Raw genomic sequence first — 70,328 nt, forward strand, 5'->3', positions numbered from 1 at the left:
GATGTTAGCCAAATCCTTGGTGAGTTTCATAACTTCTCTTTCTTTGCCCACCTCCAACCCAGCTATTGGGTTTCTCTGTTGAACAATGTCAGTACTTCACTAAACTCTGTTGCCTGGATGTGAGGGCGATCTGGCTGCAACATCTGTCGCCCCATTGATCACCAGGTTGATTCAGCTGATCTGGCTGGCTAGATGGGTGTCCCCTTCCTCCCTCACTGCTCTATATGTGTCCTCCCAAAGCTGTGCGCTCAGTTGAATAGGATGACCATCCCCGATAGATGAGGACCGGTCTTCAGTCAAGGGCATATGCACAGCTGCCCTCCCCTGCTAGACCCTCCCAACAAGCTCTCAAGACTGCTGTCTACCAATCTGTATCCAGAATTGGAAAAAAGCAAGAAAAAAAAAAAAAAAAGACTTGTCCCAGTGTGTTCCTCACCAAGTTATAAATTAGTTTTCATTTGGAAACGGAAGATTCTGTGGTAGATCATGATGAAAAATTCAAAAACCAAAATAATAAAGGATGTATTTTCTGAGAAAGCTTGCACTCACATTGTAGTTTGATTTCTGTTTTTGTTTTGAGACAGGATCTTGCTCTGTTGCCCAGGCTGTAGTGCAGTGGTGCAATCTTGGCTCACTGCTGCCTTGAGCTCCAGGGCTCAAGCAATCCTCCCACCTCAGCCTTCTTAGTAGCTGGGACCACAGATGCACACCAGCATGCCCCACTAATTTTTCATTTTTGTAGAGATGAGGGTCTCATTACATCACCTAGGTTGGTCTTGAACTCTTGGGCTCAAGTGATCCTCCCATCTCAGCTGCACAAACTGCTGGGATTACATGCCTGGCCCAGAACAAATTTAAAAAATTTTTCTGTCTGTTTTTCAATACCTCATGATGCAACAGTACAGAGCAAAGGGAAGGGGAGGGAGGGGGAGGGGAGGGGAGGGGAGGGGAGGGGAAGGGAAGGACACCTTCTTATTTTATATATATGTACATCATATATATACGCACACACACACACATATCTATGTGTGTGTGTATATATATATATGTTGTTCATATATATATATATATATATATATATATATTTATAGGGAGATATATATCTCCCTATAAAAGCAAACCAGACAAGCCTGGGCCACATGTGGCTCATGATCCGTCAGTTAGAGGTGTCTTCTAAACACAAGTGAGGCCAGGCACAGTGGCTCACACCTGTAATCCCGACACTTTGGCAAACCAAGGCAGGTGAATCACCTGAGGTCAGGAGTTCAAGACCAGCCTGGTCAATATTATGAAACGCCTTCTCTACAAAAAAATACAAAAGTTAGCTGGGTGTGGTGGCAGTTGCCTGTAATCCCAGCTACTTGGGAGGCTGAGGCAGAAGAATCGTTTGAATCTAGGAAGCGAAAGTTGTAACGAGCCAAGACTGTGCTATTGCACTCCAGCCTGGGCGACACAGCAAGACTCCATCTCAAAATAAATAAATAAAATAAACACAATTGAACATGTTCCCTTGGAAGGTTCCTGAAGTGAGTGTAAGGGACCCTCCTTATTTGGCCTTTGGTGGTGAGAGCTGGGGAGCCCGCTGTCAGATGGCCTTAAATCCGGGTGTCTCGGGCCTGGCGTGGTGGCTCATGCCTGTAATCCCAACACTTTGCGAGGCCGAGGCAGGCAGATCACCTGAGATCAGGAGTTCAAGACCAGCCTGGCCAATATGAGGAAATGCATCTCTACTAAAAATACAAAAATTAGCTGGGTGTGGTGGCAGGCACCTGTAATCCCAGCTATTTAGGCAGGAGAATTGCCTGAACCTGGGAGGCAGAGGTTGCAGTGAGCCAAGACTGCACCATTGCACTCCAGCCTGGGCAACAAGATGAAGACTTCATTAAAAAAAAAAAAAAAAAAAAAAAAAAATCAGGATGTCTCTGACCGCCTTGCCTTTGACATGTTGGGACAGCTGATTGTTAACTGTGAGCAGCTCTCCCGCATGTCCTAGGATACTTAGCGGCCCACTAGGTGTCAGTAGGAACCCCCTAGCTGCCATAACCAAAAATATCTCCCAACATTCCCAAATGTCCCCTGGGTGGGGAGAAGGGAACAAAAACCACTTATCTGATTGAAGCATTTTAACCAATTAACAGACCTGCCCATGAAGCTTGCAGCCAGTTCAGGAACAGGCTTCCTGGGGAACCAGACCCACCTGGCTACCAAGGAGATCCACTTGGGCCTCCTCTTAATTTCAGTGGCACCAGAGAGGAGTTAAGATGAATAGCAGATGGCCGGGCAGGTGACCCATGCCTGTAATGCCCGCACTTTGGGAGGCCAAGGCAGGAGGATCACCTGACGTCAGGAGTTCCAGACCAGCCTGGCCAACATGGCGAAACTCCATCTCTACTAAAAATTCAAAATTAGCCTGGCGTGATGGCGCATCCCTGTAATCCCAGCTACTCGGGAGGCTGAGGCACAAGAATTGCTTGAACCCAGGAGGCAGAGGTTGCAGTGAGCCAAGATCTCACCATTGCACTCCAGTCTGGGCAACGAGAGAGAAACTCCATCTGAAGAGAGAGAAAGAAGAAGGGGTGGGGGGAGAGAGAGAGAGAGAGAGCGAGCGAGCGAGCGCAAAGCAAGGCAGAACACTAGCCTTGGAGGAAAGGAATTAATAAAATAAAGCATCACAAACCAAGGAGAGCCTTCCAGGAAGATGCTGCAATTGGAGAACAAGACAGAGTTCTGGAAATTACAAATATGATTGACCAAATTGAAAAATCAGTCACAGCCTAGGCAACATGGCAAAACCCCATTTCTACAAAAAAATAAAGTAGGCAGGTGTGGTGGCATGCATCTGTACTCCCAGCTACCCAGGAGGCTGAGGTAGGAGGATCACTTGAGCCCAGGAGGTCAAGGCTGCAGTAAGCTGAGATTGCACTACTGTACTCCAGCCTGGGTGACAGAGCGAGACCCTGTCTCAAAAATTAATTAATTAAGGTAAATAAAAATTAATCAAAGGAAAGTTTGGGTGGAAAAGTTTTGAAACACCTCTCAGGATGTACAGCAAAATGACCAAAAAAAGGAAAGAAAGAAAGAAAGAACAGAACAGAAAGGAAAATATGAAAGAAAAGAGATGGATGATCAATTCAATCCATATTTGTTTAACAGAAGTTCCAGAAAGAGAATATAGCTAGATGTTGTGGCACATGCCTGTGCTCCCAGCTACTCAGGAGGCTGAGACAGGAGGATTGCTTGAGCCCAGGAGGTCAAGGCTGCAGTGTGCATTCCAGCCTGGGTGACAGAGTGAGACTCTGTCTCAAAAATTAAGTTAAAGAAATTAATTGGCCAGGTGCAATGGCTCACGCCTGCAATCCCAGCACTTTGGGAGACAGAGGCAAGTGAATCATCAGGTCAGGAGTTCAAGACCAGCCTGGTCAAAGATGGTGAAACCCTATCTCTACTAAAAACACAAAAATTAGTCGGGGGGGGGGGGGTGGCAGTCGCTGTAATTCCAGCTATTCGGGAGGCTGAGGCAGAGAATTACTTGAACCTGGTAGGTGGAGGTTGCTGTGAGCCGAGATCATGCATCTTCACTCCAGCCTGGGCGACAGAGTGAGACTCCATCTTTAAAAAAATCAAAATAAGGTATGAGTGGAAAAGTTTTGAAACACCTCTTAGGATGTAGAGCAAAATGTCACCAAAAAAAAAAAAAAAAGTGAAATAAAAGAGAGGGAGGAGCAATTCAATCTATATTTAACAGAAGTTCCAGAAAGGGAGAACATAAGAACATAGCCAGACAAGGTGGCATGTGCCTGTGGTTCCAGCTACTCGGGAGTCTGGGGCAGGAGGATCGTTTGAGCCCAGGAGGTTGAGGCTACAGGGAGCCCTGAGTGATGGCACCGCTGCACTCCATCCTGGGCAACAGAGCACGACCTTGTCTCAAAAAATCAAGAGAAAGCCCAGAAAGAGAGAACAGAGAAAATGAAGGGGAGGGAATCACCAAAGAAGATTCCATTTGATTGAGAGAGAATTTCAAGCAGAGGAGTCTGCAGGTGGTCCTCACCTCGGCGGCTCCTGGAATCATCTGAGGAGCTTTGAAACACTGATGCTGAGATTCCTGCTTCCAGCCAAGATGGAGTCACAGGGGCTGGGTCTGCCCTCCCGTCTGAAGCAATCACCACCACCACCGCGACAAGAACAGACCCAATACGTGGGTCTTCAATCCAGCGTCTGAACACCGCGGTGTTCAAAACGTTGAACGTCAAGCTGGGAGAGAAAGTAACGAAGGCAGTGAAATCCCAGAGAGAAAGGACGTCAACAGCCCTTTTAGCACTGTGCAGCGCACTGCTTCGAGAGTGTTTCAAAGTGTGGGGCAGGGCAAGGGGCATGTGGGTTGGTGCCCAGAGGACTCTCGGAGTTGAGGAAATGGGTGAATGAAACCACGGAGCCCACAGCAGCTCGAGCTTAGAGGATGGAATTCTTGACAAGACAGAGCTGCACAGAGAGAGAACTCCGAAGAACTTCAGAGGATTCAGCAAAGAAAGAATCAGCACAAGTGTGTGAAGAAGCTGCCCAAGGCCAGGGAAAGAACCAGCTGAAAGGAATTCAGGAAACAACACTCAGGACTCACAGGAGGCAGGGCCAGGGCCTTTTCCCACCCGCCAGCTGGAAAAACTGATCATTCACTAGGCGCAGGGTGGAGCGCTCAGGAAGGTCTTGGCTCAGTAGTGGGGAATAATTAAACCTAGACTTCCAGGCATATGCCTGAAATCCCAGCACTGTGGGAGGCTGAGATGGCTGGATCACTTGAGGTCAGGAGTTTGAGACGAGCCCAGGCAACACAGCAAGACCCCGACTTTTAAAAAGGCCAGTGGGCACAGTGGCTCACGCCTGTAATCCCAGTACTGTGGGAGGCCAAGATGGGCTGATCACTTGAGGCCAGGAATTAGAGAGCAACCTGGCCAACATGGTGAAACCCCCCTCTCTACTAAAAATACAAAAATTAGCCGGGCATGGTGGAGCATGCCTGTAGTCCCAGCTACTCAGGAGGCTGAAGCAGGAGAATCACTTCAAACCAGAGGCAGAGGCTGCAGGGAGCCAAGATTGTACCACTGCACTCCAGCCTGGACGACAGAGCGAGACTCCATCTCAAAAAAAAAAAAAAAAAAAAAAAATTAAACCTACAATGAGCATTGCTCTGGACCTAACAAATCATAAAGATTACACAAATATTTGGTGTTCTACAAGGTAAAATTTACAATGTCTGATAAGCAATCAAAGATTACCAGGCATGAGGAAAAAATTAACAGAATGAAGTGATAACTTACAGACTGGGAGAAAAAATTGGTAAGCAATCCACCCAATAAGGTGTTAATATCCAAAATATGTAAGAAATTCAAAAAACTCAGAGCAAAAAAACAAGCTGATTTAAAAATGGGCAAAGGACCTCAACAGATATTTTAAAAAAAGGTGGGGGAGGCAGGCTCAGTGGCTCACGCCTGTGATCCCAGCACTGTGGGAGGCCAAGGTGGGTGGATCACCTGAGGTCAGGACCAGTCTAGCTAACATAGTGAAATCCTGTATCTATTAAAAATACAAAAATTAGCCATATATAGTGAAGCACGCCTGTAATTCCAGCTAGTCGGGAGACTGAGGCAGGAGAATCATTTGAATCAGAAGTGCAGTGAGCCAAGATCACACCACTGCACTCAAGTCTGGGCAACAAAAGAGACTCTGTCTCAAAAAAAAAAAAAAAAAAAAAAAAAGAGCATCCAAAAGCCTGGCACGATGGCTCATGACTGTAATCCCAGTTACTCGGGAGGCCAAGGCAAGAGGATCACTTAAGGACAGGAGGTCAGGACCAGCCTGTGCAACATAACAAGACCCCCATCTCTCTCTCGAAAAAAGAAAAAATCCAAGTATCTAGAATAATGCAGCTTGTGGGATAGCACTTTCTTGTTGCTGTCTAAGGCCTCGAATCTTTTAGCTGAAGAACTAGCAGAGAGGAAAGAGGTTATCCAAGGACCCACTGAACTAGAGGTATGTATTATGATTTCTTTGCCCTAGATCATTTTCTGAGGGTGTTGTACTAGAGTCCCATGATCTTAAGCGCAAGGCATACCTGAAATAAATAAAGCCTGTGTGTGTTGTCTGGCCTGAATCTGATGTGCACAGTGACGGATAGAGATGTTATTCACAGCCACACAGGCAGCACTTTGGTCTCACAATGCTGAGCTATTAGGGCCTCCGGAAGCAGGTCTTAAATATTGCTGAGTAATTGGCAAAACAATCTATTACTCAGAGAATTACTGGAACAAAGCATAGAAGCACTGAACATTTATATCATTTCACCCACTCGGGTGTCTTGAAGGACTAGCCATAAATTAATGTATGTGTCCACAGCATAATGCCACAGCGGGATTTTTTTAAAGATCCGACGTTGAATTGTTTGCAGATACGGTTGGTTTGCTAAGAATGTCTCACTGCTGTGTTTTTTCTTTATTTGGTTGGTTTTTTGAGGGGACAGAGTCTCTCTCTGTCACCCAGGCTGCAGTGCAATAGTGTGATCTCAGCTCACTGCAACCTCCACCTCCGGGGTTCAAGTGATTCTCATGTCTCAGCCTCCCGAGTAGCTGGGATTACAGGTACCCGCCACCACACCTGGCTAATTTTTGTGGGTTTGTTTTCATTTTTGTTTTTTTGAGATGGAGTTTCAATCTTGTTGCTTAGGCTGGAGTGCAATGGTGTGATCTCAACTCACTGCAACCTCTGCCTCCTGGGTTCAAGTGATTATCCTGCCTCAGCCTCCCGAGTAGCTGGGATTACAGACATGTGCCACCATGCCCGGCTAATTTTGTATTTTTAGTAGAGATGAGGTTTCACCATGTTGGTCAGGCTGGTCTCGAACTCCTGACCTCAGCCCCCCAAAGTACTGGGATTATCGGCATGAGCCACCACACCCTACCAACTTTTGTATTTTTAGTAGAGACAGGATTTTACCATGTTGGCCAGGCTGATCTTGAACTCCTGACCACACCTGCCTCAGCCTCCCAAAGTGCAGGATTACAGGTGTGAACCCCCGCACCCGGCCGGCCTTGCTGTTTTTAAATGCTTTTACTGTTCACAGCCTCAGCATACTGAAACTCATATCCACTGAGGCAACTCACTGACTGTCAATCTACTTTGACTTCTTGCCATCTTTGACCTCTAGTTGAAGTGCCCCAGTTCTGGGCTTCGTAGCATAGCATCCATTGGTGGGTGGGTGGACGGGTGAGGGATGAGTGGATGGAAGCACAAGGGGGTGGACAGGATGGGTGGGGGGTGGACAGGATGGATGGGGGTGGGCAGGATGGGTGGGGGGTGGACAGGATGGGTGGGGGATGGATAGGATGTGTGGGTGTGTTTCCAAAATGCCAGGGGTTCAGTGTAGGCCCCATTGCTGACCGCACAGAAAGCGGATCTGGGATCCTGGGACAATCAGTATTGCCAGGGAAGAAGGCTTTATTCGGGTGACATCAGCCAAGGTGACAGGAGATAAGTCTCAACTCCATCTCTCCAACAAACTACAATTGGGGGGTTATATAGCGGGGAGCAAATGTAGCTGCATGCCGGAAAACAGGAATTCGAGTGGGGTAAGGGAAAGGAGTTTCAGTTCCTTGATGCTGTCTGGGAGGCCGGAGGGTCAGTTTCCTAAGGAAAGAACTCAGATAAGACAAATTTAAGTTTCAGGCTTTAAGACCAGGGGCATCAATTTTTGTGTTTATCAAAAAATAACCCATCTATGGGACAATTTGGCGAGTTTCAGGTGGGCAGGAGAGCAGTTGGAAGGGGCGTGGGTGGGTGGGCCAGGAGGAGGAGGCCTTATTTGCCACTCAGGTATCAGCTGAGTGGATGGATGGGGCTGGTGAGTAACCCAGAGAGTATCTGGGAGGGGATGGGTGGCTGGGAGTGAATGTGTCTCTGGTGAATCTGGAGTACGCGGGGCTTTGAAAAGTCACTGGGGTACCCTGGGCAGTTGGATGGGGGGGGGGTCTGATGAGGAGATTAGGCTGGAAAAGTGGGTGGAGAAAAGAACTGCTGCCAAGGCTTCCCCGTGTTCATTCTTTTTTTTTTTTTTTTTTTTTTGAGACGGAGTTTCGCTCTTGTTACCCAGGCTGGAGTGCAATGGCGCAACCTCGGCTCACCGCAACCTCCGCCTCCTGGGTTCAGGCAATTCTCCTGCCTCAGCCTCCTGAGTAGCTGGGATTACAGGCACGCGCCACCATGCCCAGCTGATTTTTTGCATTTTTAGTAGAGACGGGGTTTCACCATGTTGACTGGGATGGTCTCGATCTCTCGACCTCGTGATCCACCCGCCTCGGCCTCCCAAAGTGCTGGGATTACAGGCTTGAGCCACCGCGCCCGGCCCCCGTGTTCATTCTTGAGCAGATGTGTTAATCCTTGGCCATTGTCTTCGGAATCCAGAAAGGGAGCTGGAATCAGAGGGGAACGGAGGGCCACGTGGTTGCAGTGCCCTCTGGTGGCTGGGAGGGGAGTTGACAGTTGGTGTCTAAATATTTTCCTTAAGTATTTTTTTCATTGTCTATTCTTCCCCGCCCCCACCCCCACCCCAAAATACAGACTCCCCAAGGACAGCGATTTTTATCTGTTTACTCTTTGTATGTCCACTGTCTACAATAGTGCCTGGCATATAGTAGATGCTCAGTTAAATACTGAATGAGTGACAGATTTCAAACAAACTGCTCCACCACTAATACATATATATATGTGTATATATATTTCAGCTGCCCAGGCTTAAGCAATCCTCACACCTCAGCCTCCTGAGTAGCTGGGACTACAGCTGTGCACCACTACAGCTGGATAATTTTTTAAAATAGAAATGGAGTCTCACTATGTTGGTCAGACTGGTCTTGAACTCCTGGGGACTCTCCTCTAATCCCATCTCCACCCTGCCTGTATCCGTCCTTCCTCCAGGGGAAACATGGACACGCCCAGGTGAACCCCAGCTTCTCATGCCTGAACTGGGGAAACTGAAGCCCCATGGGACCAGGGGCGCCACTGGACCTCAAGGCAGGAAAGCCGGGCCCAGAGGTGATCTGGGAACTGGAAGGGAAAACGCATGGGATCCAGGCAGGCGTTGGGGTCCAATAGAGCCAGAGGGAGGAGTGGGTACCAGGGGCTGCAAATTCTAGTGCCTCCAGGACCCATTCGGATAAAATAAATGGGTGGAGCCGGAATAAGACAAAGCAGGTGGTGAGCTGTGGCCAGCTGGAAAATGCTTGTTGCAGCCACAGCACTCCATTAAAAAAACAAAAGCAACCTGCCTGGCTGAGTCTTAAGCTCCCCCTGAACCCAGAGTTGGGTTAGCCCTCCAGGAACCTGCAGATCTGAGAGCCAGGAAGGGCACTCCATCACCGGGAGAACAGGAAATGATCCTGGGCAGGCAAAGGCAAGCCATGCCCTCCTTGCCGGGAACTGGATTTTTAGGCAGGGGAGACGGCATGGGCCAGAGGTAGGAAGCGGCTCGGGTTGTTTGCCCGTAAGATTTCAAGCTGTGATCAGGAGGTGGCTAGGAGATGGGCTGGGTCCAGACCACAAAATGCTAGGTCGGAGGATTTGGACTCTGTCCCAGGAGCAAGCTGGAAATCAAGCTGGAAAATCAGATAAGCCTATTTGCAGTTTCAATCCAGTCTGCTGCAGAAGGATGCATTTGAGGGAGCCAGACCTGCTGTGGGGAGGCCAGGAGGAGCTGTTTTTGTTGTTGTTGTTGTGTTGTGTTGTTTTGTTTCGTTTCGTTTCGTTTCGTTTCGTTTCGAGACAGAGTCTAGCTGTCGCCTAGGTTGGATTGCAGTGGCGCAAGCTCGGCTCACTGCAACCTCCACCTCCCAGGTTCAAGCGATTCTCCTGCCTCAGCCTCCCAAGTAGCTGGGATTGTAGGCATCCACCACCACACCTGGCTAATTTTTGTATTTTTAGTAGAGATGGGATTTCACCTCTGAGCTGTGTTCTGTGGGACTGGCCCCTTTTGTTTAGGGCATCACCAAAGGCAGCATCGAGATCAGCCCAGCATCTCTGCCCAGTGAACCTACGTCTGCTGTGCACTCAAAGCCAGGCTATCCATGCTGGTGTTCAGTACAGGTTGCATGCATGAAGGATGAAGGTCTTGGCCTGTCTGGTGCTTTTGCCTTTTTTTCTTTCTTTTTTGAGATGGAGTCTCACTCTGTCACCCAGACTGGAAGTCCAGTGGCACCATCTCAGCTCACTGCAAACTCTGCCTACTGGGTTCAAGCGATTCTCCTGCCTCAGTCTCCCCAGAGCTGGGATTACAGGCACCTGCCACCATGCCTGGCTAATTTTTTTGTATTTTTAGTAGAGACAGAGTTTTGGCACATTGGCCAGGCTGGTCTCAAACTCCTGACCGCAGGTGATCCTCCCACCTCAACCTCCCAAAGTGCTGGGATTACAGGCGTGAGCCACCGTGCCAGCTGCCTGCCTTTCTTTCTTTCTCTCTTTCTTTCTTCCTTTCTTTCCTTCTCTTTCTTTTCTTCCTTCTCTTTTTCTTCCTTCCATCTTTCCTTCCTTCCTACCTTCCTGCCTTCTTGGGTTCCTCTCTTTCTCTTCTTTCTTTCTTTTTTGGAGACAGCGTCTCCCTCTGTCCCCCAGGCTGGAGTGCACGATCAGCTCAGTGCAACCTCCATCTCCTGGGTACGAGTGATTCTCATCCCTCAGCTCCTGAGTAGCTGGGATTACAGGTGCCGCCACCACACCCGGCTAATTTTTGTATATTTAGTAGAGACAGGGTTTCACCATGTTGGCCAGGCTGGTCTTGAACTCCTGACCTCATGATCCACCCGCCTCGGCCTCCCAAAGCACTGGGATTATAGGCGTGAGCCACTGAGACCAGCTATCCCAGGTAACTTCTGACATTTGCTGACCCCTCACTATGTGCTCATTATCACCTCAAAACCCCATGTAGTTGATCTTTTATTAGACTCATTTTGCAGGTTAGGAAACTGAGGTGAGCAGAGGTGAAGGCCCTGCCAGGTCACAGGAGCAGCAGGTGGCAGAGCTGGAGTTGGGCTCAAGCTAGTGCCAAGTGTGCCCTGTCGGTCACTCACCCTAAAAATGTGTGACCCAGAGGGTCCCAAAGAGCCACATTAACCTCTGGCTGGTGTCATCCTCTTCGGGTTTAGGACCAGCGGGTTTTGGGGACTGGAGCTACCTCTTCGGCAAACAGCTTGAGGGAGAAATCGAGGGCAGGGGCCGCCTGGGTCAGCATCCCCATGGAGATGACGTCTATATTCGGCCCGCAGAACTGGGGGAGGTTGTCCAGGGTGATGCCCCCGCTGGCTTCCACGGCCACACTCGGGAACTGGGTCTTCAGCGCAGCAGCCGTGGGGTGCAGCTCCTGCGGGACACAGGCCGAGGGGAGGTGAGAGCCCACCACAGACCCCATCCCCAGAGGCAGAGCCCACCTCACCTCCGGCTTGAAGTTGTCCAGCAGGACGAGGTCAGCGCCCGCCTCGGCTGCCCGCGTGGCCTCCTGCAGGCTGCTGCATTCCACCTCCACCTTCAGGGCGAAGTCGGCCGCCTGCCGGGCCGCCCGCACTGCCTGCCAGGCAGCCAGGAGGAGGACAGTGAGGACTGGGCCCAGAACCTGGCACTGGGGCTCAGGGAGCCAGGGGGGCCCAGGGCTGGCACAGGGCATGGGGAGCCGGGATTGGCATTTGAAAGGCCCTGGATGGACCATGAGCTTGGGGTTAATAAGGACACCAGACATTGGGGTTTTCTTGTTTTGTTTTGTTTTTGAGACAGGGTCTCACTCTGTCACCCTGGCTGGAGTGCAGTGGTGCAATCACAGCTCACTGCAGCCTCCGCCTCCTGGGATCAAGTGATCCTCCCACCTTAGCCTCCCAAGTAGCTGGGACTACAGGTGCTTGCCCACAAGCATGGCTATTTTTTTCATTTTTTGTAGAGACTGGATCTTGCTATGTGGCCCAGACTGGTCTCAAACTCCTGATCTCAAATAATCCCCCTACCTGGGCCTCCCAAATTGCTGGATTACAGGCATGAGCCACCATGCCCAGCTGGGATGTTTTGTTTTATTGTAGTTTAAAATGACCACTTCTGTGGGTCAAAAAGTGGCTAACTATCAGCCAGGCATTTGGACCTGAGTTCAGTTTGACTCAGAATATTAAAGTTAGAAGGGGTCTTCAAGGAAATGTCACAGATGGGAAATTAGGTGCAGAGGGTCAGAGGGATGGGCTCAAGGCTGTGGTGCAGCAACACTGGCTTCCCCCGGGTTGTCCTTTGCTCTTGAACATCACACCACACAGCAGCAGAACAAAGATAAAGAAGCAACCCCAGAGCCAGGCTCGGTGGCTCACGCCTGTAATCCCAGCACTTTAGGAGGCCAAGGTGGGAGGAATGCTTGAGTCCAGGAGTTTGAGACCAGCCTGAGGAACATAGTGAGACTCCATCTCTAAAATAAATAAATAAACGGCTGAGCAAACTGGCTCATGCCTGTAATCCTAGCACTTTGAGAGGCTGAGGCAGGTGAATCACCTGAGATCAGGATTTTGAGACCAGTCTGACCAACATGGCAAAACTCCATCTCCACTAAAAAATACAAAAATTAGCCGGGCATGGTGGCAGGTGCCTGTAATCCGAGCTACTTGGGAGACTGAGGCAGGAGAATCACTTGAATCCAGGGGTCAGGGGTTGCAGTCAGCCGAGATCGCCTCACTTCACTCCAGCCTGCGCAAAACAGTGAGACTCCATCTCAAAAAAAAAGAAAAGAAAAAATGGCCAGTGGGGTGGAGCATGCCTGCAGATCCAGCTACTCAAGAGACTGAGGCGATGTCTCCAGAAAAACAAAGCAAGCCCAGCTCCCCTTTAATTTAGCTTAACTGGATGAGCTCTACTGAGCCCAGCTTAGAAGGAGGAGCCGAGGTGGGAAGAGTCTTGCATTGCTGACTCTAGGCCATGGCTGTTCACCAGGTCCTGGCTGGGGGCTCTGAGGAGGGGAAGGGTGTGTTGAGGGCGAGGTTGGACCACAGACAGGCAGGACCGGCACCTTCTCCACGCCACCAGCGGCCACCACATGGTTGTCCTTCACCATCACCAGCCCTCCCAGGTCGTAGCGGTGCGAGGCGGCCCCGCCCACCAGCAGCCCATACTTCTCCACGAGCCGGAAGCCTGGTGTGGTCTTCCTCGTGCCGGCCACGTGCCCGGTCCAGCCGGCCCCCCTGGCGGCCTCTACTGCAGCAGCCGCAGCACTGGCAATGCCACTGCAGCGGGCCAGCATGTTGAGGGCCACCCGTTCCCCCAGCAGCAGGCAGTGGGCAGGGCCCCGGACCTCGGCCACCCTGGCCACCGGCACCAGCTTCGATCCCTCAGGGAGGAACCAGGAGACTTGGCAGTTGAGTTGGGTAAAGATGGCATCAAAGAAAGGCCGCCCTGCCAGTACCCCAGGGGATTTGGCCCACAGCACCGCCTGCGAGGGGCCTGCTCCGCTGACCAAGGCTGCGTAGTTGAGCCCTGGGCAGTCCTCTCGGAGCCAGCTGTCCACCAGGGCTGCCAGGGTGACGGGCGGCAGCAGCAGCGCCAGGCCTGAGGGGGAAAGAGAACAGCTGTTGAGTTTGGCTGCCTCTCCTGCTGTCAGGGGTCATTGTCAAAATATTTAACAAGCAGTGAAACTGGGCACTGGACCATCAGCCTCAAGATTGAGGAGCCCCAGGGGAGAGGCTGCGTGAGGAAGGGGGTGGAAGGGGAAAAGGGGTTGTGGGGGCAAGGGTGGGAGAGCGTTGTGGGCTGGATGAGGTCACTGAGCACCTAGTATAATTTAAACCTCTGTCCAGGCACGGTGATTCATGCCTGTAATCCCAGCACTTTGGGAGGCAGGCAGATCACTTGAGGTCAGGAGTTCGAGACCAGCGTGGAGAACATGGTCTCTACTAAAAATACAAAAATTAGCCAGGCGTGGTGGTGGGCACTTGTAATCCGAGCTACTCGGGAGGCTGAGGCAAGAGAGTTGCTTGAACCTGGGAGGCGGAGGTTGCAGTGAGCTGAGGTCACACCACTGCATTCTAGCCTGGGTGACGAAGCAAGACTCCATCTAAAAATATATAAATAAATACATAATAAAATGAGGATGATGGGCTGGGCACAGTGGCTCATGCCTGTAATCCCAGCACTTTGGGAGACTGAGGCGGGTGGATCACCTGAGGTCAGGAGTTCAAGACCAGCCTGACCAACATGGTGAAACCCCGAAAAAATATTAGCCAGGTGTGGTGGTGTGTGCCTGTAACCCCAGCCACTCGGGAGGTTGAGGCAGGAGAACCACTTGAACCCTGGAGGTGGAGGTTGAAGTCAGCCGAGATCGCGCCACTGCACTCCAGTCTGGGCAACAGAGCAAAACTTCCTCTCAAAAAAAAAAATAATAATAATAATAAGGATGATGGGGAGGTGGGAAAGGTTAATGGTTACAAAAAAAAAAAAAAGTGGGGGGCCGGGCGCAGTGGCTCAAGCCTGTAATCCCAGCACTTTGGGAGGCCGAGGCGGGTGGATCACGAGGTCAAGAGATCGAGACCATCCTGGTAAACATGGTGAAACCCCGTCTCTACTAAAAATACAAAAAATTAAATGGGCATGGTGGCGCGTGCCTGTAATCCCAGCTACTCAGGAGGCTGAGGCAGGAGAATTGCTTGAACCCAGGAGGCGGAGGTTGCGGTGAGCCGAGATCGCGCCATTGCACTCCAGCCTGGGTAACAAGAGCGAATCTCCGTCTCAAAAAAAAAAAAAAAAGTACATTTCAAAATAAATAAAATAATGCAATTGGATTGTAACACAAAGGATAAATGCTTGGGGGGATGGACACCCCATTCTCCATGATGTAATTTTTATTTTTATTTTTTTAGAGACAGAGTCTCACTCTTGTTGCCCAGGCTGGAATGCAGTGCCGCGATCTCGACTTACTTCAACCTCCGCCTTCCGGATTCAAGTGATTCTCCTGCCTCAGCCTTCCTAGTGGCTGGGGTTACTAGGAACCCCACTAAGCACCCGCCACCATGCTCAGCTAATTTTGTGTTTTTAGTAGAGACAGGATTTCACCATGTTGGCCAGGCTGGTCCCGAACTCCTGATCTCAAGTAATACACCCGCCTCGGCCTCCCAAAGTGTTGGGATAATAGGCATGAGCCACTGCTCCCGGCTACAAACATTTTTTTTTAAATAAGGATGGTGGACATGGTGAAGGTCCCCCGCGCCCTGAGCCGAGCCCGTGATGGGCCCTGCCCGGCTGCCGGGCAGAGGCAGACCCAGGCGTGGTGCAACAGCGCCATCTGTCGGCAGAGAGAAGACCTGCAGCCTCGTGGGCACCCGCCATCCGTGGTCTGGGCTTCCCCTTGAGAGGGACACAAAGCCCGCGAGGGTGTTTGATATATCGCACACACACGTACACGCACACGCATATGCACACGCACACAGCACACTTCTGCTCTAAGTGCAAAAGGAGGCGAGCCATCCTGGCTTGCTCAGCTCTCAGAAACAGGCCCTCTGTCGTCTCCTTCCCCAAGCCAAGCTGCTCAGTCTCCACCCACTCACCACCGCACTTCCCCTCCGAGAGGACTGCACCGGGCTGTCCTTCCCCGCATTCTCTCCCACTTCTGCCCCAGATGGTTCCTGTCCCTCCACTAAGAGCCAGCTGTACCGAGGCTGGGCGCTGTCTCCGTTGATCACATCCAGCTACGGGAAAGGCCTGAGAGCAGATGGGGAGGCAGAGCTTAACCCCCTGTCCCCACTGAATTCAAACTAGGTGCAGTGCCCAGGCTTAAGCAATCCTCTCGCCTCAGCTTCCCAAGGAGCTGGGACTACAGGCGCACACCACCATGCCCTGCTAATTTTTGCACATTTTTTGTTGTAGAATCGGGCGGGGGGGAGGGGGTCTCACTATATTCCCCGGGCTGGTCTCGAACTCTCAGGCTCAAGCAATTCTTGTACCTTCGCCTCCCAAAGTCCTGGGATTGCAGGACTAAGCCACTGTGCCTGGCCTGATTTTTTTTTTTTTTTTTTTTTTTTTTTTTTTTTTTTTTTTTTTTTGAGACAGAGTTTCACTCCTTTGCCCAGTCTGGAGTGCAGTGGTGCACTGGGGTCACTGCAACCTCCATCCCGCGAGGTTCAAGCGATTCTCCTGCCTCAGCCTCCCTAGTACGTGGGATTACAGGCGCCGGCCACCATACCCGGCTAATTTTTGTATTTTTAGTAGAGACAGGGTTTCACCATGTTGGCCAAAATGGTCTTGAACTCCTGACTTCAGGCAATCTGCCCACCTTGGCCTCCCAAGGTGCTGGGATTACAGGTGCCAGCCAGCATGCCCAGCCACTTTTCTAAAGAAGCTATACATACAGCCAAGAATCACATGAAAAAAAGCTCAACATCACTGATCAATAGAGAAATGCAAATCAAAACCACAGTGAGATACCATCTCATGCCAGTCAGGATGACTATTATTATTTTTTTTTGCAGACGGAGACTTGGTCTGTCGCCCAGGCTGGAGTCCAGTGGCACAATCTTGGCTCACTGCAACCTCCGCCTCCTGGGTTCAAGCAATTCTCCTGCCTCAGCTTCCCGAGGAGCTGGGACTACAAGTGTGTGCCACCACATCCAGCTTATTCCACCACATCCAGCTTATTTTTTTGTATTTTTAGTAGAGACAAGATTTCACTGTGTTAGCCAGGATGGTTTCGATCTCCTGACCTCGTGATCCTCCCCACTCTGCCTCCCAAAGTGCTGAGATTCCAGGTGTGAGCCACTGCGCCTGGCCAGGATGGCTATTATGAAAAAGTAAAAAAACCAAAACAAAACAGATGCTGGCAAGGTTGCGGAGAAAAAGGAACACTTATACACTGTTGGTGGGAGCGTAAATTAGTTAAACCATTGTGGAGGACAGTGCAGCAATTTCTCAAAGACCAAAACCAGAAATATCATTCTACCCAGCAAGCCCACTAAAGGATATGTACCCAAAGGACTATAAGTCATTCTGTTGTAAAGACACATCACAGCACTGTTCCCAACAGGAAAGACATGATTCAAACTAAATGCCCATCAACGGTAGACTGGATAAAGAAATTGGAGTACATATACACCATGGAATACTATGCAGCCATAAAAAATGAGATCACATTCTTTGCAAGGACATGGACAGAACTGAAAGCCATTATCCTCAGCAAATGAACTCAGGAACAGAAAACCAAATGCCGCATGTTCTGACTGATAAGTGGGAACTAAATGGTGAGAACACATGGACGCATAGAGGGGAAAAACACACGCTGGGGCCTTTCAGAGAGGAGAAGGTGGGAGGAGGGAGAGGATCAGGAGAAAGAACTAATGGGTACTAGGCTTAAGACCTGGGCGACCAAATAATCTGTCCAACCCCCATGACACAGTGTACCCATGTAACAAACCTGCACATGTACCTCTGAACTTAAAATAAAAGTTAAATTTAAGGCTGAGCATGGTGGCTCATGCCTGTAATTCCAGCACTTTGGGAGGTGAAGATGGTTGATCACCTGAGGTCAAGACCAGCCTGTCCAAGACGGCAAAACCCCATCCCTACTAAAAACACAAAACGTAGCCGGGTTGTGGTGGCGGGCACCTGTAATCCCAGCTACTTGGGAGGCTGAGGCAGGAGAATCGCTTGAACCCAGGAAGTAGAGGTTGCAGTGAGCTGAGATTGTGCCATTGCAATCCATCCTGGGTGACAGAACAAGATTTGGTCTCAAAAAAAAAAAAAAAAAAAGTTAAATTTAAAAACAAAAAATGAGCTTGAAGTCAGGAGTTCAAGACCAGCCTGCCCAACATGACAAAGCCCCGTCCCTACTAAAAACACGAAAATTAGCCAGGTATGGTGTCAGGCACCCATAATCCCGGCTACTCGGGAGGCTGAAGCACGAGAATCGCTTGAACCCGGGAGGCAGAGGTTGCAGTGAGCCGAGATTGCACCACTGCACTCCAGCCTTGGCGAAGAGTGTCTCTAAATAAATCAATGAAGTTAACTTTTATTGGCTTACTGAGACAGAGCTTCTGTCTATGGCCAAACCCCACTCAGGCTCCCTCAGCTCTTTTCCAGTGAGTCCTTGGCCTTCATGTTCACCTCTGCATCGTCCAGTTTTAACAATCCTGCTAAGTCAGCTTAGCCAGCCCCCCATCCTCCGCATCTGACCCCTCCCCATCCCTGATGCAGGTCCTCATCCTCCACCCTCCCTCAGGTGCTGTCCGACCCCCTCAGCCTGCCTTCAGCAAGAATCCTGTTAGGTTAGTCTTGTCAGAAGCCCCCCAGCCCCCAATGCCTCCTCGTGGTATGTTCCATCCACCACCCCCCACTCCGCTCGTTGGCTATAACCCCCATGCTGTACTCAGAGTTCAGCCCGGTTCTAATCTAAGGTCTCTCCTCCCCTACAGCAGTAGTCTGGAGTACAATATGTTTTTGCTGTTTTAACTATTGTCTAGTTCCGGTTCGTTTTTTTGTTTGTTTGTTTGTTTGTTTGTTATTTTTAGATTGGAGTCTCGCTCTGTTGCCAGGCTGGAGTGCAGTGGCGCAATCTCGGCTCACTGCAACCTCCGCCTCCCAGGTTCAAGTGATTCTCCTGCCTCAGCCTCCCAAGTAGCTGAGATTACAGGCGCGCACCACTAGCTAATTTTCATATTTTTCGTAGAGACGGGGTTTCACCTTGTTGGCCAGGATGTCTCGATCTCCTGACCTCGTGATCTGCCTGCCTCAGCCTCCCAAAGTGCTGAGATCACAGGTGTGAGCACCGCGCCCAGCCTAGCTCTGGTTTTCTTTGATCACTCTCCTGCTGAAAACTGAACTTTCACAGTTTCAGCTCTGGCTCTCTTGACTGTTTCCTTCTTTCTTTTTGAGAAAGAGTGCAGTGCAGTGGTGCAATCACGGCTCACTGCAGCCTTGAACTCCTGGGCTCATGTGATCCTCTCAGCTCAGCCTCCCGAGTAGATGCACCACCACGCCAAGGTAATTTAAAAAATTTTTTTTGTAGAGACGAGGTCTCAAACTCCTGGCGTTTTAAAAGTTTTTTTATTTTTATTTTTTATTTTTTTGAGACAGAGTCTCGCTCTGTTGCCCAGACTGGAGTGCAGTGGCACGCAGCAGAAAAAGGATGGAGCCCTGAACTCTGGCAGTGGCTATAGCCTCACTGCAGCCTCCACCTCCTGGATACTCCTGCCTCAGCCTCCCGAGTAGCTGGGATTACAGGAGCATACATCATACCTGGTTAATTTTTGTATTTTTAGTGCAGATGGGGTTTCACCATATTGGCCAGGCTTGTCTTGAACTCCTGGCCTCAAGTGATCCGCCCACCTCGGCCTCCCAAATTGCTGAGATTACAGGCGTGAGCCACTGCACGTGGCCTCCAACTCCTGGCCTTGTCATCCTCCCACTTTGGCCTCCCAGAGTGCTGGGATTAACAGGCATGAGCTGCCACACCTGGCAATTTCTTTCCTTTTCTCATTGATTCTCTGACACTTTCTCATTGAGCGCCTGCACTGTGCCAGGTGCTAACAATTGCTGGGCATGGAGGCGACAGTATACACAGCTCTTTCTCTTACCTGTCAAGCCTTATCCTATGCAGGACTGTGCCTCTGCCTGGAAGCCATTTCCCTTATCCTCATCCCCAGTCTCCCCCTTCAGCTCTTATTCCTCTTGCAGGTCTTCCCTTAAACATCACTTCCTGGCCGGGTGCAGTGGCTCACGCCTGTAATCCCAACACTTGGGAAGCCGAGGCAGGTGGATCACATGAGGTCAGAAGTTCGAGACCAGCTTGGCCAACATGGTAAAACCCCATCTCTACTAAAAACACAAAATTAGCCGGGCGTGGTGGCGCATGCATGTAATCCCAGCAATTTGGGAGGCCAAGGTGGGCGGATCATGAGGTCAGGAGTTCGAGACCAACTTGACCAACATATGTGGTCAACATGGTGAAACCCTGTCTCTACTAAAAATACAAAAATTAGCCTGGCGTGGTGGCGCGCATCTGTAATCCTAGCTACTCAGGAGGCTAAGGCAGGAGAATAGCTTAAACCCGGGAGGCGGAGGTTGCAGTGTGCCAAGATCGCTCCACTGCACTCCAGCCTGGGTGACAGAGAGAGACTCCATCTCAAAAAACAAAAAAGAAATAACTGAAGCGTTTCTCACGTGTGGCGAATGCACGGAAGAAATGACTAAGTGTCCCCGAGGATGGGCGAGTGACGTTTGCCAGGCAGAGGTGTGGAGTGGAGGCTGACATTTGGGGCTGAGAAAACTGATACGTGTGCAGGCAGACAGTGGTGGGGTGGGGCAGTGTGGGAGTCACCGGTGACATGGCAGGACGGGAGGCCACAGGGAGGAAGAACTAAAGTATTTAGCTGAAGAGTTTGGCCAGATCCCAGGAGCTGTCACAAAATTTCATTTTCTTGGCCGGGCACAGTGGCTCACGCCCATAATCCCAGCACTTTGGGAGGCCGAGGCGGATGGATCACGTGAGGTCAGGAGCTTGAGACCAACCTGACCAACATGGCGAAACCCCATCTCTACTGAAAAATACAAAATTAGCCCAGTGAGGTGGTGCATGCCTGTAATCCCAGCTACTCAGGAGGCTGAGGCAGGAGAATGGCTTGAACCCGGGAAGTGGAGGTTGCAGTGAGCTGAGAGCCTACCACTACACTACAGCCTAGGCAACGAAGGCAAAAGTCCATCTCAAAAAAAAAATCATTTTATTTTATTATTTTTTTATTTTCAAGTAGCGGTGGTTGGGGCGGGGGCGGTCTCACTATGTTGCCCAGGCTGGTCTTGAACTCCTGGGCTCAAGCAGTCCCTCCCACCTCAGCCTCCCAAAGTGCCAGGATTACAAGTGAAAGCCACCAGGCCTGGCCCATCACAGAAATTTAAAAGAGGGACTGATATGATTACAGTTTTGCTCCAGAAGGGCCACTCTGTCAGCCACCAACTGGAGACAAATTAGGAGGTCAAAGAAGGCTGAGGTAGCTTTGGCCAGACAAAAAGTAAGCTGGGGGTTCACACCTGCAATCCCAGGACTTTGGGAGGCCGAGGCAGGAGGGCCACTGGAGGCCTGGGCAACGTAATGGGACCTGTCTCCACAAATAATTTTTTTTTTTTTTTTTTTTTTTTTTTTAGATGGAGTGTCACTCCGTCACCTGGGCTGGAGTGCAGTGGCGTGAGCTTGGCTCACCGCAACCTCTGCCTCCCAGGTTCAAGAGATTCTCCTGCCTCAGCCTCCCGAGTAGCTGGGATTACAGGCATGCACCATCATGCCCGGATAATTTTTATATTTCTGGAGAGACAGGGTTTTACCATATTGGCCAGGCTGGTTTTTGAATTCTTGACCTCAAGTGATCTACCCGCCTCGGCCTCCCAAAATGCTGGGATTACAGGCGGGAGCCACTGCACCTGGCCAACAAATAATTAGCTAATTAGCTAATTATTTGTTGGCCAGGTGCAGTGGCTCCCGCCTGTAATAAAAAAAAAAAAAAAAAAAAAGAGGCTGGGTGCAGTGGCTCCCGCCTGTAATCGCAGCCCTTTGGGAGGCCGAGGCGGGTGGATCACGAGGTCAAGAGATCAAGACCATCCTGGTCAACATGGTGAAACTCTGTCTCTACTAAAAATACAAAAAATTAGCTGGCATGGTAGCGCATGCCTGTAATCCCAGCTACTCAGGAGGCTGAGGCAGGAGGATTGCCTGAACCCGGGAGGCAGAGGTTGCAGTGAGCCAAGATCATGCCATTGCACTCCAGCCTGGGTAACAAGAGCAAAACTCCGTCTCAAAAAGAGAAAAAAAGATGGAGCCCTGAACTTCAGCAGTAGATCTGGGGTAGATTTGAGAGCTGTTTCCCAAAGGGAATCTCCCAGAATTTGCAGCTAGGGAGATGTGGAAGCCTTGGGCGTCTGTCCTGGGTAGCTGAGAGCTGCCAGTAGTCATTCCGGGAGAAGAGCAGGCAGGGTGGAGGTGGGGACATCAGGAAGGGAGGTGACCTCGCTGAGTGCCATGGCGTGCCAGCCGTGGCACGCCAGCCAAGGACACCCCAGTTCCCCTCTGTGATCTCATCTGGAACTCACCACAGGTATTCTTCCTATTTCACAAGAACAGAAGCTGAATCCCAAAGTGTTTCCGGAACCATGCCCTGGTGAAACAGCTTAGCATCAGCAGAGCTCGGGCAAAAGAATGGGTTTAGTTTTGCAGAGGTTAAGGCTGAGTCGGCAGCAGGAGATGTGGATGGTGGTGCCCAGAGGGCGGTAGGGGATGGCTCTGGAGGTCAGAAGAGTTGCCGCGGTGAGGAGTGGGGATTGGTGAGCTGCCAGCGCAGGCAGATGGTGACTGTACTTTCTGACAGCAGATGCAATCACACAGAGCAGGGAGGAAGAGGGGAAGGGATTTGGGAAACAGTCGTTAAAGGGCAGGATGAGTGCAGGGCTCACGCCTGTGATCCTAGCACTTTGGGAGGCTGAGACAGGAGGATTGCTTGAGCTCCAGAGTTTGAGACCAACCTGGGCAACAGAGTGAGACCCCTATCTCTACAAAATATAAAAGATGAAAAAGTTTGGCCAGGAACAGTGGCTCACACTCTAATCCCAGTACTTTTAAGAGGCTGAGGTGGGTGGATCACCCAAGGTCAGAAGTTCAAGACCAGCCTAGCCAATATGGTAAAACCCTGTCTCTACTAAAAATACAAAAATTAGCCAGGCATGGTGGTGGGCGCCTGTAATCCCAGCTCTTCAGGAGGCTGAGACAGGAGAATTGCTTGAACCTGGGAGCGATTGCAGTGAGCCAAGATCCCAGCTGTAATCCCAGCTACTCGGGAGGCTGAGACAGGAGAATCGCTTGAACACGGAGGTTGCAGTGAGCCGAGATCATGCCATTGCACTCTAGCCTGGGCAACAAGAGCAAACCTCTATCTCAAAAAAAAAAAAGAAAAAGAAAAAGAAAAAGAAAAAGAAAAAGTTAGCTGGGCTTGGGGGTGCATACCTGTAGTCCCAGATACTTGCCAGCTACTCAAGAGGCTGAGGCTTGAGTCCAGGAGCTGGAGGCTGCAGTGAGCCAGTATCACACCACTGCACTCCAGCCTGGGTGACAGAGCAAGCCACAGTCTCTAAAATAAAGTACTAAGATGAAAAACCCACAAGGGCATGTCCCATAAAAAGAGAAGCAGCGTCAGGAGTGGGTGCCTGGGAAGGAGGGGGGGTTTCAGGAAGTGGGCGGTGAGCAGAAGTAAATAGAAGAAGACTGAGGACGGGTTCTGCATTTAGCAATGTGAGGCCTGTGCCAGAGCGGTTTCAGTGCCGCATGCGGGGACAGAAGCCACACTGCCATGCTTGAGGAGTGCAGGGAGGCGGGGACGTGGCGGTGTGGGTGTGAACCACTCCCTTCAAGAGAAGTGGACACAGCGGGGCTCCGCCTGGGCTGTACACCAGAATCATGAAGAGCTTTTCTTTTCTTTTTTCTTTTTTTGAGACGGAGTCTCATTCTGTCACCCAGGTTGGAGTGCAGTGGCATGATTTCAGCTCACTGCAGCATCTGCCTCCCGAGTTCAAGGGATTCTTCTGCCTCAGCCTCCTGAGTAGCTGAGACTATAGGCGCACGCCACCACACCCATCTAATTTTTTATTTTTAGTAAAGACAGGGTTTCGCCATGTTGGCCAGGCTGGTCTCGAACTCCTGACCTCAGGTGATCTGCCTGCCTCAGCCTCCCAAAGTGATGGGATGACAAGCTTGAGCCACCAGGCCTGGCCAAGGAGCTTTTCAAACTCTCAGATGCTCAGGCTCATTCCAGATCAGTGAACCAGAATCTCTGGGGGTAGTTTCCAGGGATCCAGGTCGGGGAAGAGCCATTCCCCACCCTGCTCTGTGACTCAGACGCACATGAGGATCAAGAACCACGGCTCAGCCAGGGGTGGTTGCTCCCACCTGTAATCCCAACACTTTGGGAGGCCAAGGCAGGAGGACCAATTGAGGCCAGGAGTTTGAGACCAGCCTGGGCAGCATAGTGAGACCTCATCTCTGCAAAAACGATTTAAAAATTAGCCGGGCGCGGTGGCTCAAGCCTGTAATCCCAGCACTTTGGGAGGCCGAGGCGGGTGGATCACAAGGTCGAGAGTTCGAGACCATCCTGGTCGACATGGTGAAACCCCGTCTCTACTAAAAATACAAAAAATCAGCTGGGCATGGTGACGTGTGCCTGTAATCCCAGCTACTCAGGAGGCTGAGGCAGGGGAATTGCCTAAACCCAGGAGGCGGAGGTTGCGGTGAGCCGAGATCGCGCCATTGCACTCCAGCCTGGGCAACAAGAGCGAAACTCCGTCTCAAAAAAAAAAAAAAAAAAAAAAAAAAATTAGCTGGGCATGGTGACACATACCTGTAGTCCTAGCTACTCAGAAGGCCGAGGTGGGAGGATCCTTTGAGCCCAGGAGTTGAAGGCTGCAGTGAGCTATGATGGAGCTACTGCATGCTGGCCTAGGCAACAGGTGAGACCCTGCCTCAGGGAAAAAAAATAAAAAGAACCAATAACCAATGCTCTCATAAGGCCACATATTGGCCGGGTGCAGTGGTCATGCCTGTAATCCCAGCACTTTGGGAAGCTGAGGCGGGCAGATTACCTGAGGTCAGGAGTTTGAGACCAGCCTGGCCAACATGGTGAAACCCCAATTCTACTAAAAAAATACAAAAATTAGTGTGGTGGTGCACGCCTGTAATCCCAGCTGCTCGGGAGGCTGAGGTGAGAGAATCGCTTGAACCCTGGAGGTGGAGGTCTCAGTGAGCAAAGATCATCATACCACTGTACATTAGCCTGGGCAATAGAGCGAGACTCCATCTCAAAAAAGAAAATCTGCCAGGTATGGTGGCTCATACCTGTAATCCCAGCACTCTGGGGCATTTGAGACCAGCCTGGCCAATAGAGCAAGACCCCCATATCTAAATTAAACATTTTTTAATCGAAAAAGTAAAGTTAAAGAAAGTTTCAAAGACTCTTAAAACATATACTAATCAGTCACATAATATAGATTTTACTTGGATCCTAATTCAAACAAACCAAAAGCAAATTAGACTATTTATGAAACTATTAGAATCTGGACATTGACTGGATGTTTGATAACACCAGGGAAAGTTTTAAAGTTTAGTTTTGACCATAGTATTGTGGTTGTAATAAAAAGAAAAGTCTTTATCTTTTAGAAAGAAATAAACATACTGACATGTTCACATATGAAAAAATTTGAGCCAGGCACGGTGGCTCATGCCTGTAATCCCAACACTTTGGGAGGCCGAGGTAGGAGGATCACTTGAGGCTGGGAGTTTGAGACCAGCCTGGGCAACATAGCAAGACCCTATCTCTTTAAAAACAAAAAAATTAGCCAGGTGTGGTGGCACATGCCTGTAGTCCCAGCTTCTGCACAGGCTGAAGCGGGAGCATCATTTGAGCCCAGGGGTTGGAGGCTACAGCCAGTGAGCTATGATCATGTTACTGCATACCAACCAGCCTGGGTGACAGAACAAGACCCTTTCTAAAAAGCAGAAGAGGCTGGGTGCAGTGGCTCACACCTGTAATCCCAGCATTTTGAGAGGCTGAGGCGGGCGGATCACCTGAGGTCAGGAATTCGAGACCAGCCCGGCCAACATGGTGAAACCCCATCTCTATTAAAAATAAAAAATTAGCCAGGGATGGTGGTGCACGCCTGCAGTCCCAGCTACTCAGGAGGTTGAGGCAGGAGAATCGCTTGAACACTGGAGGCGGAGATTGCACCACTGCACTCCAGCCTGGGTGACAGAACAAGACTCTGTTAAAAGAAAAAAAAAAAAAAAGACTATACTGGACGGTAGAGGGAAGGTGGGTGGGGCTGGGCTGGCCGCGCACGGATGCTTGTTGCAGTTGGTGGTTGGGGGTTCAGCATCCTTTCCTGTCTACTCTCCTGTATGTTTGACATTCTCTATAATAAAAAGTGAGAAAAATAAGGAAAGGAGAGAGGTCTCCACTTGAGACAGGGTCACAGAACGTTCTTTTAGGGTGATGTAGATGAAAAAACCAACACTGTTTCTTTTCTGTATGTTCAGTCAACACAGAACACTTCTGCGACCAGTTGTATGGTTTTTTTTTCCCGCACATCAAGCAATTCTCCAACAGTAGCTGTGTGTCCTACAATTCACTTCAATTGTGACTATAACCAGAGTTAGTGCAGACCTCACAGCGAAAGAGCTCAGTCCCACCAGACGGTCCCCCACTTGAGACATCCATCTCTAGTATGAGATTCCCAGGCTACCCACAGCTTCTGTGTGACTTGGCTAGAGATCAGAGGTTCTCATGACTCCTGCTCGGATTTAATCATTGCTAAAGCAGTGATCCCAGGAAAACAGTTTACTGTTGCTGATGTATTACAACACTTTTTTTGTTTGTTTTGTTTTCTATTTTTTATTTTTTTGAGACATAGTCTCACTCTGTTGTCCAAGCTGGGGTGTAGTGGCACAATCTCGGCTCACTGCAACCTCTGCCTCCCAGGTTCAAGCGATTCTCCTGCCTCAACCTCCCGAGTAGCCGGGATTACAGGCACAGGCAATCACGCTTGGCTAATTTTTGTATTTTTAGTAGAGATGGGGTTTCACCCTGTTGGCCAGGTTGGTCTCGAACTCCTAATCTCAAGTGATCCATTCGCCTCCGCCTCCCAAAGTGTTGGGATTGTAGGCATGAGCCACTGCGCCCAGCTTGTTTTGTTTTTTAGATAGGGTCTTTCTATGTTGCCCAACTGGAGTGCAGTGGATATTCACAGACTCGAGGATTGCACGCGAGGCTGAGGTGGGAAGATTCCTTGAGCCCAGGAGTTCGAGACTGCAGGGAGCCATGATCACACCACTGCACCCCAGCCTGGATAGCAAAGTCTTGGGCTCAAGCGATCCTCCTGCCTCAGCCTCCTGAGTAAGGGACTACAGGTGCACCACCACACCTGGCTTACAAAGGCTTTGTCAAATGACACAAATGAACAGCCGGCTTGAAGAAAGGCATAGGGCAGGGTATGGGGAAGGGGCTTCCATGCCCTCTCCTGGGTACCACCCTCCTCCTGGCACCTTTACCTGTCCTATAACACAGAGCTCTCCTAACTTCTTATTTCAGAGGTTCCTGTGGAGACATCATCACGCAGCATGAGAGTTAAGTTAATCTCTGGCCCCTCTCCCCTTCCCAGAAGCTGGAGGATACTCCTGACGGTTCCAAGCTTCTAATCATTGCAGGATCTCTCTAGTGACTGGCCCCCTTCCAGAAGCCCACTGAGAGTCGCCTCATTTTCGAAAGACCCTCTGATCACCCAGAAATTCCAAGGGAGTAGGAGCTCTGTCAGGAACTTGGGTCAAAGATCAAATATTAGGCCTAGCCTGGTGGCTCACATCTGTGTCCCGGCACTTTAGGAGGCCATGGAGGGGGAATCGCTTGAGGCCAGGAGTTTGAGACTGGCCTGGCAACATAGCAAGACTCCATCATTACATATTTTAAAAATTAGCTGTCATGGTGGCTGATGCCAGTAATCCCAGCACTTTGGGAGGCTGAGGCAGGCAGAACACTTGAGCATAGTAATTCAAGACCAGCCTGAGCAACATAACGAAACCCAATCTCTACAAAAAAATTAGCCTGGTGTGGTGGTGCACACCTATAGTCCCAGCTACTGGGGAGGCTGAAGTGGGAGGATTCCTTGAGCCCAGGAGTTCGAGATTACAGAGAGCCATGACCGCACCACTGCACCCCAGCCTGGATAGCAAAGTGAGAGCCCGTCTCAACTTAAAAAACCAACAACGAAGATCAGATATTAGAACAAGAGATTCTCCTTGCACCTCTACTGCTCAGGAAATTCCAAGGATTTTAGGCGCTCTACACCAAGAACCAGGGGTGAAGAGGAAAATACATATTTCTTATTATAAATCACACCGCCAGTGGGTAGGACAGTGGTTCTGAACCTCTGCCGCACAATGAAATCACATGGCAAGCTCTAGGCCCTCCCCCTAGAGATTCTGATATAATTGGTTTGAAATATGGCAAAATAATTCTAACTTTAGAAGAACTGAGAGCTCCTGAGCCACAGGAACACAATAATAGCTACCATGCATTGGTGCCTACTGTGTGCCTGGTGCTTCTCATACCTTGTCCCAAACCTCACCTGCAGGGCCTCACTGTGGATGTTGCTCGTATTTATAGGTGGAAAACCGAGGCCAGGCATGGTGGCTCATGCCTGTCATCCCAACACTTTCGGAGGCCGAGGAGGGAGGATCACTTGAGGTCAGGAGTGTGAGACCAACCTGGCCAACATGGTGAAACCCTGTCTCTACTAAAATACAAAAAAATAAAAAAGAATTGGCCAGGCTCGGTGGTGGGCGCCTGTAATCTCAGCTACTAGGGAGGCTGAGGTAGGAGAATTGCTTGAACCTGGGAGGTAGAGGTTGCAGTGAACCAAGATCGCCACATTGCACTCCCGCGTGGGTGGCAGAGCGAGACTCCATCACAAAAAATAAAATAAAATAAAATAAAATATAAAAAATATAGGTGAAGAACCGAGTCTCAGAAGTATAAAGAGGAATTATCTGGAGAGCAGAGTTAGAAAATGCCACAGTTAGGCAATGATAAGCATGGGCCCGGGTCTTCCCTTTCCATAGCTGGGTACTTTAGAACTTCATAGCTGCTGGCCGGGAATGGCGGTGCACGCCTGTAATCCCAGCACTTTGGGAGGGCAAGGTGGGAGGATCACTTGAGGTCAGGAGTTCGAGACCAGCTTGGCCAACGTGGTGAAACCCCATCTCTACAAAAAAAATACAAAAATTAGTAAGGCATGGTGGTACATGCAGCCTGGGTGACAAAGTGAGACTCCATGTCAAAAAAAAAAAACCATCATAGCTGCGGAGGCCAGGCATGGGGGCACATGCTGCAGTCCTCCCACTTTGGGAGGCTGAGGTAGGAGGATCACCTAAGCCCAGGAGTTGGAAACCAGCCTGACAAACATGAAAAAATCCTCATCTCAAAAAAAAAAAAAAAAAATTTAGCCGGGGACACACACCTCCAGCTGCTCGGGAGGCTGAAGTGGGAGGATCACTGGAGCCCAGAAGGTTGAGGCTGCAGCAGACCAAGACTGTGCCACTGCACTCAAGCCTGGGCAACAGAGGGAGATGCAGTCTAAAAAATAATAGGAAAATAAGTAAAATTAAAATGTAAAAGGTTAGCCAGGAGTAATGGCATGCAGTTGTAGTCCCAGCTACTCTTGGGAGGCTGAGGCAGAAGGATCACTTGAGTCTAGGAGGTTGAGGCTACACTGAGTCCTGATCGCACCACCGCACTCTCTCCTGAGCAACAGAGTGAGACTCTGTCTCAAAACAAAAAAGAACATCAAAGCTGCTTCCATGTGCAGGGCTCCCCGCTTGCCTCCTTCTTGGAGCTCAGTCATTCTGATGTCTAACAGAGAGGGGGACCGTTATACCTTCCACGTTCTCTTTGTGAAAAATAGATAAATACATCTGGGTGTTCCTTTTTTAGCCTCTGACTCTCTCACGCATTTCCAACAAAAGGGATTCCTGTGGGTAGCTTTAAAAATACGGGGCTCCGCTAATTAGCAGCTGTTACTGAATGGCACTTGATAGAGGGGAAGCCGCTTTTGCGGCTGGCAACGGGAGAGTTGGCCCATCAGAGAAATGCCAGGCAGGCTGCCACACGCTCAGAGGAGGCAGCTGCGCCCGCTGTATCCCACAGCCTCCTAGCCTCATGGCTGGACATGTAAAAGGTCTCCCAAGATGCCTGGATTTCAGAGATTAGAGTTTTATCCCGTGGAATATAACCTTGATCTCTCAAGGTGATCCCTTCTTAATTGGTTTCCAGAGTTAATAAAACACTAATAAAATTGGCATCTTTAAGGCTGGGCACAGTGGCTCACGCCCGTAATCCCACCATTTTGAGAGGACGAGGTGAGTGGATCACTTGAGTTCAGGAGTTTGAGACCAGCCTGGCCAACATGATGAAACCCCGTCTCCACTAAAAATACAAAAATTAGCCAGGTGTTATGGCAGACACCTGTAATCACAGCTACTTGGAAGGCTGAGGCAGGAGAATTGCTTGAACCCAGGAGGCAGAGGTTGCAGTGAGCTGAGCCTAAGTAACAGAGCGAGACACCATCTCAAAGAAAAAGGAAAAGAAAATGGCGTCTCTGCTCGGAGGGGATCAGGGCATCTTGGGATATTTGTACATCTTTTCTCTTTTCAAATCATGTAAAGATACAGATTGCCGACAACTCTGACAGAGTAGATGAAGATTTTCCCCCCTCTGGTACTGCTGCTGTTCTATTCTGGATTGTTTACTGATGTGTTGTTGTTGCTGTTTACTGCTTTTTGTTTGGGTTTTGGTTTTAGAGACAAGGTCTCGCTCTGTCACTCACACTGGGAACTTAGTGGTGCAATCACGCCTCACTGCAGCCCCAACCTCTTGAATTCAAACAATCCTCTTGCATCAGCCTCGGAGAAGCTGGGACCACAGGCGCACGCCACCACGCTCAGCTTTTTACCGTGTTTCTGTGTTACACCTAACCTACGGGCTGGATGACCTCCGGCAAGGTGGTAACCTTCCTGAGTATCAGTTTCACGTGGAAATTCCAGGGCTGCTGGGAGGACCAAATGAGGCAATTCACATAAAGCGCCTGAGCCAATGCCTGGCCAGGAGCCTCAACCCAGGGGTCTGATTCTGGCAGCTCTGTTCTTCCATCTGTTCATTTGTTGACTCATTTGGCAAACACCAGGTGGAGACAGAGGCTGGTCAGCACCGCAGGTCCCAGGTGAATGCCCTTTTCCCCTCCGTTCACTCCCGGGAGAAGAGAAGTGACCTCCAAATAGGGCCAAATGTGACCACCTGGCACACCCATGGTAGAAGGAGCCACAGAATCTGAGTGTGGATAGGAGAAGCCGGAAAGCTTGGCTCTGAGAATCGGCTGGAATTGACAGGAAAGGAAGGCTCGCCAGGCAGAGAGAATAGAGAGAGCACAGGCCAGGCAGTGGAGACACAGGGCACATGCAGGGGACGGTGCCCAGTCTTGGGCATGGGGAAAGAAGGTGGCAGCCAGGACTGAAATCCAGGTCAGTGTGGTTTCAAAAGAGAAAGACACAATGGAGACTGAAAGGTGCCTGCGTGCCATCCTGCATGGGACCCCCCTAGAGCTGGTTCCACAGCAAAGCCAGAGGGGCCGTGTATGTGGGACCAGTAGGCACCCCAAAGGTGAGGGTCCAGGCACCCATGCCTCCCATCCTCTGTCCTCCCAACAATCTTGTGAACAGGGAACTATTTTTTTTTCTTTTTTTTTTTGAGACAGAGTCTAGTTCTGTCGCCCAGGCTGGTGTGCAGTGGCCCGATCTCGGCTCACTGCAACCTCTGCCACTGGGGTTCAAGCAATTCTCCAGGCTCAGCCTCCAGAGTAGCTGGGATTACAGGCATGTACCACCACACTCAGCTAATTTTTGTATGTTTAGTAGAGACGGGGTTTCACCATGTTGGCTAGGCTGGTCTCGAACTCCTGACTTCAGGTGATCCACCCGCCTCGGCCTCCCAAAGTGCTGGAATTATAGGCGTGAGCCACTGTGCCCAGCCAGAACAGGGAACTATTATTGTCATTTAACAGATGGAAGAAAACGAGGCTCTGAGAAGCCGCAACCCACCCACGGTCACACAGCCAGCTCCCTGGTGGAGCCTTCTGATCGCAGAGCAGTCCCTGGGTCTGCTCCAGGCAGCACCTAAGCAGGGAATCATGGGACTCAAGCCCCTCCCCCACCCAGCTGCAGATGAGACAGGACTTTGTCTCTGCTTCCCCTGTGCTACCAGCGAGAGCCGAAGTCCAAGGCTGCTCCCCTGCCCAGCCTCCCACTACCGGCCCCCTCAGCCCCTAGGAGATGTCACCTCCTCCAGGCCGCCCTGCCCCTTTCTAGGGCTCAAGCCCCTTCCTTCCCCAGATCTCCTTGGGGACCCAACACAGAAGGAGAAAGAAGAGTCAAAAGGGGCCTCTAGGGGTTGGGCCAGGCTGCAGGGACATGGGGTAGGTACGGGAGTCGATGACGATGACAGGACCAGAGGAGACATGGAGGGATGGCTCCAGAGGAAACCAGAGAGGCTGAGATGAGTCAGGATGGGGGCAGGGGCATGCAGTGGGGGAATGGGTGCAGGGACGCGGCCGACAGTATCCCTTTACCTTCAGCGTCCATGGTGACTTGCAGCTGGCTGGGCTGGTGTGTTGGCTGCTCAGGCTCAGGGCTCCCAGAGGCCCCAGGCCGGGGGGTGGGGCTGTGGAGAGAGGAAGCAGCCAGCCAGTCCTTCCCGGGCTCTCTGGGCCTCCCTCCCGTCCTCTGCCAGGCCTGCACATTCCTCAGGGTGCCCCCCATGGTCAGAGGAGGGGCTCCACTGGGGAACTCAGAAGCCCTGCCGCAGCCAGTGGAGGAGCGGAGCCGGAGGCCCTGTTCTCGCCCCACACCCAGTCCTCCTGGCCCTAACCCAGGATGCAAGGCTGTGAATGTCAACGTGTGCTCCCTGGTGAGTGCGGGCAGGCATTTTGGATGGTGCGCTGGGAAGACCATGGGCCTTGGACCTGGGTTCAAATCTTAACTCCATCCTTTTTGATCTCAAGAACCTTTTTACCTTTTTTTGTGCCTCAGTTTCCTTATCTTTAAAATGGCATAACAGGGCCTGGTGCGGTGGCCCATGCCTCTAATCCCAGCACTTTGGGAGGCCTAGGTGGGTGACTCCCCTGACGTCAGGAGCTCGAGACCAGCCTGGCCAACATGGTGAAACCCTGCCTCTACTAAAAATATAAAAATTAGCCAGGCATGGTGGCGAGCACCTGTAATCCCAGCTGCTTGGGAGGCTGAGGCATGAGACTCACTTGAACCAGGGAGGTGGAGGTTGCAGTGAGCCCAGATCACGCCAGAGTGAGATTCCGTGTGTGTGACAGAGTGAGATTCCGTCTCTAAATAAATAAATAAATAAAATAGCATAACCGGCTGGGTGCAGTGACTCATGCCTGTAATCCCAGTGCTTTGGGAGGCCAAGGCAGGAGGATTGCTTGAGGCCAGGAGTTTGAGAAGTTTGAGACCAGCCTGGGCATCATAGAGACATAGACAGATCCCATCTCTCCCAAAAAAAGGAGAAAAGGGAAAGAAATTCACCAAATACAGTGGTGCACACCTGTAGGCTGAGATGGGAGGATGGCTTGAGTCCAGGAGTTCAAAGCTGCAGTGAGCCATGATCCTGCCACCACAGTCCAGCCTGCGTGACGGAGACCCTGTCTCTAAAGAAAAAAAAATTCATGGCATAACATCTACCTCAGGGGTTCAACTGAGAATGAAGTGAGAAAACTCTGCAAATGAAACAGAGTAGGAACTTGTTGGAAACAGATGCTCGGTGCCGCAGAGAAAAATCAGCATTGAGACAGAGGATCTCTCAGCAAGCAATTTTTACTTCCTAGACTGCAGGAAGGGTACTCTCACTAGCCATCTTGCCACGAGAATATAACGAACAAAGGAAAAGCAGACATAGTTATCCTTTATGCATTTGGGGTCGTCCTTACTGCTGTGTCTGATCTCCGTCGGCTGGAGCCAGAATTCACAATTTAAACTAAAACCCGACTGGCTAACAACTTAAAACTTTTCTAAACAGTTAAAAGCAATGGAGAGCTGGGACATGGCTGTGAGCACATCCAGCACAAATATCTTGGTTAAAGTACAAGGACATAGAATGTACTACATGTCTGTAAGCATGGCATGTTTAACAACTACATAGGATATGGCTTAACAAAGAGTTATTAGCATACTTATGATTTATTCTTTAACAAGAAAGGCAACTTTGAAGAGGAACTTTTACTTCCCACAGAACTCAACTAACATCCACTTCCCTTCCCTTCCCTCTTCCAAAGTAACTTTAAGGGCACAGACAGCTTAGAGCCTGGCTTCTGAACCAGAAAATGGGGAAATCGCAGTCACTGGGACTGGACTGCAGGCAAGTTCCTGTCCAAGAGCTGCCAGGGCCTTCCTTCTTGTTACAGTTGCTCACAGGGACTGCTGGTCGATAAATTCACCGGCATCTTCCCAGCCTTCTCCCTTTTCTTTCTCTGCCACACCTGATCCCTGGGACTGAGGCTGGGTGAAAAATTGAGGCACCCAAGGCACAACATTTAGGGAGGCCTCACCCTCAGGCTCATTTTTTTTTTTTTTTTTTTTTTTTTTTTTTTTTAGACAGGGTCTTGCTCTGTCATCCAGGCTGGAGTATAGTGGCATGATCTCAGCTCACTACAACCTCCGAGCCCTGGGATCAAGTGATCCTCCCACCTCAGCCTCCTGAGTAGCTGGGACTACAGGCACCTACCACTATGCCCAGCTAATTTTTGTATTTTTAGTAAAGACGGACTTTCACCTCATGGGCCAGGCTGGAGTCAGGTTTGTTTTTCACCCCAGCACCTTGCTGGCCTTGCTTCAGTTCTGGGCTTGCTCCTGAGGCTCCAGTGAGATGCAGTAAGCTTTTTTTTTCTTTAGAGACAGGATGTCCAAATGTCATTTTTCTCCTGATTCGTCTTCTTTCTTTCTTTGTTTTTTTTTTTTTTTTTTTATAAGACAGGTGCTGCTTTTGCGGGTGCTTCTTCCTGCATCCAGCCCTCATATTTTGGTGTTGCCTCAGTGTGGCATGGACTATCTCTCTTTTCCTTCTGGGCACCCTACTAAACTACATTTCCCAGCTTCCTTTGTACTGAGGTGGTCTCATTCTGGCCAATGTAGTGTGAGCAAAAAATATTTCCAGACCTGACCCATAGAAATCTTCATCTGGCCGGGCGCAGTGGCTCAAGCCTGTAATCCCAGCACTTTGGGAGGCCGAGGCGGGTGGATCACGAGGTCGAGAGATCGAGACTATCCTGGTCAACATGGTGAAACTCCATCTCTACTAAAAATACAAAAAAATAGCTAGGCATGGTGGCGCGTGCCTGTAATTCCAGCTACTCAGTAGGCTGAGGCAGGAGAATTGCCTGAACCCAGGAGGCGGAGGTTGCGGTGAGCCGAGATCGTGCCATTGCACTCCAGCCTGGGTAACAAGAGCGAAACTCCATCTCAAAAAAAAAAAAAAAAAAAAAATCTTCATCACAGAATCCTATCTGCCTCTCCCATCCCATCAGCTGCTCAAAAGCAAAGCACTCCGAGGCTCTAGGAGAATGACAGAGCCACAAGGTGGAAAGAAACTGGGTCCTAAAGTGACCATGTGGAAGGTCATGCTCCAAATGTCAGCAAGGAACTGTTACTGTCATAAGCAAGGAAAAAACTTCTCAAGTTATACCACTGAAATGTGGGGGCAGTTTGTTACAGCAGTTAGCCTTCCCTGACTATTACACTCAGATTCTCTCTACAGCTCTCTTCTCAACCTACCCAGTGAATGACATAATTTATGTATATATCCATCTGTACCACTATTTATTTATTTATATTTTCTTTATTTATTTATTTTGAGACAGAGTCTCACTCTGTTGCCCAGGCTGGAGTCCAGTGGCACGATCTTGGCTCACTGCAACCTTCACCTCTAGAGTTCAAGCGATTCTTCTGCCTCAGCTTCCCAAGTAGCTGGGATTACAGGCGCACGCCCCCATGCCAGGCTAATTTTTGTCCTTTTGGTAGAAATAGGGTTTCGCCATGTTGCTCAGGCTGGTTGGGAACTCCTGACCTCAAGTGATCCACACATCTCGGCCTCCCAAAGTGCTGGGATTACAGGCATGAGCCACCATGCTCAGCTGACTCTTTTTGAGACAAAGTCTCATTCTGTCACCCAGGCTGGAGTATAGTGGCGCAATCTCAGCTCACTGCAACCTCCGCCTCCCAGGTTCAAGCAATTGTTCTGAAGTGATTGCCTCAGCCTCCCAAGTAGGCCATGTGCCACCACGCCAGTCTAATTCCTGTAATTTTAGTAGAGACAGTGTTTCGCCATGTCACCCAGGCTGGTCTCGAACTCCTGGGCTCAAGTGACCTTAGGCCTCTATTTCTGTCTCCCAAACATTCCTCCTAACATTTCTAAAAATGAGCTCACTGTTTCCTTGAAAATTGCTCGACCCCTGCATTTCCAGACAATGATATCAGCATCTCCTAAATCTCTAGATAGAAACCTTGATGTCTGGTCTTACTCTTCCCTCTATCACCTCAATAGCCAATTAGTTCTAAAATCTTGTTTTCTGAATAAATCTTTTTTTTTTTTTTTTTTTTTTTTTGAGAGAGAGTCCCACTCCATCGCCCAGGCTGGAGTGCAGTGGTGCAATCTTAGCTCACTGCAACCTCTGCCTTCCAGGTCAAAGCGATTCTCCCACCTCAGCCTCCCGAGCAGCTGGGACTATAGGAGTGCGCCACCACGCCCAGCTAATTTTTGTATTTTTAGTAGGGACCAGGTTTCGTCATGTTTAAAAGCTCAAGCAATCCTCCTGCCTTGGCCTGCCAAAGTGCTGGGATTACAGGTGTGAGCCATCCCACTTGGCCAATAAATCTATTTCGAACCCAACCTCTTTTACCCTCCAAACTGCCGCTGTATCTAGAGTGGACTAGAAAGAATATTATTATTTCACACTTGTTCACAACATCCTCCTGGATGACAAGTTCAACTCAAAAGACACAACTGGGCCAGGCGCTCTGGCTTGTCCCTGTAATCCCAACAGTTTAGCAGGCTGAGGCAAAAGGATCATTTGAGGCCAGGAGGCAAGAGAGTGAGACCTCCCATCTGTACCAAGATAAACAAATAAGGCCAGGTGTGGTGGCTCACACCTGTAATCCCAGCACTTTGGGAGGCCAAGGCAGGCAGATCACCTGAGGTCGGGAGTTCGAAACTAGCCTGGCCAACATGTTGAAACCCTGTCTCTACTAAAATTACAAAAATTAGCCAGGTATGGTGGCGGGCGCCTGTAATCCCAGCTATTTGGGAAGCTGAGACAGGAGAATTGCTTGAATCCAGGAAGTAGAGGTTGCAGTGAGCCATGACTGCAGACTGGGCAACAGAGCGAGTCTTTGTCTCAAAGACAATAATAAATAAATAAAACTATTATTTGTACCTGAGTTTTTTCATCCCTCCATTCAGTAAATACATACAGATACTGCATGCTGGGCCCTGGACTCGGGACCCACAAACAGGACACGTGGTCTTGGAGGGGATCACAGGCTGGTGATGAGTGACACCCTCACATCTGGACAATGCGGTAATTCACGCTGTCGCTCGAGGTGCTGCAGGAGGGAGAAGGAACACAAAGCTGCACGGGGTGAGACAACCAGGGCAGCTGCACTGAGCCAGTGGCATCTGTGCTGAATCTTGACGGTTGAGGAAGAGTTGGCGGGAAGTCAAGGCGTTTGTTGTGGGCCAGCTCGGGGAGGGCCGGCTTCAGGCAGAGCTCAGGCAACGCAGCGGGAGTCCATGGTTCTCTCCAAGCCCAACTCAGAGCCCACACGGTTTGACTGAAACCCTCGTTCAGCCAGGCTGGTGATGGCGCAGTGGGGCAGCCAGGCTCCGAGCTCCAGACTGGGCTGAGCACACAGGCACCCGCTTGCAGCTCATTTTGGGGAGCAAGTTGATTGTTTCCAGAATAAACTGGGTTTCCATTGTCTAATGGCCCTGCCCCAAACCTCCCACAACTAGCCAGACACCACTGGGTGGGCTCCTCTGTCTAAATCACCTCTTAGGGTTTAAAGGTTTTCTCTCTGCTTTTGTTATTACTTTGGGAATTTAGAAACTTTTGATTTTCTTCTTCTCCTCCTTCTCCTCCTTCTCCTCCTTCTCCTTCTCCTTCTCCCTCTTCTTCTTTGGAAGACAAGGTCTTGCTCTGTTGACCAGACCAGAGTGCAGTGGCGCAATCATAGCTCACCACAGCCTCGACCTCCCAGGTTCAAGCAAGCCTCCTACCTCAGCCTCCCAAGTAGCTGGGACTACAGGTGTGCATCACCAGGCTCAGCTAATTTTTTTTGTTTGTTTGTAGAGATGGGGTCTCTCTATGTTGGTCAGGCTGGTCTTGAACTCCTAAGGTCAAGCAATCCTCTCACCTCAGCCTCCTAAAGTGCTGGGATTACAGGTGTGAGCCACTGCGCCCTGTGTTGTTTTGTTAATAGTGCTGTATGATCTGTCTCCTGCCACACGAGTCTGAGCTTGGTGGCTCAGAGATGGGATCTGCTTCTGTTCTATTCCCTCTGCCCAAGGGCTGAGTGCTGTGAACTCACAGGCATCACCTCTGCCTGCAGCCCTCAGGTAGCCCGTCCTCCCTTCCCTGGCTTCCCCTGCCCACTTGAACATGGACAAGGGTCAGAAATGAGGATGCAGGCTGGGCTAGGTGGTTCATGCCTATAATCCCAGCACTTTGGGAGGCTGAGGCAGGGGGATCACTTGAGGTCAGGAGTTCAAGACTAGCCTGGCCAACATGGCGAAACCATGTCTCTACTAAAAATACAAAAATTAGCCAAGCATGGTGGCACGTGTTTATAGTCCCAGCTACTTGGGAGGCTGAAGCAGGGTCATTACTTGAACTTGGGAGATGGAGGTTGCCGTGAGCTGAGACTGACTACACTCCAGCTTGGGGGACAGAGCAAGACTTTGACTCGAAAAATCAAAAAAAGAAAGTGCAATGTGCTGATAATTAACTTTTGCAAAACAGGAAAAAGTGTTATTTGACTGTCTGGAAAAAATAAGTATTTTCAACATTTTAAACTGCCCTTCCTCACCCCTCACCTCCAAAAAAAAAGTGCATGGCATATTTAGGGAGCAACAGGAATTTGATGGGACCGGATAGCATAGACTGTCTGTACCGATGGCTGACTGGGCAGGGGTGGTCAGAGGAGAGATATGGCCAGGTCCTGAGGGTCTTATATGCCATGCTAAGGAAGGAGGGCTCCAACCTGACAGCCTTGGGGGTACAGGAATAGCACCTAGACACAGCAGCCTTTGATTTTATTTTTTAATTTTATTATTACTATATTTTGAGACAGGGCGTCACACAGGCTGGAGTGCAGTGGTGCAATCATGGCTCACTGCAGCCTGGACCTCCTGGGCTCAAGTGATGCTCCTACCTTATCCGCCTTAGTAGCTGGAACCACAGGTGCGTGCCACCACACCCACCTTTTTTCTTTTTTTGAAACGAAATCTCCCTCTTTCGCCCAGGCTGGAGTGCAATGGCATGATCTCAGCTCACTGCAGCCTCCACCTCCAGGGTTCAAGTGATTCTCCCGCCTCACCTCCCAAGTAGCTGGGACTACAGATGCATACCACCATGCCCAGCTAATTGTTGTATTTTCAGTAGAGGTGGGGTTTCACCATGTTGGCCAGGCTGGTGTCGAACTCCTGACCACAGGTGATCTGCCTACCTCGGCCTCCCAAAGTGCTGGGATTACAGGCATGAGCCACTGCACCTGGCCCATAGTGACCTTTTAGAAGGGTCCCTCGGACAAACACTAGCAGACAGTGGAAGGGATTGGGGTCAGAAAATCAAAAGAGAAATGTCAATAGGATCCTAGTAAGGTGCGATGAGGCCTGAGGAGAAGGAAGGGATGCAAGGGCCAGGGGGAAGAAGAGCCAGCTGGACTTGGCACCTGGGGAGCAGGAATGGGGAGAGAATGGGGCTGCAGGATGGTCCTAAGGAATCTTGCCTGGCCCACCAGAAAGAACAATGCTACTCACTGCTACTGGGGAACAGGAGAGGAGAGGAGCAGACAAGAGCGTTGACTTCACCACTACTTCCAGAACTCAGTTCAAACTCTCAGCCAAGCATGGTGGCTCCCACCTGTAATCCCAGCACTTTGGGAGGCCGAGGCAGGTGGATCACTTGAAAGTAGTAGTTGGAGACCAGCCTGGCCAACATGGTGAAACCCCGTCTCTATTAAAATGTGAGCCAGGCGTGGTGGCTCATGCGTGTAATCCCAACTCCTTGGGTGGCTGAGGCAGGAGAATTGCTTGAACCCAAGAAGCAGAGGTTGCAGTGAGCCAAGATCACACCACTACACTCCAGCCTGGGCAACAGAGCAAGACTTCATCTTAAAAAAAAAAGAAAGAAAAGAAAAGAAAGAAACTCAATTCAAACTCTTTTTTTTTTTTTTTTTTGAGACAGACTCTTGCCCTGTCACCCAGGCTGGAGTGCAGTGGCACAACATTGGCTCATTACAACCTCTGCCTCCGGGGTTCAAGCTATTCTCCTGCCTCAGCCTCCCAAGCAGCTGGGATTACAGGCACATGCCATCATGTCCTGCTAACTTTTTGTGTTTTTAGTAGGGACAGAGTTTCACCATGTTTGCCAGCCTGGTCTTGAACTCCTGACCTCGTGATCTGCCCACCTCGGCCTCCCAAAGTGCTAGGATTACAGGCATAAGCCACTGAACCCAGTATTTTTTTTTTCTTTTGAAACGAAATCTTGCTCTGTCAGCCTGGCTAGAGTGCAGTAGCGTAATCTCGGCTCACTGCAACCTCCTCCTCCTGGGTTCAAGCAATTCTCCTGCCTCAGCTTCCTGAGTAGCTGGGATTACAGATGCGTGCCACCATGCCCAGCTAATTTTTGTATTTTTAGTAGAGATGGGGTTTCACCATGTTGGTCAGACTGGTCTCAAACTCCTGACCTCATGATCCGCCCACCTAGGCCTCCCAAAGTGCTGGGATTACAGGCGTGAGCCACCGAGCCTGGCCTAATTAAAAGTCTTGAACCTTTCACAGCATGGCTCCAACCTCCACCTGCAGCCTCATCCCCCATCGCTCTCCTCAAACCAGACACCCCCAGCCACTCCCTTGAACACCTTTTGGACCACTATTTTTTCATAATGTAAAAGTAACATATTTATTGTATGAAATTTGGAAAATACAGGAGAACATAAACAAAATAAAAATTACACATAAAGTCATCACTTTAGAGATAAGCATGGTAAACATTGCGATGGGTTTTTTTCCTTACAAGTGCATATATGTTTGCGGATTTTTATTACAAAACTAGAATCATATGTATTTACAGAGGAGTAGCTTACTTAACATTATATTGCTGGCATTTTCCAAAATCATTACATAATTTTCAAAAACATGATTTTTAGTGACTATAAGTTTAATAAGCCATTTACAATTATTTTCATAACTGATATATTTAATCTTATACCATACTTTATATATTTTTTTGTTTTTTTTCCAAGACGGAGTCTTGCTCTGTCGCCCAGGCTGGAGTGCAATGACACGATCTTGGCTCACTGCAACCTCTGCTTCTGGGGTTCAAGCATTTCTCCTGCCTCAGTTTCCCAAGTAGCTGAGATGAAAGGTACGTGCCACCATGCCCAGCTAATTTTTGTATTTTTAGAAGAGACAGGATTTCACCATGTTGATCAAGCTGGTCTTGAACTCCTGACCCCATGATCCGCCCACCTTGGCCTCCCAAAGTGCCGGAATTACAGGCGTGAGCTACACACCACCACGCCTGGCTAATCTTTTACGATTTTGTAGAGACAGGGTCTCGCTATATTACCCAGGCTGGTCTTGAACTCCTGGCCTCAAGCCATCCTCCCTCTTCGGCCTCCCAAAGTTCTGGGATTACAGGCATGAGCCACAGTACTGGATCTGCTCTACTTTCTTTTTCTTTTTTTTTGAGACGGAGTTTCACTCTTGTTACCCAGGCTGGAGTGCAATGGCGTGATCTCAGCTCACTGCAACCTCCACCTCCTGGGTTCAGGCAATTCTCCTGCCTCAGCCTCCTGAGTAGCTGGGATTACAGGCATGCGCCACCATGCCCAGCTGATTTTTTGTATTTTTAGTAGAGACAGGGTTTCACCATGTTGACCAGGATGGTCTCGATCTCTTGACCTCGCGATCCACCCGCCTCGGTCTCCCAAAGTGCTGGGATTACAGGCTTGAGCCACCGAGCCCAGCCTTCTTTTTTTTTTTAATCATGCATTTCCACCTGCTATCCCCTCTGGTGGGAATGTCTTTTCCTTTTCCCAGCTTGGTAAAATCCTTCCCAGCCTTAAATCTCTGAGGGAAGGTTGGGCACGGTGGCTCACACCTATAATCCCAGCACTTGGGGAGGCTTAGGTGGAAGGATCACTTGAGCCCAAGAGTTCAAGACCAGCCTGGGCAACATAGCAAGACCCTGTCTCTACAAACTAAACATTTTTTTAAAAACTTAGCCTGGTATGGTGGTGCACGCCTGTGATCCCAGCTGCTCGGAAGGCCCAGGAGGTTGAGACTGCAGTGAGCTATGATTGCACCATTGCACTCCAGCCTGAGTGACAGAATGAAACCTCATCTCAAAAAAGAAAAGTCTCTGAGTATAGGTAATGGGGAGGAAGGCAGCAAATCACACTGCCATGTGTGTACTTATACAACAATCTTGCATGTTCTTCACATGTACCCCCAAACCTAAAATGCAATAAAAAGAAAAGTCTCTGATGCGTCATCTCATCTCATTCATTCATTCATTCAAACGCATATTCTTGGAGGATCTGCAACATACCAGGCACAGCAGCCACCAGGAATAAAGCAGTGGTTGGATGCAGCGGCTCATGCCTATAATCCCAGCATTTTGGGAGACTAAGGCGGATAGATCTCTTATGCCCAGGAGTTTGAGACCAGCCAGGGCAGTATGATGAAACCTCATCTCTACAAAAAACAAAAATTAGCCAGATGTGGTGGTGCTCATCTGTAGAAAAAAATTAAAATAATTTTTTTTAAAAAGGAATCAAACAGTAAATATGACAAAGGCCGTGAAGCACTCTCAGGTAAAGCCTTCCAACCTTTCCCCAGGGCAACGCAAGTCCTTCTGCTCCGCCACTGGAATCCCTTCCTCAAAGTCTTCCTTACCGCAGTACACATGCATGTGTGAACACAGATGCACGCATGCACACACACACACACACACATGCACGCATAGCATGGCTTGGAAGGCTTCCCCTGAGAGTTATGAACACATGGTTTTCCTTGGAGCATTCATAACACTGTTTGTGCCTCTCTTTAATTTTTTATTTTCATTTTTATATTTTGAGCCAGAGTCTCACTTTGTCACCCAGGCTGGAGTGCAGTGGCATGATCTCGGCTCACTGCAACCTCCGCCTCCCAGGTTCAAGCAATTCTCCTGCCTCAGCCTCCCAAGTGGCTGGGATTGCAGGTGTGCACCACCACACCTGGCTAATTTTTGTATTTTTAGTAGAGACAGGGTCTCACCATGTTGGTCAAGCTGGTCTCGAACTTCTGACCTCATGATTAGCCTTCCTTGGCCTCCCAAAGTGCTGGGTTTACAGGTGTGAGCCACTGCACCCAGCCTGTGTCTCTCTTTTAACACTTATATTTTGATACTTTCTGCACTGTGAAAACCATGTTGGGTGCCTTCCTGACCCCTACCTCTTTGTTTCAGGATTCTCCCAGGACCCAGCTGAAACCAGTCCTGGCTCAGAAAACAACCACATCTGTCAAAGGAAAAGAAGGCAGAGCTGAGGGCAGTGGCATTCGGTGACAGTATTTTTGAAAGCGGATATGGGGGCATTTATTTTGACAGTTCTAAGACAACAGTGTCTCTAAGGGATTTTTGGACGTGGCCTCTGTCGTTCTGCAGGTGCAGTGAGTCCAAACAGCAATAGGAAAAGGCCTACAGGGCGGGAGGCTGTAATCAGCGACTCGGGAGGCTGAGGCAGGAGAACCGATTGAACCCGGGAGGTGGGAGGTTGCAGTGAGCCAAGATCACGCCACTGCACTCCAGCCTGGGAGGCAGAGCAAGACTGTCTCAAAAAAGAAAAGAAAAGGCCACCAGATGCAGTTCAGTGGGTGCCCAGCCTGGCTGGTAGAAGGCCAGTTCCTTCCCAGCTCACCCCTTCCCACCCACCAAGCAAGCCCCTTTGCCACCCCTTCCCTCCCTGTCCTCTCCCACTGCACGAGCCCATCGGCCACCTGACCCTTTCCCCGATCTCCTGTCCAGCCACAGAGCAGGACTGTCACGCTCACATGCTTCCCCTAGTCTCTTTCTGCAGGTCAACCTGTCTGCTCTCGGCCACCGAACCCTCTGACTCAACAACTTCCTCTTTGCAAATTTCCTCTTTGCCCTCGGGAAATACCAACTGCCCTGGCCCCTGTGTGCTCCCGGACTGTAGCCTGGGCTGGTCTCAGAGGCAGCACCGTTGGGTCCTCTCCTCTCCACCCAGGCCGCACGGGGTAAGTCCCTGGCTCTGGGGCCCGTTTCCTCCCCTCCCTTCACTCACTCTCACTGGTTCCTCTTGGACAAGGGTAGGGGCTCAGCCCCTGGGATGGAAGAGGAGACACAGACAAACTAAACCTGGAACCGTGCAGTGGGGAAGCTGCAGCAAGACCAGTCTCCGCTACCAGGGCGGACCCCTCTGTTTTTGCGCGCCTCTGTTCGCACACCGACCCTCTACCTATTTTCGTGCGCGTGCACATGTGTGCAGTCAAGGAGACCTCGAGGAAGGGATTACTGTGGCTGAGTTGAAGAACTCACACTTGGGTCACGCACGTGATCTTTACGTGAAGCCTGGCTTTCTGTTTCTTTCAGACAGGGTCTTGCTCTGTTGCCCAGGCTGGAGTGCAGTGGTGCAATCACAGCTCACTGCAGGCTCAAACTCCTGGCCTCAAGCGATCCTCCTGCATCAACCTTCCAAAGTGCTGGGATTAAAGGCACCAGCGCCTGCGCTCACCCTGGCGTTCTGTATCGGGATACAGACGGAGTTAGATTTTCTGCTAAGTCCACCCCATCAGAGCAAAGATGGCACACATGTGCTCAGCAGTCCCTGCTTTCCCCCGCGCTCAGGTTGACTCTCCAGTCTCTGCACCACTTCCCACCCCCACACCATCTGTACTCACCACTACCCCTCCCAAACCTCGCCAAATCCTCAGCTCTTGCACACAAACCACACCCATGAGTGGATTCACGCAGGCACTGGGCTTCTGAGAACTACACCCGTCAGAAACTCCGAGGAGAAACCACGAGGCCTCCGGCTGCCTCCGTCCATGGGTGGGGAGAGTGTGATTGCATGGGCCAGGGCCAGCCTAGAGTCCAGGTGCCTTGGGAAAGATGAGAGGCCACAGGCCAGTGGCCCCACCTAGTCATGCTCCAGGCCGCCCCTGGGGCCCAGAGCGAAAGGCAGTTTGGGGCTGCCAGATTTCCATACCCCTTGCAGATACTGGGCAAGGCTGCTTTACAAAGTTAATCCCAGGAGGGAGTTTGCCAGGTTCTCCTGTCCTTCTTCTTCCCAGACTCTGGTCAACCCGGGGTGTGGGGGGTGGGGGGTGAGGAAGGGAGTATCCTTGAAGAAATCACAGGTCAGGTAAGTTTGGTGGATGGAGCCTCAGCAGCCGGTTCCAAGAACAAGAAAGAGCGGGAAGCGGCGATGGGGAGAAGTAGGGGTGGCTGAGGAGGATTTAGTCATTCATTCCACAGATGTGAGCCTGTGCCGGCCCTGCCCTGCCCAGGTGCTGGTTGTGGGCACTGGGTGAGGACGCCGGCAGGAAATCCTGGGCTGAGAAGCCTGATGAGAATTCGGAGTGAAGATGCAGGTGAGGAGGCCAGGCATGGTGGCTCATGCCTGTAATCTCAGCACTTCGGGAGGCCAATGCGGGTGGATCACCTGAGGTCAGGAGTTCGAGACCAGCCTGTCTAACATGGTGAAACCCCCCATCTCTACCAAAAATACAAAAAAAAAAAAAAAAAAAATAGCCAGGTGTGGTGGTGGGAACCTGTAATCCCAGCTACTCTGGAGGCTAAGGCAAGAGGATCGCTTGAACCTGGGAGGCAAGGTTGCAGTGAGCTGAGGTCATGCCACTGCACTCAAGCCTGAGCAACAAGAGTGAAACTCCACCTCAAAAAAAAAAAAAAAAGAGTTGGGTGAGGATGGGGTGCCAGGTGGAAACGTGGGGGTGAGGTGGCAGAGTGATGGTGAGAGGGAAGGTGCTGGAGGCTGGCTGGGATTCCTGCCTCCAGCCTCACTATTCGCCAGCACTAAGGGGCAGCCCCGTCTCCAGCTTCCGGCTCATCAGGAGCGGGGGCGTCCACAGCCCCATCCTCACCACCCACCAGCGGCTCCTCTTCCCCCTTGAGGCTGGGGCCTGACCCAGACTTCAGCTCTTCCATCGCCAGGGAGCCCTGGCGTGACTTCCGTCTGCCAAAGAAAGTGGTGAGCGTCGGCCGCTGGCCAGATCCTCCCCCATCAGGGACCCCAGAGCCCTTGTTACCCCCAGACCCTCCCACGGTCACTGTCACGGCCCCCTCCTCAGGGACCTGGGCTGGCCCAGCCCAGGCATCCACCACCCCATTGCGCTTGCCACCCCCACTCAGCACCAGGGCCCCTGTCCGCCGCTTCTGCCGCCGGCGCCACAGCAGGAGGAGAGCCACAAGGACCATGACCACCAGCAGTGCCACAAGCACCGCCACCAGCAGCATGCTTCTCGAGTCCTTATCTGGTTGCGGGAAGGACCCAGTGCTTGTGTAGGTGGGGGTCGTTGGAGTCATCATCGTGGATAGCTTTATACTAGAGACCTGGGGTTCACTGGCCCTGCTGGAGGGCTCCAGGGAGCCAGCTGCTGTGGTAACAGGGGCTCGAGTGGTCCCAGCAGAGGTCTCCAGAGAGCTAGCTGCCATGGTGACAAGAGATCCAAAGGTGTCACTGGAGCTCTCCAGAGATCCAGGTGGCTTGGTAACAAGGAATCCAGTGGTCCCATTGGAGATCTCCTGAGAGTCAGTTGTCATGATATGAGAGGGTCCCCTGGTCCCACTGACAATTTCCGGAAAGTTTGTTGTCACGGTTTTATCCGTCACAGTGTGGGATCCTAGAGAGCTTGCTGTTGCGGGAGCAGGAGGGTGACTGATTGCACTGGTGGTTTCCAGGGGCATTGATGAATTATTGACAGAAACTTTCTCCAAGGTCATTGGCTCTGGTACAGTGAAAACAGCGCTGGCACCAAAGGAAGTCCCAACAGGGGATCCCTCATTGACGGATGTTGCAGGAGGTGGGGCTGAGGTCTGGTCCCCGGTGCTGTCGTCTTTAGCGTCACTTAGTGAAGTGATGTCGACGGTTGAGTTGAGGCTCAGGCCCTCACTAGTAGCGACCAAAGGAGCAGAAGACCCTCCGGGGGTGGGTGTCTGCACAGCTGTCCTGTTCGCCAGAACCTCTGGGCTCACCACCAGCACCCCGAGGAGGAGGAGAAGCGCAGCCATATCCAGGCAAACAGGCACAAGCAGGAGCTGGACCTGCAGGTGGGCAGCCGGAGAACAGAAGACACGGGAGTTGCCAGAGCACCTTGGCAGACCTCCCCTCTGCCCACGTCCCCTCCAACAGCCAGGCCCAACCTGCGGTTTAACGGCTTTTTCCATTCTAGCTTTTACTGTTATCAGTCCTGACAGAGGAACAGATGTGGGCAGTTCCCCCATCAGCCCCATCCCGAGGCTTCCTCCAGCCTCAGCAGCTCAGACTCCAGCAGTGACCACCCGCCCCAGGCTTTCGCTGACCCTGAGCAACCCACTGGCTCCCGATCTCTTCCTATCATCACCATCATCACCTGTCCCTGTCTTTTCAAGCCTCAGGCACATTCCCAGGCCCACTGAGGCCCCTGCCCCACCAAGTCTCACCCTCTTACCGGCTCCACTGATAAGGACGCAGCGCTGGGGCCAGGGCACTCCACCACCTCCCAAGGCTGGGGCAAGACTGGGGCGGACAGGGCCCCAAGGGGAAAGGAAGTGGGCCCTGGCTCCACCCACCCACCCCTCCATCCTGCCCCACCCGCCCTGCTCCCACAGCTGTTGGGCAAAAACAGCATTCTTCAGGGGCCCGAGTGGTGCCTGGGGGTCTGGGGCTCACCTGAGGCAGGCAGGGAAGTGTGGGGTCTGGAATCGGGACTCCTGGCTCTGGGCTGAGGAATGGGATGGAAGGGGTGATGCTGGGGAGGGCGGGGCTCAGAGGCAGGGTGGCGGGAATGTGCGCCTGAGAACTCGAGGGTGCAGAGGAGGAGGTGGGAGGGGAAGGTGGTTTCCTTTGCATTTGTGGTCCCGAAGCTGTTAGGCCAGGAACTGAGTGGTGCCATTTCCTGCCCTCAGAACTCCCAGGAAGTAGCAGGGCAAGAGGAAGCCCCCAGTCCGGCTAGGGGCCGTGAAAACCTTTGCAGGTTGGTGAGCTCCTGATTCTATCATGGGGAGCTGGGGGTCACCACAGAGACCCCCAGTGGGGGAGGCTTGGCTAAACCAAGGTGGTTCCTACGCTAGGATCTTATTTCTTCAGACTAGTAAAGATGTGGGAATCTATATGGAAAACCACCTGGAAGGATATCCACTAAGGGATTAACCTAATTGTCTTTGGATTGGTGAGAGTAGGGGATGGGGGGATTTTCTTCTTTGAATTGTTGCCGTTTCCTGACTTTCCTCTAATGAGCAAGCTTCAACTCTTGGTTTGTGTATGTTTTTGGTTTTCTTTCTTTAAAAACGAAATTCAGTGCTGGGTGTGGTGCTGCAAGCCTGTAGTCCCAGCTGAGATGGGAGGATCCTTTGAGCCCAGGAGTTCGAGACCAGCCTGGGCAACATAGCAAAACTCCTGTCACTAAAAAAAATAATAAGTTTTTTTTGAATCAAAACTGATTTGTATATTGTAAGAGCAATGTGTGCATGATAGAAGATTCTAACAGGCCCATGGGACTGTGTCCTATCTACAAGCTGATGAGTTTGTCTGACCCAAACACATGAGACTCCTGGGTGAGAGCTGCAGGAATTCATTGCTCACAGCAAGCAACAGCAGCGTGATGTTTGCATCAGTTCCCTTTAGCGAAGTCCTGAGGGGGCAGCATGGAAGAGCCCAGACTGACATCATAGCTGCAGAGCGCTGAGCGTGGGAGATTCCCCTCCTCTAGGGCCCCTGGTGAGCCCAGTGTCCCGCAGGGGAGCTTGCTGCAAGCACAGCACTGGGAAATGGCTTGAGTACCAAGTGCTCAGAGACCCGGCATGGTAGCTCACGCCTATAAGCCCAGCAATTTGGGAGGCTGAGGCGAGCGGATCACCTGAGGTCAGGAGTTCTAGAGCAGCCTGGCCAACATGGTGAAAACCCATCTCTACTAAAAGTACAAAAATTAGCTGGACATGGTGGCGGGCATCTGTAGTCCCAGCTACTCAGGAGGCTGAGGCACAAAAATCACTTGAACCCGGGAGGTGGAGGTTGCAGTCAGCTGAGATGGTGCCACTGCACTCCAGTCTGAGTGACAGAGTGAGACTCCATCTCAAAAAAAAAATTTTTTTTTAAGTGCTCAGGACGTGGCATTCTTTTTTTTTTTTTTTTTTTTTTTTTTTTTTTTAAGTAAATAGAGACCGGATTTCATCATGTTGGTCAGGCTGGTCTCAAACTCCTGACCTCGTGATCCTCCAGCCTCGGGCTCCCAAAGTGATGGGATTACAGGTGTGAGCCACTGCACCCAGCCAACCTGGCATTCTTGATGCACCCTAGACAACAGATAGAAAGGCTCCATACCCACCACCTCCAGATAAATATTCCTGACAATGCCTGTGTCTACACAAGCAGGTATTTATTGATTTTCGTGTTTCGTACTTTTCCTTTGTTACTGAACAATGCTTGGGAACACACGCACACACACATATAACAGTTGCATAATATTCCAAGTAACACACTATAATTTTTTTTTTTTGAGACAGAGTCTCGCTCTGTCACCCAGGCTAAAGTCAGTGGCACAATCTTGGCTTACTACAACCTCCAACTCCCGAGTTCAAGTGATTCTCCTGCCTCAGTCTCCCAAGTAGCTGAGACTACAGGTGTGTGCCATTATGCCCGGCTAATTTTTTGTATTTTTAGTAGAGACGGGATTTCACCATGTTAGCCAGGATGGTCTCAATCTCCTGGCCTCGTGATCCGCCCCCATCAGCCTCCCAAAGTGCTGGGATTGCAGGTGTGAACCACTGTGCCCGGCCAGAAATATACTATAATTTAAGTATTCCCTAGTGATGAGCATCAGATTGTTTTCCAACATTTCATTATTACTAACAGTGCTGCAGTAAATATCCTAGTTTATTTTACTACAATTATTATGCATTTCTGCTTTAACAAGACAGAAAAAAGAGGAAAAGAAAGAGGTAGAGTGAAAGGGAAGGAGAGAAGGAAGGAAGGAAGGAAGGAAACCAGACGCATGCAGTGGTTCACACCTGTAATCCCAGTGCTTTGAGTCTGGGACTGTACCCTACCTCCTGCCTCCAGAGGCGGGAGGATCACTTGAGGCCAGGAGTTCAAGCCTTGCCTGGCCACACAGTGAGACCCTCCTCTCTACCAAAAAAGAAAAAGAAAAGAAACCATTCTACTGTCAGACAGCTAGGAAGTTGTTTCAATCTTCTACTATTGCAAATAGATAAGAATAACTGGCTGCAAAGTAATTGGAAATTATGTTTGGTTTTTTTTGTTGTTGTTGTTGTTGTTTTGAGACAGTTGCCTAGGCTGGAGTGCAGTGGCATGATCTCAGCTTACTGCAACCTCCACCTCCTGGGTTCAAGTGATTCTCCTGCCTCAACCTTCCAAGTAGCTACCACACCCAGCTAATATTTTGCTATGTTGCCCAGCTGGTCTTGAACTCTTGGGCTCAAGTGATCCACCCACCTTGGCCTCCCAATGTGCTGGGATTACAGGCATGAGCCACTGCCCCTAGCCTACATTTTTTTCATTCTAGAAAATAGAAATGGGCCAGGCACGGTGACTCATGCCTGTAATCCCAGCACTTTGGGAGGCTGAGGTGGGTGTTCACCTGAGGTCAGGAGTTCGAGACCAGTCGGACTAACATGGCGAAACCCCTTCTCTACTAAAAATACAAAAATTAGCTGGGCATGTGACGGATGCCTGTAATCCCAGCTACTTGGGAGGCGGAGTGAAACACCAACCAAAAAAAAAAAAAAAAAAAGGCAACACTTGGAAGACTTTGATTGCAGCAGTCACGGACTGATTCTCGCCATCTTCCAGGCACAGCACCAAAGGATCTCTGTGTTCGACCCCAGCGGCTCCCCAGAGCAAGGCTATTTTTTTTTGAGTCGGAGTTTCGCTCTTGTTACCCAGGCTGGAGTGCAATGGCGCGATCTCGGCTCACCGCAACCTCCGCCTCCTGGGTTCAGGCAATTCTCCTGCCTCAGCCTCTTGAGTAGCTGGGATTATAGGCACGAGCCACCATGCCCAGCTAAGTTTTTGTATTTTCAGTAGAGACAGGGTTTCACCATGTTGACCAGGATGGTCTCGATCTCTTGACCTCGTGATCCACCCGCCTCGGCCTCCCAAAGTGCTGAGATTACAGGCTTGAGCCACTGCACCCGGCGAGCAAGGCTATTTTATGAGTGAGGAAGCCAAGGTGTAGAGAGGCTAAGCCACCTGCCCGAGGCATTTTGAATGGGCCAGCCTCAGCACCAAGTGCTTTCCATTCACAGAGCATCGATTCCTCTGGACAGCGCTGTGAAACACGTATCACTACCCTTATTTTGCAGGTGAAGAAACTGAGAACCGAATCTGAAAAATAAAACCATTGAGAGATTTGGCCAGACTCATACAATCAGTAAGTGCTAGAGATGAGACGCAAAGCCAAGTCTGTCTAAGGGCCAAAGGCCAAGGATAAAGACCTCTTAGGTTGGCCGGACACAGTGGCTCACGTCTGTAAAACCCCAGCAATTTGGAAGGCCGAGACAGGCAGATCATTTGAGGTCAGATGTTCAAGACCAGCCTGGCCAACATGGTAAAACCCCGTCTCTACTAAAAATTCAAAACTTAGCTGGGTGTGGTGGCACACGACTGTAATCCCAGCTACTCAGGAGGCTGAGCCACGAGAATCATTTGTACCCGGGAGGTAGAGGCTGCAGTGAGCCAAGATCCTGCCACTGCACTCCAGCCTGGACAACAAATCGAGACCCTGTCCCAAAAATAAATAAATAGATACATAGATAGATAGATAGATGGAAAGATAGATAGATAGATAGATAGATAGCTATGCTGGGTGTAGCGTCTCACACCTATAATCCTAGCATTTTGAGAGGCCACAGCAGGTAGATTGCTTAAGCTCAGGAGTTTGAAACCAGCTTGAGCAACATAGCAAAACTCTGTCTCTACTTTTTAAAAATTAAACAATTAAAATAAAAACCTAAAGGGAATAGGGACTCCTCTCCTTCTCTTATACCCCATATCCAATCTATCTGCAAATTCTACTGTTTCTACCTTCAAAATGGACTCAGCCAACTGACATCCAGATCTTGGCTTCTAAATACTACTCGGCCGGGTGCAGTGGCTCACACCTGTAATCCCAAAACTTTGGGAGGCTGAGGCGGGTGGATCACTTGACGTCAGGAATTTGAGACCAGCCTGACCAACATAGTGAAACCCCATCTCTACTTTAAAAATACAAAAATTAGGCCGGGCGCGGTGGCTCAAGCCTGTAATCCCAGCACTTTGGGAGGCCGAGGCGGGTGGATCACAAGGTCAAGAGATCGAGACCATCCTGGTAAACATGGTGAAACCCCGTCTCTACTGAAAATACAAAACATTAGCTGGGCATGGTGGTGCGTGCCTGTAATCCCAGCTACTCAGGAGGCTGAGGCAGGAGAATTGCCTGAACCCAGGAGGCGGAGGTTGCGGTGAGCCGAGATCGCGCCATTGCACTCCAGCCTGGGTAACAAGAGGGAAACTCCATCTCAAAAAAAAAAAAAAAATACAAAAATTAGCCGAGTGTGGTGGCAGTCACCTGTAATCCCAGCTACTTGGGAAGCTGAGGCAGAAGAATCCCTTGAATTCCGGAGGTAGAAGTTGCAGTGAGCCAAGATCACACCATTGCACTTCAGCATGGGCAGCAGAGCAAGATTCTGTCTCGATAAATATATAAATAAATAAATAAGTATCACTCCCCTTGAAGGAACAAGGGTTCCTTGGGAAGCAGCTGATTCCACGGCTGAGCCAGGGAAAGTAAGAGATGAGCCTGGAAGTTGTTTTTTTTTGTTTTTTTGTTTTTTTGTTTTTTGAGATGGGGGTTCTCACTCTGTCTCGCAGGCTGGAGTGCTGTGGATCACTCGGCTCACTGCAACCTCCTCCTGTTGGGTTACAGCAACTCTCCTGCCTCAGTCTCCTGAGTAGCTGGGATTACAGGCACGTACCACCACGCCGGGCTAATTTTTTGTATTTTTAATTGAGACAGGGTTTCACCATGTTGGCCAGACTGGTCTCGAACTCCTGAGCTCAAGTGATCCATGCTCCTCGACCTCCCAAGGTGCTGGGATTACAGGCATGAGCCACCATGCCTGGCCTAATTTAAAAATTTTTTATACAGATGGGGTCTTGCTTTGTTGCCCAGACTGAATTCAAACTCCTAGGCTCAAGTGAACCTCCCACTAGGCTCAGGTAAACCTCCTAACCCCCTCCGTCTGGACTGTAACCCCTCTCCTTGCTTTCTCTGCATGGCACTTCTTGTCTTCTAACTCTGTAATGGACCTTCTTATTTTGCTTCTGTCGCTCTCCCCACCTGGAATGCCAGCCCCGTGGCCTCATGGCTATGCGTGTGTGCTTGCACGGGGCTCCAACACCCAGGAAGTGCTTGATACACAGTATGCACTGGATGATGTTTGCAGACTTCTCTGGTTGAGAGAAGGAAGAGGGTGTCAGGCTGCAGAACTGTGGACAAAGGCAAGGAGACCAAAGGGTGGAGAGCAGAGAAGGGCGTGGTGAGGCCAGGGACAGGGAGGCTGGGTGTGCCTAGAGCTGATGTGAAGGGCCTGCCTACCCAGCCTTCAGGTCATCAGCGGTCACCAGAGGTTTGCCTGCTTCTCCTGAGATAATAGTTTTGCCACCCCAGGCCCCAGTTCCTCCTACAGCTCTCTCTCTCTCTTTTTTTTTTTTCTTTTTCTTTTTTTTTTTTTTGAGACAGAGTTTCGCTCTTGTTACCAGGCTGGAGTGCAATGGCGCGATCTCGGCTCACCACAACCTCCGCCTCCTGGGTTCAGGCAATTCTCCTGCCTCAGCCTCCTGAGTAGCTGGGATTACAGGCACATGCCACCATGCCCAGCTAATTTTTTGTACTTTTAGTAGAGACAGGGTTTCACTATGTTGATCAGGATGGTCTCGATCTTTTGACCTCATGATCCACCCGCCTCGGCCTCCCAAAGTGCTGGGATTACAGGCGTGAGCCACCGCACCCAGCCCTTTTTTTTTTTTTTTTTTTTTTTGAGATGGAATGTCTGTTGCCCAGGCTGGAGTGCAGTGTCTCGATCTTGGCTCACTGCAACCTCTGCCTCTGGGGTTCTCAAGCGATTCTCCTGCCTCAGCCTCCTGAGTAGCTGGGATTACAGGTGCCCACCATCATGCCTGGCTAATTTCTGTATTTTTAGTAGAGACGGGGTTTCTCCATGTTGGTCAGGCTGGTCTTGAACTCCTGACCTCAGGTGATTCACTCACCCCAGCCTCCCAAAGTGCTGGGATTACAGACATGAGCCACAGTGCCCAGCTCCCTGCAGGTCTTTGAGGGGCTGTTCCTACTTCAAGGTAGACAGGGGCCAGGAGAAGCCCAGGGGGCAGGGAGGCCACAGAAGCAGGATGAGGGATGCGGGGATACCTGAGTTTGACTCCCGCCTGCGTAGCCTGCCATCTAGATGGCCCTGGGTCAGGCATTTAATCTCTCTGTTTTAGTTTCTTCATTTGTGAAATAGGAATAATAATAGTATTCTTCAAAGTTCCTGGGAGGGTTGTTAGACAGTGTGAGAGGCCCACAGTCAACGCCTGATAAGGACTACCTGATAAGAGAGAGGCCCCAGTGCGGTGGCTCAGGCCTGTAATCTATAAAAAATTTAAAAATTAGCCAGGCCGGTGTGGTGGCTCATGCCTGTAATCCCAGCATTTTGGGAGGCCAAATGCAAGAGGATCACCTGAGGTCAGGAGTTTGAGATCAGCCTGGCCAACATGGTGAAACTAATTAAAAAAAAAAAAAAAACTAGCTGGGCCTGGTGGCTAGTAGTCCCAGCTACTCGGAACTGTAGTCCCAGCTACTTGGGAGACTGAGGTAGGAGAATCATGTGAACCTGGGAGGTGGAGGTTGCTGTGAGCCAAGATTGTGCCACTACCCAGCCTGGGCAACAGGGTGAGACTCTGCCTCAAAAAAAAAAAAAAAAAAAAAAATTAGCCAGGCGTGGTGGCAAATGCCTGTGGTCCCAGCTAACTCAGGAGTCAGAGGGAGGAGGATTGCTTGAGCCTGGAGTTCAAGGCTACAGCAAGCCGTGATTGTGCCACTGCCCCATCTGAGCAACAGATACAGTCACAAGCCTGGGTGACAGGGCGAGACCCTATCCCAAAAAACCAATTAATTAATTAAATCCCCAAATCACCTCTGCACAAATCAGAATGGAGCTCAGCTGTTTCCCCTGCTGCAAGTACTTACTGAGTAAAATCTGTTTTCACCACTGTTGCTACTGTCTGGCTGTGTTTTTCTTTGACACGTAATTACCCCTTCTCATCCTCCAGGGCCACAAAATTGGGGCTTGCTTGGGGCCAGGGACCCCTTTCTTCCCATCCACAGTGCTGCCAACAAAAAGGACTGACAAGTCACACCACCCTCTTCTTCTGGGTAATTTCCATCTGGTCAGAAAAGAGAAGTTTACATACTTATTTATTCATTGAGAAGCACCAGGCCAGGCACGGTGGCCCACGCCTGTAATCCCAGCGCCTTGTGGGGCCAGGAGGCAGAGGTTGCAGTGGGCCGAGATCGAGACACTGCATTCCAGCCTAGGTGACAGAGCAAGACCTTATCTCCAAAAAAAGAAAAAAGGAAAAGTGCTGTTTCCTTAGCTAATGCATATTACAAGCACAGAAGTGTTTGTCATGAACAATGAGAAGTCTGCCCTCTCCTCGCAGAGCCATGGTCTCAGAAAGAGACCACTTCTAATGCTTTTAACTTTTTCTGCTCTGAATTCTACCAGTGGGTCCACATTCCTAAAGAGTGGGCTAATTCTGTTATTCCTTTTTTTTTTTTTCTATTACCACATGGAGATGCTATAATTCTATTTCTTCATGTATCCATTTTGCCTGGCATAATCATACATGAGTGCTTGACACACTGGCCCCGCTCTAGCCATCCCACCTTGCAGGTCAGTTAAATCCCTCTCTTCTGGTTCTTTGTAACAAACTAAAGTTGCTTTTGTTACTTTATTTATATATCTATGTTTGTTTTTTGTTTGCTTGGGTTTTTTGTTTGTTTGCTTGTTTGTTTTTGAGACAGAGTCTCACTCTTTTGCCCAGGCTAGACTGTTAGAGTGCAGTGGCCTGATCTCAGCTGGCTTCTGGGCTCAAGTGATCCTCCCACCTCAGCCTCTTGAGTAGTTGGGACTACATGTGCACCACCATACCCAGCTAATTGTTAAATTTTTTTGTAGAGACAGGGATCTCATTATGTTGCCTAGGCTGGTCTTGAACTCCTAGGCTCAAGCAATCCTCCTTGCCTCAGCCTCCAAAAATACTGGGATTACAGGCGTGAGCCGCAGCTTCCAGTCTAAATTCTTATCACTTGGGGACATGAAGATAGAGGCTTTCCTTTATCTCTTCTGCTCATTTCTGTTAGCTGTACATTTACTTTTCTGTGGTTAAATGTAGATAATATTGGCATTCTCCTGTTCACATTGCTTAGAGCTGCATTGCTTAATATAGAAGCCACTGGCCACAGGAGGCTACTTTAACTTAATTAAAATTAATGAGATTTAAAATGTAGTTCCCCAGTTGCATCTAGCTAGTCACATTTCAAGTGCTCAGAAACCACATGTGGCTAATAGCTATGAAATCAAATAACACAGATAAAGGATATTTTTTTCATCTCAGATAATCAAGATCAGCACTGTCTGGTCCAGAGTTTTGAGTCTAAAATGGAAAACTATTAATTTTCTTTCTTTCTAAGATTATGGGGCTGGATGTGGTGGCTCATGTCTGTAATCCCAGCACTCCGAGAGGCCAAGGTAGGAGGATCACTTGAGGTCAGGAGTTCGAGACCAGCCTGGGCAACATAGCAAGACCCATCTGTATGGAAAAAAAAAATTTTTTTTTTAAATAGCCAGGCATGGTAGCACATGTCTGTAGTTCCAGCTACTTGGGTGGCTGAGACGGGACAATCACTGGAACACAGAAGTTCAAGACTGCAGTAAGCCATGATGATGCTCCTGCACCACTGCAGCTAGGTGGCAGAGGGAGACCCTCTCTCTAAAAAAAAAAAAGCATTATATAACTACTGTTCAGTGCACAGCCAAGCATTTACTATGATTACCTACCCTTTGTTATACATCTTTTCATTTGACCTAGCTGATTGCTTCTCTAATCCCTCGCTCCAGTGTGACCTACCTCCTCTCCTCCCACTCCCTGTTGCTACACAGCTACATCTTGGGGCCACAGGTTAATTCTCTCTTGGGTTGGATCTCCTATTTCCTGTACTCTGCACCCTCCTATGTCGTGGTTTACCCCCTCAATTTTGCAGGAGCACATTTTCAGGTCAAATCCAAAGAAAGTGAGCTCCCTAAGAAAAAGATAAACTTTTTTTTTTTTCTTTTGAGACACGGTCTCACTCTGTCACTCAGGCTGGGTGCAATGGGGCAATCTCAGCTCACTGCAACCTCCGCTTCCTGGGTTCAAGTGATTCTCCTGCCTCAGCCTCCCGAGTAGCTGGGATTACAAGTGTGTTTTGTACCCAGCTAATTTTGTATTTTTAGTAGAGAAAGGATTTCACTATGTTGGATAGGTTGGTCTCAAACTACTGACCTCAGGTGATCTGCCCCCCTCGGCCTCCCAAAGTGCTGGGATTACAGTCGTAAGCCACCATGCCCAAAGTAATCTTGCAACTAAACAGGTCTTTAGTTTATTCTCACGCTTGATATGAAAGCCAGCCCTCAAGTTGGAAAGCCGAACTCCAGCACCAAAAGCCCCAGTTAGCCTTTTATTGGCTCACTCTGAAGTATCATCAGACTTGAAAGAAATACCAACTTTTTTTTTCTTTTTTTAAACAGGGTTTCACTCTGTCGCCCAGGCTGGAATGCAGTGGCAAAATCATAGCTCACTACAGCCTCAACTCAACTTTCCAGACTCAAGTAATCCTCCCAGCAAAGCTGGGACTACAGGTGCACACCACTATGCCTGGCTAATTTTTGTAGAGACAGGGGTCTACCTCTGTTGCCCAGGCTGGTCTGGAACCCCTGAGCACAGGAGATTCCACCTACCTCCACCTCCCAAACTACTGGAATTACAGCCAGAGCCACTGCGCCCGGAAAATATCACTATTCAAAGGAACCCTGCAGTATGAAAGGAAGGCACCAAGATAAACCAACCTCATCGTCCATTCTGCCTCCTTCTTTCCTGGGCACTGACCCCTTCCTTCTGCAGCTCGAGCAAAGTCTGACTAACCTAAAGTAACCACTCGGGAGAGTGACTACTGCCCACGATTGCATCACATCAGGAAAGGGCACATGCCCCAATTCTAGCCGCTGAGATAAAAGGAAGAGAAGCTTCTTAGAAAGGCTCCTTCCTTTTAAAAGAGAACCCAGGGGCAGTGACTTCTGCCTCCCACCAATCATGATTAAGGACACATCCTAGAACTCTGAGAACTGGCCCCCGGATGAAAACATTGTAAGATTGCAGAGGAGGAGGAGGAAGAGCGCAGGATTCCAAGGCCTCCCAAATGCCTAATCAAGGGGCCCTGTATCCCAGCCACTCACTTCTGTGAGCCTCCTCTAAGTCGGTTGTTTAGTTATTTGTAGCCAAACGCATCCTAAGTACATGTTTTTAAAAAATGAAAAGTAGGCCGGGCGCAGTGGCTCATGCCTGTAATCCCAGCACTTTGGGAGGCCGAGGCGGGTGGATCATGAGGTCAAGAGATCGAGACTATCCTGGTCAACATGGTAAAACCCCATGTCTACTAAAAATACAAAAAATTAGCTGGGCATGGTGGCACACACCTGTAGTCCCAGCTACTTGGGAGGCTGAGGCAGGAGAATTGCCTGAACCCAGGAGGCGGAGGTTGCAGTGAGCCGAGATCTCGCCCTGGCACTCCAGCCTGGGCAACAAGAGCGAAACTCCGTCTCAAAAAAAAAAAAAAGAAAAGAAAAGAAAAGAAATGTAATCCTGGAAGAAACAAAATTTAGGTTAAAAAAAAAAAAGAAGAATTTTAAAAAGCTGGGCAAGGTGGTGCATGCCTGTGCCTGTAGTCCCAGCTACTCGGGAGGCTGAGGCTGGAGGATCACTTGAGCCCAGGAGTTCTGGATTGTAGTGCGCTATGCCAATTGGGTGTTCCCACTAAGTTTGGCATCATTATGGTGACCTCCAGGGAGCAAGGGACCACCAGGATGCCTAAGGAGGAGTGAACCGGCCCAGGTCAGAAATGGAGCAGGTCAAAACTCCCATGCTGATCAGTAGTGGGACTGCGACTGTGAATAGCCACTGCAGTCCAGCCTGGGCAACATAGTGAGACCCCATCTCTAAAAATAAATAAATAATAATGATTTTTAAAAATCTGGTATTCTTGGGCTGGGCGCGGTGGCTCACGCCTGTAATCCCAGCACTTTGGGAGGCTGAGGTGGGTGGATCATGAGGGCAAGAGATCGAGACCATCCTGGTCAATATGGTGAAACCCCATCTCTACTAAAAATACAAAAAATTAGCTGGGCATGGTGGCATGTACCTGTAATCCCAGCTACTCAGGAGGCTGAGGCAGGAGAATTGCCTGAACCCAGGAGAAGGACGTTGCAGTGAGCTGAGATCGTGCCATTGCACTCCCGCCTGGGTAAGAAGAGCAAAACTCCTTCTCAAAAAAAAAAAAAAAAAAAAAAAATCTGGTATTCTTAGAGACATTTGAGAAAATACTGCTTCAGGCCAGGCATGAGGCTCACCCCTATAGTCTCAGCAATTTGGGAGGCCAAAACTGGAGAATCACTTGAGACCAGGAGTTTGAGACCAGCCCTGGCAACATAGTGAGACCCTGTCTCTACAAAAAATTTAAAAATTAGCTGGGTGAGAGCTGGCCGGGCCTCGGCGAGTACATGCTAGACCACGGCTCCAATCTCTTCTTCCTGTGCCTCTGACCCCGGCGTCGCCTTTCCCCACCGCCACCAAAGCCCCTAATAAATGAAGCTGCTGCCTCCAAAAAAGAAAAAAGAAAAACAGTTAGCTGGGCAGGGCGTGATGGCACGTGCCTGTAATCCCAGCTGCTCTGGAGGCTAAGGTGGGAAGATTGCTTGAGCCTGGGAATGTGAGGCTGCAATGAGCTGTGCTCATGCCACCGCATTCTGGCCTGGATGACAGAGGAAGAGCAAGAACCCATATCAAAAAAAAAAAAAAAAGGTATTGTTGGCCGGTCACAGTGGCTCACACTTGTAATCCCAGCATTTTGGGAGGCTGAGGCGGGTGGATCACCTGGGGTCAGGAGTTCAAGAGCAGCCTGGCCAACATGGAGACACCCTGTCTCTACTAAAAACACAAAAAGTAGCTGGGCGTGGTGGCGGGTTCCTGTAATCCCAGCTACTTGGAAGACTGAGGCAGGAGAATCATTTGAGCTGGGAGACGGAGGTTGCAGTGAGTGGAGATCACAGCACTGTATGCCAGCCTGGGAGACAGAGTGAGACTTCGTCTCAAACAAACAAAAAAGATATTGCTGTGCTATATTACAATAAAAACAGGGTGCTATAAACAAGAAATAGAGCACAAGACTGAATTCTTAGAAATTAAAGCCATGATACTGAATTACAAATTTTACATTGGAATAAAGAAGCTGGGTGGTGGGGGGGAGGAGTCAAGAAAAAAAAGCTGGGCACAGTAGCTCGCTCACTGGTATAATCCCTGCAGTTTGGGAGGCCAAGGAGGATGGCTTGATGCCAGAAGTTCAAGACCAGCCTGGGTAACATAGCAAGGCCTCATCTGTACAAACACAAAGTGTTGGAATAAAATGTTAATAAATTATATTAACATTTATATATCCCAGAAAACCACCAGGCGAGGCAGCTCATGCCTGTAATCCCAGCACTTTGGGAGACTTAGGCAGAAGATCACCTGAGGTCAGGAGTTCAAGACCAGCCTGGCCAATATGGCAAAATCCCATCTTTACTAAAAGTATGAAAATTAGCCAGGTGTGGTGGCAGGCACCTGCAATCCCAGCTACTTGGGAGGCTGCAGCAGGAAAATCACTTGAACCCAGAGGTGGAAGTTGCAGTTAGCCAAGATCCTGCCATTGCACTCCAGCCTGGGTGACAGAGCAAGACTCCATCTCAAGAATAAAAAAATTTAAAAATAAATAAATTATCCCAGAAAATAGAACTCCAAAAAGTTTAGGGGTGGAGAAGAATGAGTGAAAATACATGAAACTGCCGCTGTAACATAGAGATCCAGTAAGTAGTGGCATAAAGAAGAGATGTGTCCGCCAGGTGCAGTGGCTCATGCCTGTAATCCCAGCATTCTGGTAGGCAGAGGCGAGTGGATCGCAAGGTCAGGAGTTCGAGACCAGCCTGGCCAAGATGATGAAACCCCATCTCCACTAAAAATACAAAAATTAGCCGGGCGTGGTGGCACATGCCTGTAATCCCAGCTATTCGAGAGGCTGAGGCAGGAGAATAGCTTAAACCCGGGAGGCAGAGGTTGCAGTGAGCCAAGATCACTCCACTGTCCTCCAGCCTGGGACAGAGTGAAACTTCATCTCAAAAAAAATAAATAAATAAACTAAAAAGAGAGGCGTCTGCAAAACAAGCAAAGGAAAGAAGAGGCATGTCCAAGTAAAGCGGTGGTAGGAAGGCAGCCCTGCTTCTCTCATCGTTCAGGGACCCAGGTCCCTTCCTCATTATTGTTCTGCCATCCAGTATAGCACTGTTTGTCGCCTGCACGTTTGAAACTGTTGTGTGGGGGATCCAGCCACCAGGAAGGGAGAGTATGGAGCTGCCCTGCTTCCTAAGGCCGAAGACCGGAAGTCACATATATCACTTCCTTACATTCTATTGGTGGAAACTTAGTCACATGACCACGCCTACTGCAAGAGAGGCTGGGACATGCAGTTCAGCCATGTTCCTGGAGAAGGAGGGATCACTGGATTTTGGATAATGAGTAGCCTTCCACAGAGACACCGCAGAGCAATCCAAGAGGCCCAAAACCAACCAGTAGGAGTGCCAGGAAGAGAGAACCAAGAAAATGGAAGGAGGAGAATTATCAGAGAAATATCGTAAGACAACCTCACTCTGATGAAAAACATGCATCTTCAGGCTGAAAAGCCACCTAGTGCCTGCCCAATGAAAGAAAGCCCATGCCGGGCACACTGGAAGCCCAAAAATGTCATGTATGACGTACCTCTTTCCTAAGGAACAGGAAGCAGCTGGTAATTAGGTTAACATAAATGAAAGGGAAAAAAAAATCCCAGCCTAAGAAAGAATTAATAGAGTGACCAACCCCACATTAGGCTCTGAGCTTCCTGGGGCTGGCCCCAAAAGGGAAAATTTTCATAAATCGTTACAGTCAAAAAGGAAGAAACACAGTAGTTCCTCACAGATGGTCAGTATTTCCTAGCACTCCCTTGTAAAATTAACTTTCATGTGAGAACATATCTCATGTCAGTTGACGTCATGGATAAAACAGCTCATGGGCAACTCACCAGTCCTGAGTAAAGGCTTGGGCATTGGAATCAGACAGACCCACCTGAAGGCAGCCACCATTCACTGTGTGCTCTTGGAAACATTTCTGAGTCTCAGTTTTCCTCACCTTTAAAATGGGCATAGTAAGAGAAAAAGAGTCAGGCAGGGTGGCACAGTCCTAGTAATCCCAGCTACTCAGGAGGCCGAGGCGGGAGGATTGCTTGAGCCCAGAAGTTTGAAGCAATCCTGGGAAACATAGCGAGACCCTGTCTCTAGATTTAAGAAATATACTAAAAAGTAAAAATAGAGAAAAATGGGAATAGAGTATCTATCTCACAACACTATTAATTTGTTCTTTAATTCCACAAATATTTGTTGAACACTAACCATGTGTCTGGCATAGGATTGTGACAATGAGTGAAATCAAGGCCAGTTGCCTTTCCTCTTGGGATAGCCTTCTCTGGAGTGAGACAAAATCTACATAGGTAGGAAGCAGGCATCATGGAGAAACATCACGCAGGGAAGTGTTCATTTCTACAGGCTGAGCGGAGACATGAGGAAAGAGAAAGAATCAGCCATGCGATGTTCCTAGGGAATTCTAGAGACAAACAAAGCCAGTTCAAAGGCCCTAAACAGGGTCCGGCTTGGCGTGTTCTGGGAAGCCCAAGGAAGCCGGTATGGCTGGAGCAGAGGGCATGAAAGGTCAGGTCAGAGAGGAAAGGGGCCATAGAGCATGGTTTTAGTTAGCACTTTCACTCTGAGTCAGTGTGAAGACTTTAAAGAGCTTCAACTGTGTTTTTCTCTGTTTTTTAGAGACAGAGTTTCATTCTGTGGCCCAGGCTGGAGTGCACTGGTGCAATCATGGCTCACTGCAGCCTCCATCTTCCAGGCTCAAGCAATCCTCCCACCTCAGCCTCCTGAGTAGCTGGGACCACAGGTGTGTGCCACCATGTCCAGCTAAATTTTTTTTTTTTTTTTTTTTTTTTTTTGTAGAGACAGGGTCTTGCTATGTTGCCCAGGTTGGTCTCAAACTCCTGGGCTCAAGTGATCACCAGGGTTTCTTGACAGATTGGATTTGGGGACGGGTGAGAGAGGATTGAGAACAACACCAAGGTTTTCGGTCACACCTACTGTAAGACTAGAACTGTTGTATTCTGAAATGGGAAGGCTGCAGAAGGAGCAGGTTTGGGGGAGAATAAAGAGTTCATTTTGGGGCTGGGCGTGGTGTCTCACACCTGGAATCCCCAGCATTTTGGGAGGACGAGGAGGGCAGATCACTTGAGCCCAGGAGTTTGAGATCAGCCTGGCCAACATGGTGAAACCCTGTCTCTACTAAAAATATAAAAAATTAGTCAGGCATGGTAGTGCGCCTGTAATCCCAGCCTCTCGGGAGGCTGAGGCAGAATCACTTGAACCTGAGAGGCAGCTGTCGCAGTGAGCCAAGGTCATGCCACTGCACTTCAGCATGGCGACAGAGCAAGATTCCATCTCAAAAAAAAAAAAAAAAAAAAAAAAAAAAAGACAGAGAGACAGTTCATTTCGAGAAATGTTAAGTTTGTGTTGCCTGTCAGACACTCACGAGGGAGTTTCAAGTGAGCAGTTCTGGAGCTCATAGAAGAGGTCTGCAGTGAAGATGAAAACTTGGGGGACATCAACATTTAGATGATATTTAAAGCCAGGGGTCCGTGTGAGCTCACCTTAAGAGACTGTCACCAGGCACCGTGGCTCACTCCTGTGATCCCAGCACTTTGGGAGGCCAAGGTAGGAGGATCACACGTGGGTTCAGGAGTTTGAGACCAGCCTGGGCAACACAGTGAGACCCTATCTCTACTTATCAATTTAAAAATTAGCCAGGCACGGGGGCACATGTCTGTGGTCCCAGCCACTCAGGAGGCTGATGTAGGGGGATCACTTGAGCCCAGGAGTTTAAGCTTGTAGTGAGCTAGGATCACACCACTGGACTCCAATCTGGGCGACAGCACAAGACCCTGTCTCAAAATTTAAAAAAAGAGTCGTGTCAATTAGAATAGGACCAACACAGACATATGAGATGGGTGCCACTTCACCTACAGAGAGGGCAATGACAGCTCAGAGAGGTTTCCCGTCTTGCCCAAGGTCACACAGCTGGTAAGGGGTAGGATCAGAATTCATAGCAAGGTCCTAGTTCAGATCTTTTTGCACTCCATCAGAGTAATCCATATAGGTTTCTGTTGATCTAAGGTGACCCATGGCTATAATTGGAAATAGAGAACTTAAGGTGTGTTCACTCAACCCTCAAGCCCTAGGCTATTTCTCAGCTCGGCTTTTTTGTTTGCTTTTTGAGATGGAATCTCACTCTGTCGCCCAGGCTGGAGCGCAGTGACATGATCTCAGTTCACTGCAACCTCCGCCTCCCGGGTTCAAGCAATTCTCCTGCCTCAGCCTCCTGAGTAGCTGGGATTACAGGCGCATGCCACCATGCCTGGCTAATTTTTGTATTTTTAGTAGAGATGGTGTTTCGCCACATTGGCCACACTGGTCTCGAAGTCCTGACCTCAAGTGATCCGCCTGCCTCAGCCTCCCAAAGTGCTGGGATTACAGGTGTAAGCCACCACGCCCGGCCAGCAGCTGGGCTTTTGAGAAGATGTGGAGAATCAAGAGTCCACGATTCTTGATTCTCAGTGTGGGCCTGGAGGTTGCATGGGATTGCAACACATTGAGTATGGGATGTGTGCACCTAGCAAAGCCAGAGGTGGTAGCAGCCATCACAGTTTCCAAAGCCGGAGGCCCTGGCCACCGAGTATCAGCCAGTACAGACACAACTTTAAATCTGCCCCAGACCCTGAAAAACTGCTGGGGCACTGAGTATCACACCTCAATCGGCCCCCCTCCATTCATTGGAAGACTGACTTCCATCCTCAATGTCAAGATAGGTGTCACCCTGTCCCAGCTCTAAATTAAAGGTAATGGTGCTGCCCTCTCCAGGACAGCCATAAAGTTCAACAAGAAAATAGCGAAATTACCCAGCTCACAACAAAGCTTGGCACAGAGTTTACTCTGTTTCTTTTCCCGTCTCAGCCTCTAAGAACTCAGCAAAAGCCGGGTGTAGTGGCTCATGCCTCTAATCTCAGCACTTTGGGAGGCCAGGGTGGGTGGATCACCTGAGGTCAGGAGTTCCAAACTAGCCTGGCCAACTTGGTGAAACCTTGCCTCTACTAAAAATACAAAAATTAGCCAGGCATGGTGGCAGGCACCTGTAATCTCAGCTACTCGGGGGGCTGAAGCAGGAGAATTGCTTGAACCCGGGAGGCGGAGGTTGCAGTGAGCCGAGAACATGCCACTGCACTCTCCAGCCCCAGTGACAGAGTGAGACTGTGTCCAAAAAAAAAAGAAAGAACTCAGCAAAGATCCCTCAGAAAGGACCTCCAGGGGTCCCCCCGCCCCTCTATCTGTTCAGTTCAGTTTCTGTTCAGTTGCATGTCCCACCTAGGAAGTGGTTTCAGACAGGGTTCCTTAGAGCACTGGGGTTCAGAGGTGATATTTTAGGGTTTGTGGCTCTGGGCTGGTTGTCCCCCACTCCCAGACCCATTCTCAGCCCTACCCTCTGCTCTGGAGTTTCCCCCACCCTCTGGACTTCTTTTTTTTTTCAGATGGAGTTTCACTCTGTCACCAGGCTGGAGTGCAGTGGCGCAATCTCAACTCACTGCAAGCTCCACCTCCCCGGTACTAAAGCAGGAGCGGCCATGAGAAACAGACCTCTCAACACAGAACTGGGAAGGAAGAGGTGTTTATTATTATTACAGCCACCAGGACCCAGGCGACAATTTGTCTAAACGACCAAGCTCGCCTAACAAAGAGAAGCTCTGCCTCTATATAGGCTTACACTCTAGATACTACACATGAAAGAATCTTAGGTTCACAGCCTTCGAATTTACAAGTGAAAGGGTCTGGGTTTACAGCTTTAAAAATCACATACGAAAGGGTCTTGGTTGATGGAGGAGTGGGGTGGGGGTTTGATCTTGTTTAAGTAAAAACAATGTCTTCCATGGCTTCCTGCGAGATTCCCCATAGCATGCCTGCAATTTACAGGAAGGTGATTTAGGAGTTGCCAGTCGGCCAGGCTTTTCTTCTATTGGAATGCAGTGTGGAAGGCAAGGGGGAGGTGATCCTAGATGCCTGGGTCTCCTTCCTCAGTACCAGCAATTATTCTGCTTCAGCCTCTCAAGTAGCTGGGATTACAAGGGCCCACCACCATGCCCAATTAATTTTTTATATTTTTTGATAGAGACGGGGTTTTGCCCTGTTGGCCAGGCTGCTCTATGAACTCCCTGCCTTGGCCTCCCAAAGTGCTGGGATTACACGTGTGAGCCACCACGCCCGGTCTGGATTTCACTTGAGTTCAATCAGCTAAAGGGAGGACGGGCTGGAGCTCTGAGGGAGCAGACAGTCAGGACATTTCTGCCCTGCTGTGCCTCACATCTCTGGCAGTGGCTTTGTGGGAAAAGATGGCCAAGGGCAGACCTGTGTTACTTATAGTTAAATTATTACAGAGTTGCTTTGCTTTTTATACACTATTTGTGTGACATGGTGAGGAAGGAGACCCAGGCCTCTGGGATTCCCTCCCCCTCAGTCATCCACTGTGCAGCTCAATAGAAGAGAGAGCAGGCCAGAGGGCGCCTCCTGAATCTCCTTCCTGAAAATAACATGCTTGGTCTTGGGGAAACTCTCTGGAAGACACTATTTTTCCTTAAAACAAGATCAAACCAGAGACCTTTTCACATGTGAGTCCTAAAACTGTAAATGGGAACCCTTTCATATGTGATTTCGAAAGCTATAAACCTAAGATTCTTCCACGTGTAACATCTAAAGTATAAGCCTATATAAAGGCAGAACCTTCCTTTGTTAAATGAGCTGGGCTTTCAACAAATTACTGCCTGGTCTCCCGGCCGAATAAACTCTTCCTTCGTTTATTCGATGTTCGGTGTTCGAGAGATCCATTTCCCATGGCCGCTCCTGCTACAATGGTAATCGCCCCATAAACTGCATACCTCAACCATACCTCGGCTTTCTGGTGAAACTGCTCTCTGTAACCCTAATGTGACAGGCAAGCAGTCCAAACCCAGCCCATCTTGGCCCCTGCGACTTATAAGAAGTAACTAAGGTCTATAAATTACACCCTACATAGACAATGTGTGAACTAACACTTATCTTGACTTCTGTGAACCACTTAAGTAACAATCAGAATGTCCAAAGCCCCTCACTCTCACCCTTGCCCAGGAGGTGGTTTGAGGAATGTCCAAAGTCCACTGGCCCTGGGAATGTCCGAAGCCCCTCGCCCTCACCCCTAACCAGGAAGTGGTTTATAGGCATAAAAGGTCTTGGCACCCTCCTTTCGGGGCCACGGGTTAAAGAGAAAAGAGTCCTCGGTGGCCACCGGCAATAAAGACCCTGTAATTTGGCCCAGTCTTTGTCTCAGTGGTGATTTTGTGCTCGCTCAGTGACATTTGTGCCACGGATCATATCCAAACTACGATGCAGTAAAATAAAAGCAGAGATCCAGCGGTAACAGGAGGGCTATGGGAAAGACCATTTGAGGGCGCCCTAGAACCGTGGAACGCTGCAGTGTGGCTGCACAGTAGAAAAAACTGCTTTGGTCCCACAACTCTTCCCAACACAGAGTTTGTGTGAGGATCTCGTAAAGGGAGCTTATGCAGAAAACTCTGGGAAGTAATGCAACCTCTGCTCACAAGACTCAGGAGGGTCTTTGCAGATGGGTGCTGGTAAGGCCGGAAAGCCTTGAGACACACCAGAACGCCACAGACTATGCCTGTGTTCTCAGATTATGGAGCAATGCCAATTGCTCAGTGTCCACAATGCTCGGGAGATAACAGCCCCTTGATGCATTGCGTGTGGTCAGACCTTATGGTGCCTTATCCACTGCACGTCTTTCACCAAAACACCTGGATAGACAATGGGAGGTTTAAGCTCCGTGTCGGTAGCATTTCTTCAGCGAAACGTGTTTGCTATAGAATACTGCAGACACGTGCTCTTCCTCCGGCTATCTTCCTCCTCAGCCCCCCTCCCCACAGCCTGCAAGATTAACAAGATAATGCACCCAATAAAAGCACCTGAAGCCCAGAGCGCAACGCCAACGAGAATCACCCTGCGAGACTGTGTTGGAACCCTGGACCCATGCTGTAAAATTCTATTCTGTGTCTTTTTCATTTCTTTTCTCACTCCCTCGTCACTGCTGGGACACGGGGCACCCACATACAGGGTTGGGCTGGTTCCCAATAGGCTTCATCTCCCCACCCACATCTGCAATGCCCGTTAGGTAGCCCCTTCTTCTACATTGCCAAGTTTTAATGAGTTTCAGTAACACAGTTTCTCACTGTTACCTCGTCAGTCCTACAAGTGATAACAGGGCCCCACAGTTGCTAACCTCTTAGGGCTTCAGCGTTCCTGTTGCCTCCTTTAACCAGACCCATTTCTCGACGGGGGGTCTCTGTATTAAAGCCTCTAGAACTGCCTATTCCAATAGGTAACCACTAGCCACATGTGGATATTTAAACTTAAATTAGAGCCAGATGTGGTAGCTCACATCTGTAATCCCAGCTACCCATGAGCTGAGGCAGGAGGATTTCATTTCTTTTTCCTTTTTTTTTTCTTTTTTTTTTTTGGTAGGGGGGAACGGAGTCTCCCTCTGTTGCCAGGCTGGAATGCAGTGACATGATCTCTGCTCACAGCAACCTCTGACTCCCGGGTTCAAGCAATTCTCATGCCTCAGCCTCCCGAGTAGCTGGGATTACAGGCACGCACCACCACACTCAGCTAATTTTTGTATTTTTAGTAGAGACAGGATAGTCTCGAAATCCTGACCTCAAATGATCCACCTGCCTTGGCCTCCCACAGTGCTGGAATTACAGGCGTGAGCCACCACACCCAGCCTCTTTATTTTTTTGACTCATGATCAAACTCCAGACTGGAGTGCAGTGGTGTGGTCTTGGTTCACCGCCATCTCAGCCTCCTGAGTATCTGGGACTACAGGCATATGTCACCACGCCTGGGAAGTTTTTGTCTTTTTTGCAGAGATAGAGTTTCACCACTACCTTTATCATTGCTCAGGCTTGTCTTGAACTCCTCGTCTCAAGCAATCCGTCCACCTTGGAGTCCTAAAGTCCTGGGATTACAGGTGTAAGCCACCAAACCTGGCAATAATTTTTTTTAATTAGCTATATGTGGTGGCATGCACTCGTAGTCCCAACTACTTGGGAGTCTGCGGCGGGAGTTTCACTTGAGTCCAGGAGGTCCAGACTATAGTGAGCTAGGATCACATCACTGCACTCCATTCTGGGCAACTAAGCAAGACCCTATCTCAAAAAAAATACAATAAAATAATATAAAATCACTGATCCTCAACTATTCTAACAAGTCTTTGAGACATAATCTAACCCTCATACACTGCTAGTGGGAATGTGTAATGGTGCAGCCACTTTGGAAAACAGTTCAGCACTTACTCAAAATGCTACACATAGAGTTACCATATGACCCAGAAATTCCGATTCTAGGTAGATACCCAAGGGAATTGAAAACATAAAAATGTGGCCGGGCGCGGTGGCTCAAGCCTGTAATCCCAGCACTTTGGGAGGCCGAGGTGGGTGGATCACGAAGTCAAGAGATCGAGACCATCCTGGTCAACATGGTGAAACCCCGTCTCTACTAAAAAAAAAAAAAAAAGGCCGGGCGCG

The 70,328-nt window shown here is 49.7% G+C and overlaps 2 protein-coding genes across 5 annotated transcripts; both read right to left on the reverse strand.

Moving 5' to 3' along the window:
- Window positions 1–10,955: 10,955 nt before the first annotated feature.
- QPRT (quinolinate phosphoribosyltransferase) lies at window positions 10,956–32,521 on the reverse strand. Its single transcript, XM_010340688.3, has 4 exons — window positions 32,227–32,521; window positions 13,061–13,596; window positions 11,465–11,596; window positions 10,956–11,392 (listed from the first exon to the last, which is right to left on the reverse strand). Exons 1-4 carry the CDS (start codon window positions 32,414–32,416, stop codon window positions 11,174–11,176), a joined length of 1,077 nt encoding a protein of 358 aa, XP_010338990.1. The 5' UTR covers window positions 32,417–32,521; the 3' UTR covers window positions 10,956–11,173.
- Window positions 32,522–40,815: 8,294 nt separating this feature from the next.
- On the reverse strand, window positions 40,816–55,427 carry SPN (sialophorin). 4 transcript variants are annotated; one of them, XM_074382021.1, is made up of 2 exons: window positions 55,407–55,427; window positions 40,816–47,229 (listed from the first exon to the last, which is right to left on the reverse strand). In XM_074382021.1, exon 2 carries the CDS (start codon window positions 47,194–47,196, stop codon window positions 45,982–45,984), a length of 1,215 nt encoding a protein of 404 aa, XP_074238122.1. In that variant the 5' UTR covers window positions 47,197–47,229; window positions 55,407–55,427; the 3' UTR covers window positions 40,816–45,981. The 4 variants fall into 4 exon arrangements, with proteins under 4 accessions (XP_074238122.1, XP_074238120.1, XP_003930133.1 ...); XM_074382019.1 differs by lacking the exon at window positions 55,407–55,427 and adding an exon at window positions 47,837–47,858; XM_003930084.3 differs by lacking the exon at window positions 55,407–55,427 and adding an exon at window positions 47,616–47,683.
- Between the last annotated feature and the right edge of the window lie 14,901 nt (window positions 55,428–70,328).

The sequence above is a fragment of the Saimiri boliviensis genome, chromosome 12 (assembly GCF_048565385.1).
Source record: "Saimiri boliviensis isolate mSaiBol1 chromosome 12, mSaiBol1.pri, whole genome shotgun sequence".
Lineage (NCBI taxonomy): Eukaryota > Metazoa > Chordata > Mammalia > Primates > Cebidae > Saimiri > Saimiri boliviensis.

What these genes read in the sequence shown, in the direction of transcription:
- QPRT (XM_010340688.3), bottom strand. Translation starts at nt 32,416, where the DNA reads ATGGGGGGCACCCTGAGGAATGTGCAGGCCTGGCAGAGGACGGGAGGG. An exon ending in AGTCACCATGGACGCTGAAG is followed by an intron (nt 13,597 to 32,226) that starts GTAAAGGGATAC and finishes TTTCCCCCTCAG; the next exon opens with GCCTGGCGCTGCTGCTGCCG. An exon ending in CCGCTGGTGGCGTGGAGAAG is followed by an intron (nt 11,597 to 13,060) that starts GTGCCGGTCCTG and finishes GCTGCCTGGCAG; the next exon opens with GCAGTGCGGGCGGCCCGGCA.
- SPN (XM_074382021.1), bottom strand. Translation starts at nt 47,196, where the DNA reads ATGGCTGCGCTTCTCCTCCTCCTCGGGGTGCTGGTGGTGAGCCCAGAG.